Consider the following 71,745-nt stretch of genomic DNA (forward strand, 5'->3'; position numbering starts at 1 on the left):
CCAGTTGTCCAATTAGTGCTGTGTTTTTCTGTCTTTCTTGTGTTGTATTTCAAGTTATGTGTGAACACGTCCATAAGTCGGTTTAGCTGATAAAACATAAAACATGCTTACCTTAGCATATATTTAAAGCGATAGTTAGGATTTAACACAGCCACCAGGTTTGGTGCATTAACTCCTTCCCTGTTGTAAGAACATCAGTGAAGGAGTGGAATACAGGGTGTCCACAAAGTCTCTTTACAATTTAAAAAATCTATTACATAATCAATTGATGAGATATGTTAATCAGAATTGTTCTATGTTCTCAGTGGTTGTCAAAGTTTTTAATCACACTGGACATCAACAACCTGAAGCAGATCACTGATGCCATTGCCACCATTGATGAGGCTATGCTACAGTGAACATGGCAAGAAATCGAGTACCGTCTTGATGTGTTTTGTGCAACTAATGGTGCCCATATAGAGGCATATTAAATGAGGAAAAAAAAAAACTTCAATATCTACTCCTCACTTTGTAATAATTTCTACAGATTTGTCTATTCATTTACTTTTGTAATACATTTGGTAAATTGTAAAGAAACTTTATGGACACCCTGTATAACTGAAAGTAGTAATTAACACAATTTATTGACAATTTATTGACTTTGTTGTCCTTCATGCACGCTAAATTAAATACCTGTTCCTGTTGTTGACACAACAACTTGACTGATGTTATAGATTTAAACTCAATCTGTGATATTTTCAGCTGGCCAGCCTTTTTTAACTAAAGACTACACAACATATAGTGTATGTTGAATAGTCTCATGGGACTGATCTGAGCAGTGGAGGGTAATTGTCATATTGCAGCAACATAACTAAAAAGATTAAACATCATGTTGATGGGAAGCTAAACATGATAGTGTTGACAATCAACTGTTAGATGTTTCCAATTAATGTTTAAAATTCAGGTTTGTTTCCTTGATATTTGGGTATATAAGTGTTGTTTCTCCAGCTTTCTCCAACCTACAGACACTCAGCTGCAAATCAATATTGCACATACATAACCCAAAAGTCTCACCTACTTATGTGGAGAGTTTCATTACAGCTCGTGTGTGTGTGTGTGTGTGTGTGTGTGTGTGTGTGTGTGTGTGTGTGTGTAACGTCATATCCAGTCTGCTTCTTCCACAAGGAGCTGAAGTCATTTCTCTGATGGTTGTTGTTGTCTGACTGGAGTCCAGCTCACCACCAGAAACCATGTTGGCTGTTTTTCTTCTCTGTGCTGCCTTTGCTCTGAGCGCTGCAGCAGGTGAGACTGCAAACACTGAAGCTCTCTGCTGCTGTTACACTCTCAGCAGCAACATTTCTCAAACACTTATGAAAATCAAGCAGCATGTCTTTAAGCAGTTGTACACAAGAGCACCATATTGCGCAACCTCAACTGTATTATTGCAATGACAGTGACAGAAGATGACAACTTTGGTTGGCAATTTTGGTGACCCCGTGACCTTTCCTCAAGTGCCAACAACTCGGCCAATCAAAATCCAAATTTTGAACCTACTGTGGTTTAATGAAAGGTCAAAACACTGAAGGACCAGACATCAGTGGTCTAATGGTTCTTGGTTGTTGTTAATGTTGTTGCTGCTGCTACCTTTTCTGTATTTCTGCTAACAGATGTCTTTTCTTACCTTAGAGTCCAAAGTGGAGACCAGTGCAGAGCAGCGCCTCCCGTCAGATGAAGTCGCCTCTCAAGCCCTGGGTACGGCCTCAGCAAAGATAGTCCATATAGGGAAACACTTCACTTGCAAGAATATCTGAGTCTACCTCCAGGGGGCAACACAGGGCGCTAAAACTTGACTAAGCACAGTAAAATAAACAGTGGTCAGTGGGACTTTTCCATAAAATCAGCTCTATAAATTATATATATATTTTTTACTGTGCAGTAGTGAAATGAGCAGATGATGGATAAGAAGATACAAGTTTCTGTGTACTTAGATGAATAAATTCTTAAACTATTTAAGAAAAAAAGTGTTTTTTTTCCCACTGGTTATGTAACCAGTCAACACAACACAGCCTGATTATTAGTGGAAATCTTCTGAAACTGCAATTATTTTACACCAATTTATTTCACATAATTGTTTCTTCATGATAATTGTCCATATAAGAATGACAGTAATAGTTTGGTTCTCCTAAATATTTGGGATCAAATGTAGAGAGCATTTTGTAGCACTTAGCACCACTGACCACCATGTATTGTACTCTGTGTGGGAAGTGCTCGGCCAAACACAAAAAGTGACTTCCTGCTGCCAGCACACTGAAACACAAAAATGTGAGAATGTAGAAAGGATGGAGGACTCGTTCTGGTAGCTGGTCTGTTTTTCTCCTGCTGCAGGTCCAGTGAAGGAGATGGTGGCTGCTGAGCAGAACAAGTCTCAAGGTAAGAGAGAATAGTTTGGACTGGGACTTGAATTCATCAGACCCAAAATTCTTCAATTAAAGGTCTCATCATGTGTTGTTTGGACTCAGCTATGTGGTTTGAGATCTGAAAATATCATGAACTGTAATACAATCTGAATATTGCTGAACTGCACCGGAGTTACCTGAGGTGGAGTCACCTGACTCATCAACACCAAAAACAGTTATCAAAGCAGGGAGCACTAACAAGCCAGTGGTACCAGTGACCTGGACAATGATCCCATACAAAATAAATACCTGGGACTCTCCACCAGTCGGTCAGAACTGAGGAAGCTTCTTCAATGAGAGTTGAAACGTCTTAAAGAATCTACAAATAATTTGAGTTTGCCCTCGATTTGGCTCTCCTAGGATAACCACGACCTGGAAAACTAAGAATCTTCACAGACATCTATGTACCAATCTAATCAATATTGTAAACTAGCTTTGGTTGCATCTCTCCTTATAAAATAAATACAGTAAATTTGGCACAAAGACCCATTTTCATAAATGCATTGTAGCACTGAGATCATATTTTCCCCAAAATCTAATTTTATTATGAAGATACTGTATGTTTATGTCAGCTGGGCAGTGATCATTAGTTACTGATGCCATGTTTTTTCATAGAGGGGAAGGCAGAGGTGCTTCCGGCTGAGAAGACAGAGAGGCTGGAGGCAGGAGGGAGCAGGTCAACTCACCGTGTGAAGAGAGATGTGGAGAGATGTTACTCAGGCTGGGAGTCACATGGATCTCGATGCTTCCGCTTCTTTAATTATCCACACACCTGGGCAGAGGCAGAGGTAAGGCCTGAAGGGTTTATTCCAAAATGTTTTATATCTCCTTGAAATATAACTGCTACTGCAATACATTAAATATCACTGATATCTCAAAACTTTAAGTATATTTTGCTACCTAACAGGGAAGAGTTCCTTCTCAAAAGTGCCATTTGGTGGTGAAGTTCCACTTCTCTAGGTCCAGTATTCTTAAAACAAAGCCAATCTTTTCTCTAGCATCACCTGCAGGCTTAGGTAGAGCCAGACTTCCATGTTTGCTTAGTATATTTTCTCTGTGTGCATTTGTACCAACTGCAAGAATTTCTGTTTTGTCTTGCATCTGTTTTTAAACAACATCTGTTGTTTAAAAATCTTTTTTCTACATGCAAAACAACAGAGAACCAACAATGGAACCCTGTGGAACTCCAAAAGACATGGCATGCTTGTCTGAAACATAATTACCTAGACTAACAAAATATTTTATACCAGTGAGGTTAAGTATTAAACCAACATGGGGCTGTGCCAGAGATACCAGCCCAATTATCTAGTCAACTTCTATCTATCTCTTGATCAACCCAATTGAAGGCAGTGCTTAAATCAAGAAGTGCATCTGCTCTGAGTGAGTCAGGGATGATTCTTGTCTCTACAGTCCCCTATCCTATGGACAGTCATTCATAGGTTAGGGGAAGCTGGCAGTGGCAGATGAGTTTAAGAAACACCTTCTAATGAGTCTCCCAATATTGTTATTTGGTAAACCATCAATGGTCATATTACTAAAACAATCAGCAGTGATGTGTGAAATTAATCTTGACAAAGTCATTAACAGCCTCCCCATCGCCTCCCCATTCATGTGTATTGGGTTCACAAAATGGCTCTGAAAAACATTGTTCTAACTAGACTAGCAAAGGGTGAGTTACAAACATAATTTAAAAAGTATCACACCACCCCTGACCACCCCTTCCTTATGTTTGCCACTTGTCCATATTTTTAAGTTTGTATTTAGAGGTTTTGAGGTATAAGCACTTGATGAAGCCTTGCTGTATTTGTCTGTATTAACTTCAGTTTCTTCCCTTTTTTTACAGAAATATTGCCTGCACTTTGGTGCCAACCTTGTCTCCATCCACAGTTCATATGAGAATCGTTTTGTCAAAGAGCTCATAAGGAGAGGAACAGGTCGACACACTCGAACATGGATCGGTGCCACTGACAGTCATCAGGTAGATTATTCAGTTTACAAAGACCAGTCTGGTGCTGGGCCTTTAGTTTCCTGTAAACAAATGTGTATGCAAAAAAAAAAAGCTTCTGACAACAGAAAACATGAAAATAAAGTGAATCTTGTGCTGTGTTCACATTCAGATGTGAACTCTCAGCTCTTGAGGCTTACTCTAAGAGCGCTGGTGCTCATTTAGGATTGTCTTTGAGATGTTTGACAGGCAGCAGAGCACACACACACACACACACACACACACACACACACACACACACACACACACACCAGTAATACTCATAAGTCACCCATAACGGATTACCTGAAGAAGCATTACCATCATGTTCCTATAATATTCCTATAATATTCATCAGTCGAGGAATATGGTTGTAGTCTTGCAGACAGTGACCCTGCAAGATCCCCAGTCTTTGCAAAATCCTCTGGTCTGAGACTAAAAACTCATTGTCTTTCGACATGAGAGCGTGTCAGACTTTAGTCTTTGGATTTCTCTGTTAACAGAACCGCTTATGGTTTTGGACCGACGGCTCCAGGTTTGACTATTCAGCCTGGAACCACGGAGAGCCCAACAACTTGTACGGCTGGGGCAGAGAGCAATGTGTTGAGATCAACTATGGAGGTAGAGCAACTTTTACAGATTTATTCCACTCGGTCACGTCCCTGTTCCAGCATGTCACATTACATTTTGGTTTCATCTGTCTAATAACTGTCCTCTGTGTCATTTACAGCTGAGAAAGGCTGGAATGACTTGAGATGTTGGTACGAGCATCCGTTTGTGTGCTCCAAAAGGATGAGCCGCTGAATTCACACAGCCAGAGGAGCCAGGAATGAGGATAAAGAGCAATACATGATCATATCAATAAAGTAAATCTATCTATATATATATTTTTCAAGTCCACTATAAAATTCCTACCTGTCTAGTACAAATCTGGAATTTGCTAATACTCCTATAAAGATTTTTAAGCAACAAAGAAATTCAAGTTTCTTGTGTGGTTTTTGATCTGTAGCTTTTCATTTTTGAAACTTTGGAATGTGTCAGCCAGTCTACAACCTGCTGCTGTATCCAGAGCTTCAGGTAAGCAGTGGCAGTTCTAGACCAATTTTACTGAAGGGGCCTGGCTGGGGCCAGAGGTTTTGTCAGAGGGGCACATTCAACCCAGGGCATAAGATTCAAAATTATATCTGACTTTTTTCCCCCATAAAACTCGTGATTACCCATTGTAACCAAACTGAATGGTTCAAAATATCACATTTGAGACACAAGTATAAGAGACAGAAACCATGGAAATATCTTATTTTTCAGTGTAACCTTAGTACTTAAACTCCTCACTTAGTACAAACTCCTGCCTCTACAATCTTTATCAGGCAGTTTCATCAACATCATCATCACATCTTCATTACACCACTGTCTTCTTATCATTTTCATCAATAAATCATCATCATATTTACACTCTAAAAGCTTATTGTTACCTTGTAACAATAAATTATTGTTCGTGGTAGTCACTTCTTGCTTCTGACTGCCTCTCGTCGGGTGGTTGGTAACTTTTCGAGCTAGCCGTTTTCACCGTAGATCAGCAAAGCTGACTGCCGTTTCCGGTGGTGCAACGCTCGAAAGCGGCTTTCACAGAGCACGCGCACGGCGCAACCCTCGGCCGGCGCAGCCATTCATTGTGTAGCCTATGTGATCGCGGAGCGCGAGGGCGCACCGGTCTGGGTTTATTTTTAGAAATCTAGATGATTGACATCATGAGATATGCACTACTTTTGCAAAGACAATGCAGTATAGTCATACATTTATTATAAAATCCCATGTGAAGTCACACACACAACAGGTAACAGGTGAAATCAGATGAAATGAGAAAAAAATACAGCCTTCATTTATGTGACATAATTTATTAAGAAGCATTAGTTCAGCTAATCCATAAATTAAAGAATGTATTTGCCTCTTTACATGGTTTATCTGAAGCTGCTGTTGTCCGCCAGAGAAAAAGAGCGCCAGAACGGAAAACTTCCTAACGTCTGTTTCGGTCACGTAGCAGCCAGCACCACATGCGTGCATGCCGTGCATGCGCGCGCCCTACTCTGCACGCGTGTGCACGCTGCTCTGTGCAAGTCTGCGCCGTACCCAGCGCAGAGCGCGGCCCAAACTGCGCGTTATGGGAAAGCCGCTTCACAATTTATAATCTTCGTTCGGAGGGGGGGCCACAGCGGGGTCCAGACTCAGTGTTACGGGGGCACTGGCCCCTGTTGGCCCTTTCCTCTGAACCGCCAGTGCAGGTAAGCTTTAAAGTGTTAAAATGTTAGGAAGGGGCATAGCATTATCTATATCAAGGAAATTAAACAAACAAACAAATAAGCGGATTTCTTCTTAAGTAACTCTGCTCTATGCAACAAACTCAATCTAAGAACAATGCAAACAGATTTTTTTTAATAATCAGAGTTCTGTTTACTATCAGTTTTCTATATCACATGTGCCAAAATATGGCACAGAAACCTTTTCATGAAATCAAATCACAGATGAAACTATAGGCTCAAATCCAGATTAGATTAGGGGATCCTTCAGCAATACTACATGCATTTTGTTGCAGTGAAATGACCTCTGGCAGTGTGGCTCAAAATATCAAAAATCAAAATCAAGAAACTAATGCCTTGTTTTTTCTCTTCTTCCTACAGACACAAATGCCTGACCCCAAGCCATTCAAGCAGCACTTCGAAAGCAAACATCCCAAGTTGTCCATGCCTCCTAAGCTGATAGAGATACAGATACAGATACAGAAGACTTTATTGATCCCTGAAGGGCAATTCAGTTTCTACAATCCCCGGATTCAGACCAACAATTCGCACAACATGATAGAGACATAAAAAGGCAAAAAGCGACAGCACATCATGGTGTGGCGTGGAAAATGCCAATCAGTGCAAATAAATAAATATGGGTAAAATAAAAGCAATGATAAAAAAATAAATAAATAAATAAAAGATTATAACTGCACAAGATAAAGGTAGTAAAAACCTTGTTAAAAAATGCTAAGATGATAAATAGTTAATAAATAAGTAAATAAATACCTCGATATGAATTGCTCAAACTGCCCAGTGTTAAAGTGCAGTGTGCCAAGTGGTTCAGCCAGTTATTTTTAGACCAATTCTGCATTCAGTAATGTTACAGCTGAAGGAATAAAAGACCTGGCATACCGATTGGTCTTCCTGGGAGGCAGCGAATATCGCCGACCTGATGGCATGAGTGCAAATTCATTTACATGAACATGATTGTGATTCAGGATGTTCTTGACTTTAAAAAGGACGCGCTCCTCCCAAAGTGATTTAAGATCTGACATTTTGGTTCCAATAATTTTGGAGCAGAAAACACCTGCAGCTGTCTGTGTATAAAATAAAAGCAACGGGGAAAGGACCATTAACTAAAACCTGCTGTGTCCTGTCAGTTAAGACATTTAGGAACAGGGCTAAAGGCTGGTCAGGCAGATTAAAATAAGAAGCTAGCCTCTCGATGAGAATGTGAGGTTGCATCTTGTTCAAAGCTGATGAGAAATCAGCAACATTCAAGCATAAAGGACCGACTGGACCAGCTACAGTGCCCTCTGCAGTCTGCTGTGTAAAGATGCTGCTTCCCTCAGACTTCTCAAATTCACTCAGTGTTTTCGCATAACCAGAAAATATTTTTATTGACTACAAACAAGAGGATGTTTTTCACTTTTAGTTTGACTGGAGAAACTGTTTTTGTTATAATTAAGACATAAAGGTATGACTGTGCTTTGGTTTGTAAAACTGTCCTTGGTTACAGGAGAATCAGCATTAGTGTTGCCAATATTTTAGTAATACTGTCAATAAGGACAAGTTCAGATGCAAAGGAAATGCTTGACATGAAAATACTTGGTAGCATGCGAGCGAAGAAAAACTGAAACTGCACTTTCCAAACAAACTGGTGAAGTGAATCAGTTTGTAAAGTGAAGCCAGGAGAAGAAAACTTACACAGTTTTCTTTTTTGAAAACAAAAAAAGACACTGGAAGACACAGAAATCATCAGAGGCCAATCTCACCCCGCACTCCTCCTGTTGCCCTCTGGGAGGCGCTACAGGTGTATCAAAAGCTGGACTAACAGGCTTAAGAGCAGTTTCTCTCACTGGGACATCAGAACTAAACTCCAACAACACAGACAGACAGACAGACAGACAGACAGACACACACACACACACACACACACACACACACACACACACACACACACACACACCATAGAGAAATGCCATCATCTGCTGAGCACTTTGACTTTTAAAGCTCAACATTTAAAATAATATACTATATTTTTAAAGTCATTATTTTAGTTTAATATTTATTGAATGTGTGCTTTTTTCTGACTTTAACTGTCTTATTAATTGCACTGATCAGGAGTAGCACAACTAATTTGGTTGTACAATGATCATAAAGGCTTTCTTTCATAGCACAGAAACTGCCCTTCTCAGAGTCTCAAATGACTCACTGATGGGCTGCAGACTCTGCTGCATGTTCTGTGCTGTTATCGCATGATCTCAGTGCATCTTTTGATAGGATCGACCACTCCATCCTTATAGACTGAAACAGTAGGTGGGTTTAACTGGATCTGCCCTGGACTGGTTTACTCTGAACATGTTACCCTTGGGACATGGGACACAGGACATGGGATACTCAGCTGTACCTGTCGTTTGATCCTCAGACACCAGTAAACTATCTTCATGACATAGCAGCTTATTTGACATTAACAGCTGGATGTCACAAAACTTCTTCAAATTTAACTCGGACAAGACAGAAGTTCTCATCATTGGTGCTGAAAATGTCTCACAACAAATTCAAACACTCCTTGGCTCATCACCCCCAACATAAAGTCAGCTACAAAAAAATGCAGGTGTTATCCTGGACTGGAACTTGAACCTGGAGCAGCACACACAAAATGTAGTCCAGTCATGCTTTTACCAAGGAATATTTCCAGATTTGGATCAGGTCTGTCCAACAGCAAAATCATACATGCTCTTACATCCTCCCGCCTGTGTGTGAACAGGACCCCCAGGTCTGCAAGTCTGGCTTTTCTATCTAGTCCAGAGTCCAGGTGGAAAACAAAGCGTGGTCGAGCCTTTGCAGCTCTGGCTCCTCGCCTCTGGAACAGCCTTCCACTGAGCATCAGCTCCTATCTTCCTCCTTGGTTTATGAGGCATTGTCATGTTTTTCTTATATGCATATGCTTACACTTAGCTCCTGCTACTGTTCTTTAATTGTTGCTATTGTTTTGCTGCTTTTGTCTTGAAATTTATCAAGCACTTTGTGGTTATCTCTTAAAAAGAGATCTATTATTATTAGCTCTATTAATAAAACGTATTGTTATTTTTATTATTCTATGAAAAACATGGTAAGTCTTGTCACAGTAATTTTCACCTCCCATCTCTACTCTCAACTTGACCTTCTTTTACCCAGACACTTTGGCCTGATCCATGATATTGGATAATAATTTTGGATAATAAAGTAATCACATCTCCTACATTAAAGGCTGATCAAAAGATTTCTGCTTTATTTCCTGGTTCATATAGAAGTCATTAGCAGTCTGATTTCTGGACCTTAAGATGCACTGAAGCATATCAGTGATGGGAACAGATATTTCAAAGTAAATAAAACCAGACAAACCACATCAGCTGATAAGGGTTTACCTTGTCCACACTGTGTTTAGGTGTCACTGAAACTTTAAGGCCTGACTGTAAATGCAGGCCCCTCAGAGTGAAATAATGAAAATCACACAATCTGTATGGACAGAAATCACTTGCCTGCCTGTTTTCATGCACTTTTCTAGATCAAGAAAGAAACACCAGTAAAGGCTGCTCCAGAGAGTGAGGCTGCATGTGTGAGACAAAGTTGTAATCCCTCTGTCCTTGTCCAGGATGCATCACTGCGAGGGATCAGAGGACGGATGTGAAGCAGAACAAGAGCCTGAACCTGGCTTAGTTTTCCTGTTGTTGCTCCTGTCTTTGCCTTTTTAAAGAAGTAGAAAAAGAGCAATCATGCACACACCACATACAGTAGCTGCAAGGCAATTCAAAAACTGTCGGTGAAGGGAAAAGTAACACATGCACACAGCTATATGTAGAGACATGCAAAACAAAGACAGAAAACCAGACTTAGGAGAAGAAATCCTCCAATATTATATGATTTATACATTATATGGAAACCATGTCACCTGTCCTTTGGGGGTCTGTCACCGTACATATGGGACAGAACTTTTGCTTTCATATTGCATGTCACATAGACATGAGATAAGATAGATGACTTTACGAGAAGCAAGTGAATTACATGATATCTAGAGATTAGAGTAGAGAAGTCGCCCTGTTTCTGTTTCACTTTAGAAGTGAAGCTGGCAGAGGTCACAGCTTGTTTTGTGCAGCACTGACCTTCACAACTGGCAGCACAGCCAGAGTCTTCCTCAGTCTGTTTGAAGGTCAAATGACTTCTCTTACCAACATGTTACAGAACACATCAGCATGAGATTATATTCCAGTAAATCTTGTAAACTAGAGGTCTAATAAAGGTGTAATGATCTAATAACAAGACATCAGAGCACAGAATCCATCCTGTCTCTGCATATTTCATTCAACATGACCAGAATCTTATCCTGGCTTTTTCTTGTTGCATTCAGCAGATTTTTTTTTTTCAAGAATATATTTTGCAGAACTGATATGAACAGGTGTCTCAGAAATGTTCATATGAAGCTGATATATACTGTTTTATATACAGTATATATATGTGTGTGCGTGTGTGTGTGTGTGTGTGTGTGTGTGTGTGTGTGTGTGTGTGTGTGTGTGTTTTCCTGCCCTGAGTTGAACAACGAATTACGGTTTCTTTTACCCTGATACTCTACTTGGGGACATTTCTGGTAAAAGTCGGGCAGTGTGCAGTCCACCCCTTTCTTATGTGGAGGTAAAAACATTGAGATATCATCTTGAGTGGAAAAAAAGCAAAGTGTAGAGAGAAAATGCTGTGTGATCACTGTGATTCTTTCAACTGTTCAAATAAATAAACAAATAAAAAGAAGAGATAAGAAAAATGGCGATAAAAAAAAAAAAAAGGTTATACTACAGAGGACCGTCCCCCACTATTGAACCTTCATATACCACCTTAGCAGCACCAAGACAACTGTGTGGGTGTGTGGGTGTATGTGTGCATGTGTGTGTGTGTACGACAATCTCCCACCATTGCTGTGTGTTCTAGTTTCAACCCTGGCAGCTAAAGAACTAATGGTTGCTTCAATGCATGTACAGTACAAAAACAGATGACTGGAACCTAAGAGGAGAGCAAGCAGCATGGAGGAAAGCAGTACTGTGTGTGTGTGTGTGTGTGTGTGTGTGTGTGTGTGTGTTGGAGGTTCTTAAAACAGCTTGTGAAATGTGAAATATGAAATGTTTTTCATTTACTCATGTTACTGTAACTGGGAAGCTTTTTTGTGTGCCTGTTCTTTTTTGGGATATTTTTTTAAGTCAGTATTTTCACTTTTACTTAGGTGCATTTTCTTGCTGAAACATTACATTTTAAATCACATCCACCATACAGAATAGAAATTTTACAGGCTCTCCTCAAACATCGCAGACTGGACCGGCATAAATTGACAAGTGCAGCCTTCAACAGTGAATGCTGTGTGAGCAACATTTTTTTTTTTTTTTTTCAATTTCCAAATTTCCACTTAAAAGAACATAGTTTGAATGTTTGAACTCATGTCCTTTTAGAATTGCATTGAAAAGATTACAGTTTATTTCAAATGAGCAACTCTTTACTTTTATGTCAGTAGATTTTTATCATGTACCTTATACTGTACTGAAGTAAAATGTCAGCACAGAAAAACAGATTTTGTTCACACAACATTTGAGAAGATTTACTAAAATGACTGTCACACTGTCACTCAGGATCGCTATGTCTATTACTACTGCCTTCTTCTGTTGTTTGTCCACCACCATGATGTGTAGTTGAGCTTATCTGTCTGGATCTGGAAGTCCCACAGGATCTTGGCTCTAATGGTAGGTAGGTAGGTAGGTAGATACTTTATTCATCCCGCAGGAAATTCACATTTTTTTCAGCAGTATCCACAGATTACAGATTAAGTAAATAAAAAAAAAATAGAAATAAAGAATAAGATCTAAGTATAACAGAATAAGATCTGAGTACAACAGAATAACCTAAGTACAACCCAGTGTGCAAAAAGCAATGTGCAACAAAAAAAAAAAAAAAAACAGAAAAAAACGTGTGCATGGGTGTATAAAATGTGCATAGAGGTAGGTCAATGTGCAAATTTAGAAGAAATATACAGTATACACATGATCACATGATAATGTTCTCAACCACCTTTGGAGGTGTCTTCCATTTTGACCCAGGGACTTCCAGTTATGGATTTCCAGTTATGGTCATGGCGTTCCATGTATGCTGTACCTGCCAGCATGGTGCACCCTGCTGTGATGCACTGTGCTGTCTCAGGGGCCTCTTTGCACAGCCTGCACCTGGGATCCTGCCTGGTATAGTAGACCACGGCCTCTATGCTTAGGGCCTGTTCTTGTGCCTCCATGATCAGTGCCTCTGTGTTGTCTTTCAGTGAAGCCTTTTCCAGCCACTGCTATGTTTTCTCGATATCAGCCACTTCTGCTATCTGTCGGTTTACATGCCATGCAGAGGTTTGTCCCTCCATGATGGTGCCTCTTCCTCCTCCTCCTCATTGGGTGTGTGCTGCTTGAGGTATTCACTTAGCAGGTAATTCACTGGGGGCCATCTTCTTGATGTATTCCTGGATCTTTGTTGTTGCCTCCCTCTTTCCACTTAGTGTACAGTCTCAAGGTGCTGGACTTGCAGTGAAACCCTCCATGCATTGTGAGGAGTTTCCTTGTCTTGATATCAGAGGCCTCTACCTCTTCCTGTGGCCAGGATATTATACCAGCAGGGTATCCGATCACTGGCAGGGTGTAGGTGGTGATGGCTCAGATCTCATTCTGTCTATTAAGCTGCTTCACTCTATGGAGGTATTTGGTTGTGGTTGACCTCCTTGCAGCCTCCTCATGATTTCCATTTGCCTGCAGGATTCCAAAGTATCTGTAGTTGTCTTGCACATCTGCTATGTTGCCTTCTGGTAGTTCAACCCCTTTAGTTGCTACCATCTTGCCCCTCTTCAATACCGTCCTACCGCACTTATCCAGTCCTAATGATATTATAATGTTGTTGCTGTGGAGCCTGATGATGTGGATCAGTGAGTCAATGCTCACTGCTCAGGAATGCTCACTGCTCAGGAATGCTCGCTCATTCCTGGCATACAGTTTGATGTCATCCATGTAGAGGAGGTGGCTGATGGTTGCTCCACTTGGGAACCGGTATCCAAAGAATCTTTGTGATGATCTGACTGAGGGGGTTTAGGTCTATACAGAACAGCAGGGCGGACAGGGCATCTCCTTGGTGTATGCCGCTTACTTGTGCAATTAGCTGAGTTAGCTTCCACATTCTCATTGAGCTCTTGATGAAGGCTCTTAAGGTCCTGTTGAGGTTGTACAGCTTCAAGCATTCCAGTATTCCAGGCTTTTTTGTAATCGATCCAGGCAGGTTGGTGTTCCTGGCCTTGCAGTCCCAAGTGACTGCTCTGTCAACCAGTAGGCAGGTTATATATATATTTGTAGATTTATTTATTTTTAAAAGAAATGGGACAGTACATGTTAATGCACATATACATGTAAACATGTGACATTATAGCCGCGTGGCTAATTTCCATCTCTAGTCCTATTGGCAGGTTGGTGTTGTACATAGTGTTCACATTATTAATAATACACAATAGAATCAAAACAAAAAAAAAAGAAAAGAAAAGAAAAGAAAAACAGCATAGCTGATCATGAAACATACAGGCCAAGGGTCAGGGGACTATGCGCATTTCACCACTGCTTAAACACTAAATTATATGTCGAGGGGCTGATTAAAGTGCAGAGTGCTAAAGTGTAAAGTGCATTATTATATTGCAAATTGCCCAATAAATATAAAGTGTTATTTTAATTGCCCAATACTCAATGCATATTACAATAATTTAATACCAATGATGGTAATTTGTGATACCGAAAGTACCTAGTTGTATAGAAATATAAAGTGCTTGTTGCATTGCACATTGCCCTACTGCCTAATAAAGTGATGATAGAATTGCACACTACTCGATTACATATTGCAGTAAATGAATAAATACCAACAATGGTAATTTTATGATACTGAGAGTACCCAATTGTGTGAGAATATGAAGTGCGTGTTGCATTGCACATTGCCCTAGTACCTAAAAAATAAATGAAGATATAATAAATAGTAAAAAAAAAAAAAAATGTTAATGAGGAAGAGGAAAGTAATAATAATGTATGTACTCAGTAGAAATTGCTGAGTGTATATATACACACACACACACACACATACATACACACACACATATATATATATATATATATATATATATATATATATATACATACACACACACACACACACACACACACACACACACACATATATATCTATATATATAGATAGATATATACACTACTCACAAAAAGTTAGGGATATTCGGCTTTTGGGTGAAATTTCAGGATGAACCTAAAATGCATTATAACCTTTACAGGTGAACTTAATGTGACCTTCTGTAAACTTTTGAATGTACATGTCCAACTGTTCAATGTTTCAGTACTTTTTGCACAAGTTGCTGTTCTCTAACAAGGAGTTTAACGGCAAAATTCACATCAGGTGTTTGATGCTCCAGCTCATCGAGGTTGTATCATTAGGGAACGGCTGCTGGAGACTGGGGTACCTCAAATGGAGTGGCCTGCACTTTCTCAGACCTGAATCCCATAGAAAACCTATGGGATCAGCTGAGTCGCCGTGTAGAGGCTCGGAGCTCTGTACCCCAGAACCTCAATGTCCTGAGGGCCGCCCTTCAAGAAGAGTGGGATGCCATGCCTCAGCAGACAATAAGTCGACTTGTGAACAGCATGAGACGTCGTTGTCAAGCTGTAATTGATGCTCAAGGGCACATGACAAGTTATTGACACTGACATTTTTTGTTGTGGTATATCCACCACTGTTGTTGGCTTTTGTTTCAATAAATTGTTTGAGATGAGGAAATCACCAGTGTATGCTTCTACTTAAATGCCCTACTTTCATGATATAATATCACTGTAGCGTGAACTTTTTATATATGGAATTCAGTGTGTTTTTGTTGCCATGCTTTCCTCCTCTTGTTCTGACCAAATAACTCTATCTTAGTCTTATCTGACCACAGTATTTTTTTCCAAAATGCGTCTGGCTTGTCCAGATGTGCTTTTGCATACCTCATGCGACTCTTCTTGTGACGAACACTCAGGAAAGGCTTTTTGCACATCACCCTTCCAGTGAGCTTTTCCAGATACAAAGTACGCTGGATTGTGGAACGATGAACAGCTAAACCATCAGAAGCCAGATGTTCTTGTAGTTCTCTGGAGGTGGTCTGTGGCTTGTCTGTGACCATTCTAACCATCCTTCGCCTGTGCCTTTCCTGTATTTTTTTCGGCCTACCACATCTTTCCTTCACAAGGACTGTTCCTGTGGCCTTCCATTTCTGCACTGCATTTCTCACTGTGGAGACAGACAGTCCAAACCGTCCAGATAATTTCTTGTACCCTTCTCCTAATTCATAATAATGAATTATCTTAGTTTATAGGTCAGTCGAGGGTTGTTTAGAGGCCCCCATGTTGCCACTCTCTAAGAAAGAACCTAGGACAAGCACAGCCAGAAATTACCTATGTTAAACAGCCTTTTTCTTGATTGGTTCCACCTGTCTTTGTCATAGAAGGTCTAACGAGCTAATCAAAGCAATTTTGTGCTGCTACCTGTCAGCTATAAATCCCTACAGGTATTGAAATGAATGCGATTAAAAGGGTGCCCAAACTTTTGTACATCACATTTTTTACATTTTATTATAATAAAACTATGTAATGCTACTCTAAGAATTTTGGTCTAGAAATCACTCAAATGTCTACATCTCTGTAGGAAAACAAATCGTGTTGCTGTGATCTTCTCTTATAAAGGTAGAGCAAATTATCATGAAATCTCAGAGGGGTGCCCAAACTTTTTCATACCACTGTATACACACACACACACACACACACACACACACACACACATATCTATATCTATCTATCTATCTATCTATCTATCTCTCTCTCTCTCTCTCTCTCTCTCTCTCTCTCTCTCTCCATATATATATATATAGAGAGAGAGATAGATATAGATATATAGATATCTCTCTCTGTGTGTCTCTTTATATATATATATAGAGAGAGAGAGAGAGAGAACGAGAGAGAGAGAGAGAGAGAGAGAGAGAGAGAGAGAGACAGTAATCTCACTAATATTTGAAGCTTAAAGAAGACACCATCTATCATGTCTCCAGCAGTATTTCTCGCTGTACAATACAGACGATACGCTGACTGGTATCAATCGATCAATCGATCGGTGTGTAACACAAGTTAGCAGAATGATTGCCACACTACAATAAAGCAGCAAAGAGATTAACCCTCCATGATAAAGACAGGCAATAAATTGATGTTATTTTATTTGATAGTAAAATATTAACAGTTAACAGTTTCCAGTCAATATGAAGAAATCGTGCTGATTTCCTTGTTTTTCTGGGTGTATATAAGAGCTCCTGTCTCCACAGCTCTCCAGGACCTGCAGACACTCGGCTGCAATATTCCCTCCAGCAGGTGAGACTTTTGGGTTTCAGCTTGTGTGTGTGTGTGTGTGTGTGTGTGTGTGTGTGTGTGTGTGTGTGTGTGTGTGTAACTGCATCCACAAGGAGCTGAAGTCACTTCTCTGACGGTTGTTGTTGTCTGATTGTCTGATTTGCTCTGCAGGAGTCCAGCTCACCACTAGAAACCATGTTGGCTGTTTTTCTTCTCTGTGCTGCCTTTGCTCTGAGCGCTGCAGCAGGTGAGACTCACCGAAACACTGCAGCTCACTGCTGCTGTTACACTCTCAGCCTCTTCAACACTGCAGCCAGCCTTGCACAGCTTTTAGGTTTGCTCACAATACTTGTTTGTTCTCAGTGACACTTGACACTCAGAAAGTACAGATTGGCTGAATGGGGTATTATGAGTAAAGTTATGAGTAAAGGGCCCAAACTCTACACATGAAGTTTAAATTACATGAAATTTGCTTCCTAAATGCAGCTCTCCTAAATTACACTGGTGCTGTCATTAAAGCTGAAGTCAAATGCATCATCTCAGATGCCACCTGTGCAAATTTGACCAAACTTTCAGGGATGATGCATTCTGCCTCTGTGCTCTGGTGCATAAAAATATCCACTGATCAGCCTGGTTCAAGTATTATGAAATAAGTAAAAATCAAAACACTGGAGGGACAGAACTGCTACACCAGTGGCTTTGATTTTGATAAAATTAGGACAGATCATGCATCTTGTTCCTGACTGGATGAAGGGGTACCCGATTTATTATTTATTTATTTGTTTTTTTTTTTATGGGTAACAGAATGGTTACTGGATGTTGGTGCTATTACTCCTGCTCACTGCTGTCTTTCTCCTCTCTCAGAGCCTGAAGTGGAGACCAGTGCAGAACAGCACCCCCCTCTGGATGAATTTGTTGCTACAGCACTGGGTACATTCTCCTCTTATGCTTTTAATCATATTGTACATTTCCAATCCGGCCATTAGAAGATTTCATCCAGTGAGGTCAATTTTTTACTTAGATAGACGGAAAGATGATACTTGCCTAAAATCCAGTCCTAATGTGAAGACGCATTTATCAGTAATCATTCACATTTTTCTGCCAGAGAGGAGTGTGGAGGAAGGGGAGGCTCAGGCTCAGCAGGAGGCAGGAGGCAGCATGTCAGATGACTTTGTGGAGGGCAGAAACTTATGTCCACCGGGCTGGTCCATGTACGGAAATCGATGCTTCAATTTCTTCAACAGCCCAAGACCGTGGATACAGGCGGAGGTAGGGCCTGGAGGGTCCCCTGCAAAATGTTCAACATCCAAATGTTACCTCAAAACTTTAAATCCTGATGCTACCTGAGAATGGAGGGTTTCCATCTCAAAAGTAATACTTGAAGTGTCTTTTCTCCTGTGTCTCTCTTGCTCTGTCTCCCTATCTGCTTTCTCGTTGTCTGAACAGTTATTGAAAAGTTATTCTATTTATTTATGAAGAAAAGGTGGTGATGTTTTCAAATCAAGCACTTGATTTTAAACTGTACTCATTAAGCTGGTTGATTTATTGTTGGTAATGAAATGCACTGCAACCACTGAATATGAGGCGATATTTTCCTGTTGTTCAAATTTGCATTCAGAGTTTCGAAGTGCAGACACTCTGTATCCTGCCCTCCCGTGTTTGCCTGCATTAAGTACAGTTCCTCTCCTCTTTTCCAGCACTTTTGTTTGCAGTCTGGTGCCAACCTTGCCTCTGTCCATAGCTTAGATGAGTACAAGTTCATGCAGGATCTTGTGCTGGCCAGAACCGGTGAATACACCCGAACCTGGATTGGTGGCTCTGATGCTATTCAGGTAGGATTGAAAATGAATTGACTTTTGTGCACAAAGTCATTCCCACTTACATAAAACACCCGACTGGTCAACTACATGTAGACGGCATCTCTCAGAGCAGATTTAGGTGACATATTTACAGAGCGCTATGCAAAACACACCACACAGTTTCAGCTGCTACAACTTTGTGCAAATTACAACTACTTCAATTTTTCTGTCAACAGAACAACGTGTGGATGTGGAGCGACGGTTCCAGGTTTGACTTTCAAGGCTGGGGCTGGGGAGAGCCCAACAATCATCAAGGCAGAGAATCGTGTGTTGAGATCAACTATGGAGGTACAGTCATTTTCCACATCCCTTCCACCTGCTGGTGTTCCTGTCACAAGCTTCTCCAACATCTGTGGTCTCATCTGATCTGAAAACTGTCTCCTCTGTCATTTACAGGTGACAAGCGCTGGAATGACTGGGCTTGTGAGGATCAGTTTCCCTTCGTGTGTGTCAAAAAACTGAACTGCTAAACTTGTCAGCCGCTAGAACCAGGACGGACAACACTGAATGTTGATGCTTTTGTTATGTGTTTGCATACATTTCTAATAAAGAGTTTAAAATAGCAAGCAAAATTCAGTATTGGTGTGGTTCTTGATTTTCAGTTCTTAAACAGTAACAGTGCATAAGGATGTTTTCACATGTAATTCTATGAAAAATGAACCAAACTCAGTCTTTTTTAAGTGAGCCAGCTGTAAATTAACTCAGTCAGTTGATGTAATCTGTGTCATTGGTGTCTCTTTCACACATCAATTTATCAGCGAAATTTTCAAATGAGGAAGGACATTTAAAATGAACATACTCCATCTGTAGAACAACAAAAACTTTGCAGATTATCTTTGCAGTACAACTTACACAATCACAATATAAGAACAGCAACAAAATGTTTTTGAAGAGTCATTTTTTATTGGTGAACAAAATGTTTTTCTTTTGTCACCATATATTGCATCCTCATAAAGTCCAAAAAAGGACTCAGACAAAATCAGATGTATTGGCCCGCTGTCCTTGTGCTTAACTTGTGCTTAACTCCATACTTTAGCTTAACAGCACCGTTTTTACTGCTGCAAAGCCTTTAGTCTACTTCTCAAGGTGCAGCCACATGCATGTATGGCAAGCCTTGAGGGCAAAGTAAAATGTGAAGTGGAGAAATCTGTGCTAAACCCCCAAATTCCAAGTGTTCAGCATTTCCTACTGCAGTTTAGTCTTTACAGAAGGACAAGCTTCATTTGATCACATGACACTAAAACTCTGCATTAAAACCAAAGCTAAAAACATTTTTCAGATTGTTCAGCAGCTCTTTAAGGCAGAGTGGGCCAGCTTTCATTTCAGGTTTCACAGACTGACACTCACATCTTCGCATCAGAGTGGCAGTGGGACACACCTACAACCCCATATCTGATTTTTATAGGCCAATATTGCCTGACATATCAGTAAGTCAATATACTAGTTCACTCTCACCCTTAGGTCTCACTGAAGTGCATTTGTTATGGGTTCAAATTTGGCTCATGAAACTCATCTTTCTCACATCACACTAGCCACTTTCCACTTTGTATTTCTTTTTTTTTCTGTGGAATTTGTTGTATCTGTGGAATTATTTTTTAACAATTCAGAAACGAACATTTGCAGTGTTACATTTTCAGTTGTTAAAATGGATTCTCATTACAAATAAAGGAGTTGGCTATAAAGAACATGCAGAAAATGAACTGGTTGAGAGGAAACTGCAGGCCCAACCTGGGATGGCCCCCCTTAGCCAGGCCCCTGAGGTGGACACACTCCAAGTGGACTGAGCCTGGACCCATCCCTGACTGCACTGGAGCCGAGGCGGTTTGAGACAGGCCTGCCTAAAGTGACACAAACAAGGAAGGGCCCCTGGTCCCCCGGTCCCTTGGCCCTGGTAAATACACTTTTTTCCTCCCGGACCTCCTCTGATCTCCCTTTAGGGGGATCATCCAACCCAGGAGGAACCTGAATCTGTCCTACTCCTAATGCAAATAATAAATAAACAATTAATTATAGTCACTTATAGTCAGAGCAGGATTCAGGAATAGGATTCTCTAAAGGTATCATTTTCAGTGTCAAAAGCCAGTCAAGATTTCACCATTTCCAGCTGGAGAGTCATTTGAGAAGATAAAAGCAAGAGACAAATTCCTTGATTGTACTCCTCCTCTCCGACACAGACGCCTGACCTCGAGACGTTCAAGGTGCACTACGAAAGCAAACGGTGGTCGAGTAATTCTTGTAATCTAAAAATCTAATCAAGGTCTAATGATCTAATATCTAGAGGTCAGAGAGAGACACTGTCCTCTTTCGGTTTCACTTAGTCAAAAAGGGCTTGTACTGCTTTTTCAAGATTATGCAATACAAATTCAGAATAACAGTAACACCAAAAGGGGAAAAAAATGAGGGTAAAGGTTTGTTGTAAAATGAACTAACGCTTTTTCTTGTTGATGGATTCATGGATTCATGGGCTGATTTGATCGGTGTGTGTAACAGTTTGGCAGAAAGGCAACGAACTTTATTCTCGTATTGCAATAAAGCAGCTGAGAGGTTAAACATCCCCGATAAGGACAGTCAATAAATTAATTTTAATTTCTTTGACAGTAAATTGTTAACCATTAACTATTAATAACAATTTCCAGTTAACATTTAAAATTAATTTTTTCCCATTGTTGTACACTGTATATATGAGCTTGTGGCTCCACAGCTCTCCAGAACCTGCAGACACTCGGCTGCAATATTCCCTCCAGCAGGTGAGACTTTTGGGTTTCATGCATCTTAATGAAGGGAGTTTCATTACAGCTTGTGTGTGTATAGCTGCATATCCAGTTTTCAAAAGTCACTTCTCTGATGGTTGTTGTTGTCTGATTTGCTCTGCAGGAGTCCAGCTCACCACCAGAAACCATGTTGGCTGTTTTTCTTCTCTGTGCTGCCTTTGCTCTGAGCGCTGCAGCAGGTGAGACTCAGCGAAACACTGCAGCTCACTGCTGCTGCTGCACTCTCAGCCTCTTCAACACCGCAGCCAGCCTCGCACAGCTTTATAGATCACATTACTCATTGTGTTGGCTAAATGGGGGCGCCACAATTAAAGGTCACAATTTCCAACTTTGAATGGGCCAGTATCCTACATTGTCACACCAAATGAGATGAAATGGCTCCAAAATGAACACTTGTGTTAGTAACTTTGTGGAATGGGTGAAGAATTTGTCAGCAATCTGAAGTCAAACAGCCCCCTCCCCCCTACCTGAGATTCAGCACCTCCACCAAGTCCCTCACACCCCCATGCACGCTCGATGCCAGTGCAGTGGAGGAGGAGCAGCTGACGGTCAGTGTTGTGCAAGCTCATGCTTCACAAGAAGCAGCTCAAAGTTCAGTTCACTCGGATTAAAGTGAACCATTTCTCGTTCATGGTTCACAATTTTGGAATTTGAATTAATGAATTAGTTCATGTTCATTTATTCCATTTTCATTTAATGATCTGCTCTGAACTTTTCTTTTTCAGTAGATCCTCCGCTTACCGTCCATCTCCAGCCCCAAAGCATTATCACAGACTTTGGTGGAGGAAATTTGTGGCTGTTGGTTCATGGTCATATTGTTAATGATTTCTTGTGATCATCATTCACTTGTGAACATTTTCCAAGACTGGTATGATGCTTCAACTCGATATGTCTTTTCAAATCTGATGCCCATGTGGCCGATGTTCTGACTTGTTTTTTCAGACCTAGCAGGCACAATTTGCCCAAAATTGAGATACTTTTTCTGTTGCAATCTGTACTGATTCAAAAGTTGTCTGAACTTGCACCAGGCATTTTGCACGCTAGTTTCTGTAAATCCTTGGCCTCGGCTGATGTAAAACAGCTCGCATTCATTAGTGGCAAATGGATATGTTCAGTTCACCATTCAGCTAAAGTGCTGTAGCTACCGCAGGTTTAGCTAAGTTTGTTTGGGGAAGGGAAGTGACCATGCACAGCAGCAGTACACAAGCATGAGCACAAAACATTATCGCCACTGAGGTCGCGACGCCTCCCGGAGGTGATTGGTTAATTGATTCGCACTGAATGGATTTTAACAAATGAGATTACAGCCACAGGAGCAGCCAAGAAAGTTTTTTCCTAAGTGCATTTAGTTTGGTTCCCAATACAATGTAGCCAGTTGTTGACTCGAATGTGTGGTTAAACAGAAAATATTTCTTTAGCCTTAGAGCAGGGGTGTCAAACTCGTGCCATGGAGGGCCGAGAGGCTGCAGGTTTTCATTCCAACCAAAAACTCCTCCAGGTGATTTCACTGATCACCCTACCTCCAAACAGAGAGGCGGGACTAATCAGTGAAATCACCTGGTGGAGTTGTTGGTTGGAATGAAAACCTGCAGCCTCTCGGCCCTCCATGGCACGAGTTTGACACCCCTGCCTTAGAGTCTCAAGTGGACACCAGTGCAGAGCAGCGCCCCCATCTGGAAGAAGTATTTTTTGCATGCATGCATACAATCATTGAACATTCTCTCTTACAAACCAGACCTCATAAAGGATCTGATGTGCCTCGAGGAATAGGTCACACTGAATTAGATTTTTTCTTTTACTTGATACCAGTATCAAAAGCCCTGTACAGCCCAGTCTGTGATTTTCTGTTGTGCAAATACAGCAGTGAAACAGTAAAATGTGAGAATGGTGAAAAGGACTGAGGACTTAGCTGTGGTAGATGGTTAACAATCAGTCTGTTGGTGTCCTGCTGCAGATCCAGTGAAGGAGGTGGAGGCTGCTGAGCAGATCAAGTCTCTAGGTGAGAGCAAATTTGAATTCATCAGATCCCAAAGTCCACAAGTTGTCCTTCTCATGTTTTGTTAGGACTCAGCTGAACAATTTCAGATCTCAAAATATCAAACTTTTTCACTGTCCTTGTTAAAAGTAAATACATGTTTAAGAATTTTATCACTAAGGTAATATTTTTCCTAAAATTCAATCTAAATATGAAGATGTATTCACTGTATCTTTACATTGCATCGGCTGACGGTGCAGGGAGCTGGAGCCACTGCCCGTCAGGCTGGTCCAGGTATGGATCTCGATGCTTCGCCTTCTTCAGCAGCCCGAAGAACTGGCTACAGGCAGAGGTAGGCCTTGAACGCAAAATGTTATATATTCATTGACAATAGAACTGTTACCTTAATAATTTAAATATAACAGCTAGCAGCGACCTAAATTAGGATAATTTCCCTCTCAGAAGGAATATTTTGTTGTGTATCTCTCTCTTCTTTTACAGGACTATTGTTTACATTTTGGTGCCAACCTGGCCTCCATCCACAGTTCAGCAGAGTACCACTACATCCAGGAGCTTGTGTTGAGTAGAACAGGTGAACTCACCCCAGCTTGGATCGGTGCCTCTGATGCTGTTCAGGTAGGACTGAAAGTTTTCCCAGCTCAAATATTTTTATCCATTTGGTGCCACAAAAATATACAGCCAGGCATGCTCTGTTTAAAGAACAGTTGCACTTTGTCTAAGAGAAGGTGCCGTCATTTAGGATTGTTTCAGTTTTTGAGATGTTTCAAATATACTTGAATTAAAAAAAAAAAAAGATGAAAAGAGGCAACAGAGCTCCTCAGCCTCTCTCATGCTCACCTACACTTTAAAATGTCAAATAAAAGTAGAGCTTGTGTACCAAGGATAAAGCTACTTCTGAATACAGACTAAATAGAATAATCTTTGTATGGGAAGAGGTATCTTTTTTTTTTTTTTTAGTTTTTTTTTTTTAGCAGAGCATTTATTCTGTAGATACACTGAAATAAAACACACTGACCTGTCAAATATACTTGAATTAAAAAAAAAAAAAAGATGAAAAGAGGCAACAGAGCTCCTCAGCCTCTCTCATGCTCACCTACACTTTAAAATGTCAAATAAAAGTAGAGCTTGTGTACCAAGGATAAAGCTACTTCTGAATACAGACTAAATAGAATAATCTTTGTATGGGAAGAGGTATCTTTTTTTTTTTTTTTAGTTTTTTTTTTTTAGCAGAGCATTTATTCTGTAGATACACTGAAATAAAACACACTGACCTGTCAAATGCATGTAAATGTAGATGGTATCTCTTAAAGCAGACTGAAGGGTGATTTTAAAAGCATCACTATACAAAACACATGAGGAAAATTCAACTGCCATACTTATACAAAATGGTAAATGGTGATAACAAGTGACTGAGTTTGTCTGTTAACAGGAGAACATGTGGTTGTGGAGCGACGGGTCCAGGTTTGACTTCCAGCACTGGGCATGGGGCGAGCCCAGCAACTTCGAAGGCGGAGAGGCGTGTATTGAGATGAACTATATAGGTAGAGTAACTTCCAGTGTCCTGTCATCCTGGTGATGCAGCTGGCACAAGCATGCTTCTCAAACATCTGACTGCAAACAGTGTCGTATTGCATTTTTTTGTTTCGTCTGATCTAATTCCTGTCTGCTTTGTCAATTGCAGTTGATAAGCTCTGGAATGACTTGACTTGCGGATATCAGCTTCCCTTCATTTGCGCCAAAAGGCTGAACTGTTAAGCTCGTCCAAAAAGCCACAGGACCCGGGAACGAGCAGGGAGAACAGTTAATATTGATTCTTTTGTCATTATGTGTCAAATAAAGATGCTACAGTAGTAGAAAAAAAATCCAAGTATTGTTGTGGTTCTTCATTTTCACTTCTTCATTTTCACACGTGCAATAGCAGAGCAGCGGGGTGGCCTACGCTGAACCCTGGCCACCCCATCGGCCACCCCAAGAATCAAGTCACTGATTTCCCTGTGCAGAGCCATGTCTGCACTGCTGCAACACCACTGCCGGGGTCTCAGGCCACAAGGCCCAGATGCAGTCTACTGCAAGGCAAAAGAAAATGCACAAAAGGTTGGTCAGTGTACAGAAATTCGATGTGCACCTAATTCAAAACGGCTTGGTAGTATATTCACTCAATAAAAAGTCTGTAGGACCCATTCCACCCTCTGACTATACACAAGTCAGATCCCTCCCTGCTACGAATGCTGTGCTATCAGATCATACTAATGAACTCCATTGTAATCCTGTGAATTCAGGCCAGAACATTGGATCCTACAGGACAGACAAGGAAACAATTCTACAAGAACCAAACAAAAATCAAAATCCCTCCCTTTAGCGGAGGGACTCACTGATTGTTATTGAAAGACAATATTGGCTATATCAGCAAGCCATTGCTTGCTGATATATCATTGATTCACTATATCATTGATTGACTGATATATCATTGATTGATTTTTGTTTGGTTAACAGAAAGAGAATGATAGAAGGGGAGAGAAAAAGAAAGGGTTGGGCCTTTCTGCAAGAGTTAGATCCATGTCGTTGAAGACTTCGGGCCCTATCTTGTGCCACCTGCTATCCGCTGCCACTACCCGCTACCCGCAAATTGCGGATTTAGGAACTTCCGCTATCCCTAAACGGTATCTTGCGCCACCCGCTACCCGCTATCCGTTATGCCGACTGCATCATTTGCGCCTGGAGGTGCGTCGTGGGCGTGTTTCATGCGCTATCCCTAAAGTTGCTATCTTGCGCACACACTTTAGGGAAAGCGGATAGCGGGTGGTCCTGACCACCCGCTAACCGCTACCCCTAAAGTTTGGGCTGTTACGAGAGCGCGCCCAGGCGGCTTCAATGCGCGCCCCGACGGAGCCTCGCCACACACACGGTCGGACTGATACCGGGACGCCGCCGGAATGGACTGAGTATATTGCTCATATAGACTGTTTAGAGGAAAGACTGTTTTAATTGGACACTTACGCCAGCACGTTTTATTTATCATAAGCCAGCAGCTGTGCTATATTTTTATTTTTAATATTTTATTTGCCCAATCTACCTTGTCAATAAATTCGTTTACACATAGTTCCACCTCTGCCTCTTGTGTGTGTGTGGTGTGACCGGGGATTTTACTCAATCAGTACAACCTTGTGACACGTCCACTTGGACACATGTGGCTCCACCTCCCGAATTAACTCGCCTATAATATAATATATAATATGTATATAAAGCCAACTTGTTTTAGCCTCAGTAGAAGCCCTGAGAAAATCTACCTCCCTCTCTCCATCGCGGGTTTAGGATTTAGGATTTAGGATAGCGCATCCTGCCCTTAAAGGCAATGGCACCTGGCACACTGATTGGTTTAACTGGCGTAACGCCCAAAACACACCTATGCATAATATAGCGGGTAGCGGAGGTGTTTTGCGGATAGCGGGAGGTGCACAAGATAGCAACTTTTACGGGGGAACGCCTCTTCCTAAATCCTAAATCCGCAAATAGCGGGTTTAGGGAGTCTGGCGCAAGATAGGGCCCTTCATGTCCAAACTTCTGGGGAAAGATTGTTAATTGAAATCAACAGCCAAATTTGCCATCCCTGCACACTTCTTCCTATCGCCTATCCTTTCGCCCATCTCCCCTCTCCTTCCCCCCCGTCCACGAACGCCGCCTGTTGCTGATTGGCTTGAATAGCCAACAAAAAAAAGTCAGATGACTAAAATTGGACTAAAACTAAATCACAATTTGATTGGTGTTCTGCATGCTCGCTGGTTCGCTCTCTTAAGTCCTCCAGTGAAAGTGGATTACAAGACAGCTCCAAATCAACAACACTTGACACTGATGCACCAGAACCACGGTACACCAGCTCTGTTATTTTGGAGAAGATGCCCATATTCTGACATCATGTCCAGAGAGGCATCTTTTTTGCGTGGCCTTGAAAGGCTGGTAGTGCTTGGTTGTGAAGAGCAAATGATATCAACTTGCTGTTCAGAGGAATGGTCTAATTTCTATAAAATTTCTCTATAATTCTCAATGAATAATAACATTATTCAGCCTTTAAGGGCAAGATTATACATTTATTTAGCATAAACACTAAATCAGATATGGCAGAAAAGTTCTGGTGCACTGTCCTCCAAAAGCTGAAACTTTAGGTGTGTTTTGCACCTCTGACCACACCCAGTCAGTGATGTCACACCGAGGGTCTCACCATCATCGGTTTAGACCCCACCACTTGTTGTGTTCGACCATGCCACCACTAATCAAGTCAGATCAGTTCCTTTCTGTTTTTCCTTTGCTTATTGAGAGAGTACCCAAATCACTGATTTTCAATGCCACATTTTCACTGCGACCTTGCTACGCACGCACACACACACACACACACACGCAGGGAAACATGAGCGCTGCACACTGAAATCTGTTCACAGAAATCTAGTTTAACTAATTACATCTGGTCATGAATGGGCTTAATTTTTTAAATTTTTGTTTCTATTGTTCGGCTGGCGATCTCTTTGGTTGCTCCCGGAGATACAATGTGATGTAACACGTTTTTAATTTGCTAATACTTAAAAAGTTCATGTAACATAAAATTCAATTGCATGCAAGCATAAAGAGAACCTCAAGTTTAAAGAAACAATGAGTGGTTATTGGTAAAGATGGTTCTGAATTAATCAAGTCATGGTATCAATTTCAGCATGTTAAGACTTCAGCATCGTCAAAAACCCTAAGAAATCTGACACCAGCCTCTTCCTGTGGATGAGAAGATAAAAGCATCAAAGCACCTGTTAAAAGTTACAAGAATACAGGAAATGATATCCAAAAATAATAACTCTGGGGCAGGACCACCATACCCTCATTAGGTTGTCCTACCCACATTTCCAAAGTTTCCAATGACCATTTTACAAATCAGATATCAAGAAGGAGAGAAAGATAAGATTCTTACCAAATGTTAACCAGACCAAAAGTCTCTGGGAGGACTGAAGCCAGGAGACGCTTCAAAGCCTGAGCAGCAGCCACCGAGTGTCCTTGCAGAGTCTGCACTGGAGATTCACTAGTCAGAGTTTCAGGGACAACTCCCAAAAAACTCACTTGTTCGGGGCCGGGCAGCTTAAGCTGCTAGGTCCCTCTTGTATTCCTGCGTCTTGTTCTTGTTCTTGTTCTTGTTCTTGTTCTTCCTTTCTTCCTTTCTTCCGAGGAAGTCCTACTTCCCATGCGCAAAAAATCACCAAATTTTGCACAAAGTTCCAGTCCCATGCCAGATTACCTCAGGTGTAAACACAAGTCAATAGTCCTGATGGTGGTGCTATAGCAAGCCTCTAAATTTCAAAATTTTTGAAAATTTATAACAAATCAACCATATGTGCTACAGCTTTGCAACTTTTATCAAAATGTAGCCCCAATACTGAAGAAACTTTTGTGCACTTAAACCTATTGCAAATTATGAAGTCCATCACTCTGTTTTTTAAAAAAACTGTAAAACTTCTTAAACCTATCTCCTCCCACAATTTTTGCTCTAATGTCACCAAACTTGCTACAGAGAATCTTCAGACTGTCCTAGACAAATGATCCACACAGATTTTTGATTTATCAAAAATTAAGCCTACAGTGCATCAAAATGTTTGACTGTAAACGGTACTGTAAACATACACTTGCAAATTCTTAGTAAATAAATCCTAAATGTTCATGAAAAAAAATTGACAAAATTTTGGAGTCATGGTAAATGTGGCAAATTTCACAATTGTATCTCAAAAACTCAATTTTTGACAGCATTTTGAATTTTGCTCTCATGTGAACAATTGGAGTCAATGCAAGAATGGCATTTTTAAACATCAGTTTTTCACTTATGGAGCAAATCAATCATTGTTAAAAACAAATGATCAACATCTCCATGCTGTCTAGCTGCAATAGGCTATGTGTATTTTCAGATTTTTGTCTTAATAACTGAATTTTTGACAGCTGTTTAAAATCTGAAGACAACTTGTAAATTTCAGCGGCATGAAAACAAGACGGCTGAACATTGCTGCGTTCCGTTATGTTCTGCCTCAGCTAAATTTAATTCGAGCCTTAGCTTTCACCAATTTCCCAAAGACGGCGAAATCCGACGGAGATGGATAGTAAACGTCAGGAGAGATAAGTTTACCATAGGCCATCACACTCGTGTGTGCAGTCGGCACTTTCAGTCTGTGGATGTCAACGAGCCTGCCGAGGGTGGTAGAAGGATACTGAAGCCCGGTGCTGTTCCTGTGCTGTTCCTCTGGAATAACTACTCTCTCGGAGAGAGAAGGCTTGGGGTGTGGGAACGAAGAGACAGACCGGAGACTATGGATGAAGATACTGGAGATGTTGATGTTGCGGGTGCCAACTCTGAACACGATTACTCCACGAGTCCAGAACCGACGTTGGTCGACACGGTTAAGAGAACCATCGTCTGCGGGAAGAGGTCCAGCTGGAGGATATTACTCTAACGCAGCGATTTGGTTTGCGAAGATTTGATGGCTCAGACAAGGACATACATTTTTTACCAGGTATGTATGCCTAAATAAAACTATTTAACCAATTTGATAGTCAACCATAACTTATAACATACCTAACCAGCCATACCTAACTTACTAACACCCATGCAAACCGAGTACATTTGTGAGAGCTTACACAAGTCTTGCTTGTCTTTAGGTTTTCATCCTATGATCACCTGATGCGATTTTGGCAGTTCACTGAACCATCTCTGCAATACATGATTCGAGTGACCAGAACATCAGATGAACCTGCACGGCGAAGCACTTCCATGGTATGTGAATACTTGATCTTTTATGCTACAGTATATATACTGTAGCATAAAAGATCAAGTACATAAGCTGTACCTTTCTACACTGCTCATATATATATATATATATATATATATATATATATACACACACACACACACACAGTACAGTACATATATATACAGTTGGGGACACATTTAAAGTTTTTGCAATTTTCCGGACTGACTGACCTTCATTTCTTAAAGTAATGATGGCCACTCGTTTTTCTTTAGTTAGCTGATTGGTTCTTGCCATAATATGAATTTTAACAGTTGTCCAATAGGGCTGTCGGCTGTGTAGTAACCTGACTTCTGTACAACACAACTGATGGTCCCAACCCCATTGATAAAGCAAGAAATTCCACCAATTAACCCTAATTATAATAATTAACTAATTAATTAAGCAGTTTCTACACTGTTTATATATATATATATATATATATATATATATATAAGCAGTTTCTACACTGTTTATTTATATACATACATATATATATATATATATATATATATATATATATATATATATATATATATATATATATATATATGCAGTGTAGAAAGGTACAGCTTATGTAATTCATCTCATATGTCTTACAGATACAGTCTCTACTCCCAGTGGATGAGCTGTTCCTCTTCCTGAACTACCTCACCTTGGCAGTGAAGCAGAGGGACCTGGCTGACCGCTATGGAATCCATCAGTCTACCATGAGCAGGATTGTACTCTCGTGAATTAAAAGGTTACTATACATTATAGTAACCTTTAAATCTACTGTTATATAGTAACCTTTTAATTCAACGTTACTATATATATAGTAACCTTTTAATTCACTGTTTAAATTTCTGTTCTGGCATTTATTCCTTATATTCCTTATTAGGGCATATCAAATCAGATCATGTGTGATATGCATGTGTAAACAGAATAATTCAAAGAACTTGTAATTGACTTTTTTCTTGTCTTTGTGTGTGTAATCAACTTGTGAATTTTTAGTGATATCTGAAAGTAAAATTTTGAACCCCTTTCACCTGTGTGTTAAAAAGGGTGTTTTTTGGTATAATATGGTCATATACAGGTGATTTTCAAAACTTTCCACCAATGGGATTCCTTGGGACTTTTTCCCCTCCCTCAGGACAAACTGAGGATACAAAATCAGTTGAGTTTGCTTCTCTTGCAATTTGTCCTAGGTTTTTTCATAAAATGACTGGACTATATTGTAACCCGGAAGCAACCGTGCATAAACTGAATTAGCTCAGCGAGATAGAGGCCAGTCCTTGGTGTTGAAGATTGTGAGTTCAAGCCTCAGTTTGTGCAACATTGCCATGTGTGAAAACTCACCAAGCTTTGCACAAAGCTCCAGTCCCATGCCAGATTTCCTCAGCTGCAAACACAAGTCAGTAGTCCTGATGGTGGTGCTACAGCCAGCCTCTAAATTTCAAAACTTTGAAAATTTATAATAAATCAACTATGTGCTACAGCTTTGCAGCTTTCATCAAAATGTAGCACTGATACCAAAGAAACTTTTGCACACTTTACACTTAAACACCGGTTTTTCCACTTATGGAGCAAATCAGTCATTGTTAAAAACAAATTGCCAACATCTCAATGCTGTCTAGATGCAATATGTGTATTTTCAGATTTTTGTCTTGATGATTGATTTTTTTTTTTTTTTTTAACAGTGGTTTGAAATCTGCCTTTCCGTGTATAGGCAGCTGCTGTCATGTGACTGGCTTAGTCAATTTGTGAAGCCTCACATGAATCGACACTTGCCAATTAGCTCAGTGAGATTGAGTATTGTCCTTCGTGCCAGAAACTGAGTTCAAGTCTCAACTGATGTAAAACGCACATTAGAATGCCACCTTTCTCTTCATCTTCCTATTCTTCACTTGTTGCTTAGAATTGCCTAAAATTGCCCGCCCCGACCATTGCTGCGCAGCAGCTATAATTTATGCCTTTTTTCCTCTCCTTCTTCACAACATTATAACTTCAACCAGTCACAGACAAGCTACTTCATTTTTCTTCAACCTGATAGGCTCACATTCTCTGATCATGAACCTTGCACATTGCTATCACATGATATTAATTAAAGCTGGGCTTTTCAGGGAGTTTTTTCTTGCCTATTATGAGGATCAGGTCAGAGGGTGTCCTCCTGTTTGTTGTGAACATGTGGCCATGTCATCAAGTCAGTTTATTCATATAGCTCATTTAAATACATGAGCCATTACTCAAAGTGCTGCACAATGACAGATAAAACATTTGACAATAAATTAAGACAAGTAAAGAATGTATATCCCTTTGAGACTGTAAACAGTTTTGTTGGGCTTTAAAAAAAACTTAATGTGCAATTACAGGCCTACTTTATGCATCGACCTGAGCTGCACTGCATCAGGGCCTTAGCCAAGTGAACCAGCATTTGTATTTATTTTTATATGCATTTATTCTATTTAAAGGACACACAAATAAATAAATCATAAATAAATCATCATTCAGTGGGCACATTTTACAATACGATACAACACGATATTCTTTATTGTCCCCATAGGGAAACTCGTCTTGGACTTAAATCCTGCACCTGTGACACATTTTCTTATCATACAGCTACCTCCACAGTAATAATCATAATAAAACAAACAAACAACACAGAAACAAAGCAACACATATTTTGGCACATACAGCTATTTTCCATCAATTTTCTGGCATTTATCCGGGACCGAGTAGTGGTGGCAGCAGGCTGAGGGGAGGCCAGCCCAGACGCTCCTCTCCCCGGCCACATTCACCAGCTCGTCTGGGAGGGATCCAAACTAAATGCCGAAGCGCTTCAGCTGGATCTTCTCACTGCACAGCAGCAGCGGCTCTTCTCTGAGCTCCTTACCTCCAACCATCCTGCAGAGAAAACTTATTTCCACCGTTTGTATCTGCGATTTCATTCTTTCGATCAGTACCCAGAGCTCACAACCACGGGTGAGGCTGGAGCAAAGATTGACTGGTAACGTTGGAGCTTCTTCACTACGACCTCCCGCTCCATCTCACTCTCACTCTTCAACGTTATGCAGTGACGCGCTCCCAACTGTATCAGATCACAACCACATTAGCCCATAGGCCTACATGTTGCTTATATCACACACCATATCGAAAAGACCAAGCAACATCTTGCCCAACATCTGGCATCACATCAGTCTGTTGCACAAGCCTTTGCAACATGTCATGTATCTATTACACAACCACAGGCATTATATTGTGAAATTATTACAAAACCTCTGGCATCACATTATGAATTGATTTCACAACCACTTGCATCTTACTGTGAAGCCACTGCACAACTCTGCAGTCTCAAGCAACATTGTTTAATGTTTAAAAAATGGATGAATGCAGCGTCCCCACCACCCCAGCCTCCTGTTGCTTTGTTGTCTTTATTTCATCTGCTGGTGTGTTTGATTCTGTCAAAATTCTGTAAACTTGTGGACTTTAAAGTCCTTTGAGACTGTAAACAGTGATTTTACACTCTAAATAAACATAAACTTTAAACTTGAACTTACTTGAAGTAATAAATGGAAAAGTGTGGGGATTAAAAACCTGCTCCATTACTGAACTCCTTTATTGAATGCATGGCTGGAGACCACCTGCAATCACCAGTGAGGCGCAGACCACTGATTGAAAACCGGTGGTATTGGTTTATATAATTCTATGCAGTTTTAAATGAAGATAAAATCAGCTATTTAGCAGCACCACATTTCTTTTTCTCAAAATCATTTCCATGCATTTCTTGTTTACTCGACAATTCATTGTGGAAAAGTGGCGAGCCACACATTAGACAGATAACTTTCATGAGCCAAATTTGAACCCATAACATAAAGCGCTTGAGTACGACTGGGATACTGGTTTGGTGATATATCCAGAGTCCAGTAGAAACAATTTCCAGGTGTGTGAAGACTCCTCTTGTAGACTTCTGCGCTCTTACTGTGAAAGAACTGAAGATCAAAAAAACACAACAACTTGAATTTTTTGCTGCTTTACAGTCTTTACTGGATACGTGTGTAGATGAATGAGCAAAATATCAACATTTACTGTTATTTCTCCTCATTTCTGTTTCAGAGACTACCTGGATGGGTCAACAGCTCAGCAGCTTCCAGGCGCACACAAAGGGAATCTGGGTTTCACAAAACAGGCCAGTCCAGCGTTTTTCAGCTGTAAATGATAAAGGACAGAAAGACGATGTCAGAGATGTGGTCTTGTGACAGTGACACCACCAAGGCTGAGGGGATTCAGAAAAATCACTCTGCCTCCATAGTTCATCTCAATACACGCTTCCCGGTCAAGATAGTCGCTGGGCTCCTTCCAAGACCAGAACTGAAAGTCAAATCTGGAGCCGTCACTCCAGAACCACATGTTGTTCTCTTAACGGAGAAATTCAATCACTTGTTATTGCTGGTAATTTGCATAAAGTTGTAGCGGTCCGGATTGCCTGTTGTATTTGTAAATACTGTCATATAAACTACACTGCGAGAAACCACCTTCTTGACTGGTGATTTATTTCAGTGCTGACCGGTGTGTTTTGTTTCTCATAATGTGAAAGTCTGTATGCACCAAAGTCTGTTAGTTTTTAATCAATTTCGTACAAGAAAAGGATTTCCTAAACAATTAATCTTTTCTTATTCAAAAATTACTCTATTCATACAACAACAAGAATGAATGCTACATCATTAGTACATGAGCAGCAATTCTGATTTGCATTTTGAATGTGTAATGGAAATTTTAAACACCTCTTTTATCCGGTCATCCAAACACTTGTTGGAGCATGCAACAAATGGTTCTCAGAGGAGGCAATGCAAACTGCAAAAAGTGTAGATGCTGTCTTAAAGTGTGATGCTGATGGTGCTTCAGGACTGATTAAGCATTGTTCTTCCACACTCTCCATCAATGCGGATCTTGCTCACGCTGAAATGGTCATGGTAAAAATGAGCATGATGCGTGATGTTACTCTAGAAAATCTCAGAGCCGCTGCCTTGACCAGGTTTTACCCAAACTTCACCAAAGTGCTTAAATTGGCACTCTCGCTTCCAGTGGGGACAGCGACATGTGAACGGTCCTTCTCAGCAATGCGCCGGGCCCGGAACTGGATAAGAACAGCAACGAGCCAGGAGAGACTTTCCTCTCTTTCACTACTCTACATCGAGAGAGACATAACCAAGAGGATTCAACCTGAGGAGATTGTTGATGCATACGACGCAAAAGCCCCGCGACGGATGCTACTCCATTAAGGTAGGAAATTACTTACTTAATTAATATTGGCTACTACAGTATAATGAGTATTAATCTGTGTAAAGAATGAATGAATTATTCTGCTGCGCCATCTCAGTTTGACGACATCAGCAATAATATTAGCCTAGCCTATATGAAACATTATTGTAATTTTGAGTGTAATGCTCAGTTAAATGGGGTTCATTGGGTCATGTTAGCAAGATTGAGGGCTCTAGTTTCGCAGACCAGGCGAGGCGGGGGTGTAGCGCAGATGCGCTTCGCCAACTGGGTGTGGCCAGGCGGATTTTCCAAGTTTGGCACGCCGTGCTCGGTGCGCAAGTACTCCGCCGTCCCTCCTACCGGTGCAAGGGAGGAGAGAAGGCGTGGAGTGGGTTTGACACAGCCGATTCACATTTAACCAATCAAATGAGCCCCTGTCCTCGCCTTTAAAATGCGCTGCGTGAAGGCGTAATGAAAGTTTACACAACAGACAAGGAGGTCTACTGCCGCAGGCGGAGCGGAGCCCAGGAGACCGGCGAGCAGTGCGGACACGTCACCAAAACCTCACAGGCAGGCTTCCGGAATGTCAGGCACATGAACGATGCAATAAATACTGACAAAAAACACTATTCAATGCTACGATCACAATCAGCACATACATATATCTCCATATCAACTGTCAGATGTCAGATCAAAGGAGATTGGCACCGTTTATGCTGATTGTGAGGTTTTGGTGATGTGCGCCAGCCAGCCAAACTTCCACTGCGCCAGCTCCGCTCCGCCTTGCGCGGAAAGTAGACGTGGTTTCAGATGGCGAGCTTTTGGCGCACCTCGGCGAAGCCTTTTGGCATGAAACTGTCACTGTGCCAAGCCGAATCTGTCGGCACCTCCCCCTGCTGCGCCGCCACTCCCATCTCGGCGCAAGTCCGCCTGCAAAACTTGGAAACTGTCTGCCTCTCCCGTTTCGCCGGTCGAAACTAGCTCTGCGCGGGGTTCGCCTCACTGCGCCACCCCGCGCTGCGCCGGGAAACTAGAGCCCCAAGACTTTATTATTATCAGTGTCAGTCTGCTGCTGCTGGGTAACGTTTTTTTGTTTGTTTGTTTGTTTGTTGTTGTTTTTTTAGCTTCCCCATTCCCGATGACCTAGCGCCAATTATGACCTTGATTACACATAGGCAACATCTACGTTCCTGCTTTAGGTTCCTGTTTTCTGTGTAATCTCTACGCCTCTTCTGCTTTACTTACGCTGGTATTTCCTTATCAGATGAACTTTTGCTAATGCCATCCTTGCAATCTGCAGGACTGCCCTGCAGACTGCCTTGCACTCTGTTTGGTTCTCCCCTTCAGCACTGAATAATAAAAATACACAAAGACAACTTATTGATCCCAGATCCTTTATTTGACTAACTAAAGAGAAAAATCCACAACAAATGCAGGGACATGAAGTTTATTATCCTTTTCGTGTCATTAGTCTCTTGCTTTTTTTCTCTTGTAGCCCATATGTCAAACATCTCAGTGAGCAGACGAACATCTAAACGGTCACATCTGAGTTTACACACAGCACCAGTCTACTGCCCCATTTTCATTTTTGATTTTTATTCATTTTTTGCCTACAGATGTGCTTAACAGGAAAAAGGGCAGCACCATACTGATGAATAAGTTACCTGAACAGCATCAGTGGCACCGATCCAGGTTTGAGTAAATGTGCCAGTTTTCCTCTTCACGAGCTCCTGGACAAAACGGTACTCGTCTAAGCTGTGGATGGAGGCGAGGTTGGCGCCAAAGTACAGACAATAGCACTAGAAAAGAAGAGAGAAACTGTGCTTAATGCAGAAAGACACAGCAGGGCTTCAACAAACAACTCTGAATCCAAATGTGAGTAACAGTAAGAAATTTCATGGCCATCGATAAACCAACCTACTAAAGTGTTAAAAACTGCTGCCTTAGAAGTAGCAACTCCTCATGGTGGATTTCTTCAACTAATTCTTCCCATTTTTCTCTTGTAGGTGAATCAGGTTTTAGCCAGTTTCTGATTATTTGTTTTGAGGCTGCAGTTCTATGAATTGGGTGAATCGGGTTCACTGGCATTTCAGCTTCTTCTGAAGATTATTTAAAAATCGGGCAGAATGAAAATAGATGTGAATGATGATGATCTTCTTCACCACAGTTTCTCCAGTGTTTAACGAGTTTGCCATATTTTGACTGAATGGGTGGTGTTATATCGTGTCTTGTCCGTATTTCTGTGCATATTCTTTCTAAAGGTCAGAATTTGTTGTATGTGTTGTAATTTCTATGTAAGCAATTAGAAAGCAGTGAGGAGGACAGAGCAGAGGAGATGCTAGAGAAACGATTGGCTTTGTTTTTAGGTGAGTGCGGCAGGTCTTACCTCAGCCTCTGCCCAGCTGTATGGCATGGCAAAGAAGACAAAGCATCGAGGTCCATATGGGGACCAATTTCAATTTCAGTTTCAATTTTATTTATTTATATAGCCCAGAATCACAAATTACAAATTTGTCTCAAAGGGCTTTACAGGAAATACAACATCCTCTGTCCTTGGACCCTCACATCAGATGAGGAACAACTCCTTAAAAAACCCCTTTAACAGGGAGAAAAATAGGAAGAAACCTCAGGGGAGCAACAGAGGAGGGATCCCTCCCCAGGACGGACAGGCATGCAATGGATGTTGTAAACACAGAAAACAAACAACAAAAGATATATATATATATATATATATTTATACAGTACAGGCCAAAAGTTTGGACACACCTTCTCACTCAATGCGTTTTCTTTATTTTCATGACTATTTACATTGTAGATTCTAACTGAAGGAATCAAAACTATGAATGAACACATGTGGAGTTATGTACTTAACAAAAAAAGGTGAAATAACTGAAAACATGTTTTATATTCTAGTTTCTTCAAAATAGCCACCCTTTGCTCTGATTACTGCTTTGCACACTCTTGGCATTCTCTCGATGAGCTTCAAGAGGTAGTCACCTGAAATGGTTTTCCAACAGTCTTGAAGGAGTTCCCAGAGGTGTTTAGCACTTGTTGGCCCCTTTGCCTTCACTCTGCGGTCCAGCTCACCCCAAACCATCTGGATTGGGTTCAGGTCCGGTGACTGTGGAGGCCAGGTCATCTGCCGCAGCACTCCATCACTCTCCTTCTTGGTCAAATAGCCCTTACACAGCCTGGAGGTGTGTTTGGGGTCATTGTCCTGTTGAAAAATAAATGATGGTCCAACTAAACGCAAACCGGATGGGATGGCATGTCGCTGCAGGATGCTGAGGTAGCCATGCTGGTTCAGTGTGCCTTCAATTTTGAATAAATCCCCAACAGTGTCACCAGCAAAACACCCCCACACCATCACACCTCCTCCTCCATGCTTCACAGTGGGAACCAGGCATGTGGAATCCATCCGTTCACCTTTTCTGCGTCTCACAAAGACACGGCGGTTGGAACCAAAGATCTCAAATTTGGACTCATCAGACAAAGCACAGATTTCCACTGGTCTAATGTCCATTCCTTGTGTTTCTTGGCCAAAACAAATCTCTTCTGCTTGTTGCCTCTCCTTAGCAGTGGTTTCCTAGCAGCTATTTGACCATGAAGGCCTGATTCACGCAGTCTTCTCTTAACAGTTGTTCTAGAGATGGGTCTGCTGCTAGAACTCTGTGTGGCATTTATCTGGTCTCTGATCTGAGCTGCTGTTAACTTGCGATTTCTGAGGCTGGTGACTCGGATGAACTTGTCCTCAGAAGCAGAGGTGACTCTTGGGGCTCTAGTTTCCCGGCGCAGCGCGGGGTGGCGCAGTGAGGCGAACCCAGCGCAGAGCTAGTTTCGACCGGCGAAACGGCCGAGGCGGACAGTTTCCAAGTTTCGCAGGCGGAGGTTCGCCGAGATGGGAGTGGCGGCGCAGCGGGGGGAGGTGCCGACAGATTCGGCTTGGCACAGTGACAGTTTCGTGCCAAAAGGCTTCGCCGAGGTGCGCCAAAAGCTCGCCATCTGAAACCACGTCTACTTTCAGCGCAAGGCGGAGCGGAGCTGGCGCAGTGGAAGTTTGGCTGGCTGGCGCACATCACCAAAACCTCACAATCAGCATAAACGGTGCCAATCTCCTTTGATCTGACATCTGACAGTTGATATGGAGATATATGTATGTGCTGATTGTGATCGTAGCATTGAATAGTGTTTTTTGTCAGTATTTATTGCATCGTTCATGTGCCTGACATTCCGGAAGCCTGCCTGTGAGGTTTTGGTGACGTGTGTGCACTGATCGCCGGTCTCTGCTCCGCGCTGGTCTCCTGGGCTCCGCTCCGCCTGCGGCAGTAGACCTCCTTGTCTGTTGTGTAAACTTTCATTACGCCTTCACGCAGCGCATTTTAAAGGCGAGGACAGGGGCTCATTTGATTGGTTAAATGTGAATCGGCTGTGTCAAACCCACTCCACGCCTTCTCTCCTCCCTTGCACCGGTAGGAGGGACGGCAGAGTACTTGCGCCACCGAGCACGGCGTGCCAAACTTGGAAAATCCGCCTGGCCACACCCAGTTGGCGAAGCGCATCTGCGCTACGCCCCCGCCTCGCCTGGTCTGCGAAACTAGAGCCCTTGGTCTTCCTTTCCTGGGTCGGTCCTCATGTGTGCCAGTTTCGTTGTAGCGCTTGATGGTTTTTGTGACTCCACTTGGGGACACATTTAAAGTTTTTGCAAATTTCCGGACTGACTGACCTTCATTTCTTAAAGTAATGATGGCCACTCGTTTTTCTTTAGTTAGCTGATTGGTTCTTGCCATAATATGAATTTTAACAGTCGTCCAATAGGGCTGTCGGCTGTGTAGTAACCTGACTTCTGCACAACACAACTGATGGTCCCAACCCCATTGATAAAGCAAGAAATTCCACTAATTAACCCTGATAAGGCACACCTGTGAAGTGAAAACCATTTCAGGTGACTACCTCTTGAAGCTCATCGAGAGAATGCCAAGAGTGTGCAAAGCAGTAATCAGAGCAAAGGGTGGCTATTTTGAAGAAACTAGAATATAAAACATGTTTTCAGTTATTTCACCTTTTTTTGTTAAGTACATAACTCCACATGTGTTCATTCATAGTTTTGATTCCTTCAGTTAGAATCTACAATGTAAATAGTCATGAAAATAAAGAAAACGCATTGAATGAGAAGGTGTGTCCAAACCTTTGGCCTGTACTGTACGTTAGGGAAAGCGGATAGCGGGTCCTCAGAACCACCCGCTATCCCATTTGGGCTTTTACAAGAGCGCGCCCAGGCGGCTTGGCTTCAATGCGCGTCCACTTGGACACGTGGACGTGCACATGCGGCTCCACCTCCCCAATTAACTCGCCTATAAAAGCTACCTTGCTTTAGCCTCAGTTGAACCCCTGAGAAAATGGCAGAGATAGTACTAAACCACGGCCTTCCTCTCTCCATCACAGGTTTCGGTTTGAGGATTTAGGATAGCGCATCCTGCTCTTAAAGGCAATGGCACCTGGCACACTGATTGGTTTAACTGGCGTAACGCCCAAACCACGGCTATGCATAATATAACGGGTAGCGCAAGTGTTTTAGGGATAAAGGCAGGTGCGCAAGATAGCAACTTTTACGGGGGAACGCCTCTTACTCAATGCTAAATCCCCAAATAACGGGTTTAGGGACTCTGGCGCAAGATAGGGCCCCTAGCCTTTATTTTATTATAATATCTATGGTGCCAAACCCTCTCCACGCCTTCTTTCCTCCCTTGCGCCGGTAGGAGGAATGGCGGAGTACTTGTGCCACGGCGTGCCAAAATTGCAAAATCCACTTGGCCACACGCAGTTGGCGAAGCGCAGCTGGGCTGCACCCTCGCCTCGCCCAGTCTGCGAAAATAGAGCCCATTGTATGAAGAATTTATTTATGTAAGTTTAAGTGTCTTTGCTCAGGTGCAGCTCAGCAATATTGAGCACAATACACACATTATTACAGTTTCTGAGCTTTTCAGGTGTCAAACCACAAAGCTGAATCCAAACCACAAATGACAGAGATGAGACCTTTTATTGAGGATTTTGTGGTGTGATGAATTCAAAATCCCACTATTCCGTCTTACCTAGAGACTTGTTCTGCTCAGCGGCCACCATCTCCTTCACTGGACCTGCTGCAGGAGACAAACAGACAAGCTGTTAAATGTCTATGAGAACAATTTTCTATCCTTTTCACATCACATTTCAGTAGTTCAGTGCTGTGTCAGCACAAGAACAGGAAATTTTGCACTGAGGTTTTGTTGTTGCTGTTTAATAGAAGAAAAACATTATTTTGTGCTTCTTTCTGTGTAGGCAGTCAGAAAAGTTAAATTAAAAAAAGTAAAATGGAAGCCTTATGAGATATTACAAGCCCTCTAATGGAGCTGAAACACACACTATTAGTGAAAGCATGAGGAGAAAATGTACTTTGGGCTTCACCTAGAGGTGGGTGTTCCTCTGCTTTGGTCTCCACCTGGGGCTCTGAGGTTAAAAACAAAAAGATAGTAACTATGAGCAGAAATAGCAGGAAAAAAAAGCAGCAGCAGCACCGTTAATAACAGCAACCAGTTGGCACTTGTGTGTCAGCACTGCAAGATATAACACTCCCTTTTGTGTATTATAGAATAATTTTACTATAATGGCTTCCACTGAGCATTTAAGTGAATATTTTCAGTGCCCAAAGCAATGCCAAAAATGAAGGGTCCCAACCTTTGACCTTTAACTTTAACACCCCCATTTATAGTCAGTCTGTTTTTATTTAAATGCTGAGTGTCAAAATGTGTCATAACTTAGAGCCTCATCACAATAAGTTGGGCAGTGACTGGTGTGTCTGCATGAGTGAACAGGCCTTCTGAGAGGCTGGCTGCAGTGTTGAAGAGGCTGAGAGTGCAGCAGCAGCAGTGAGCTGCAGTGTTTCAGTGAGTCTCACCTGCTGCAGCGCTCAGAGCAAAGGCAGCACAGAGAAGAAAAACAGCCAACATGGTTTCTAGTGGTGAGCTGGACTCCTGCAGAGCAAATCAGACAATCAGACAACAACAGCCAAAAGAGAAGTGACTTTTGAAAACTGGATATGCAGCTATACACACACAAGCTGCTGGAGGGAATATTGCAGCCGAGTGTCTGCAGGTTCTGGAGAGTTGTGGTCTTATAAACACACACAACAAGGAAAGAAACTTTTTTCATGTTCACTGGAAGTTCAGTATTACATGAATTGCATTATTTAATCATGTGCATCAATGTCATATTAGTTCTTGCTGATACTATAAGAGCTTTGGCAATGCAATTAATCTTGCTATGTAAACAGATCATTCTTACTGCGATTCTGGGAATTATTTTTAACAATTGCTAAGACTTGACAACATGCTTCCTCATTATTCTGCCAAACTGTGTCATGCACACTCATGAGGACAGTCCATGACACTTATTTGATACAACAAAAAAAAGTATCTACCTTGAATAAAACAAAATGTCATCTGCTTCTAGCCTGTTGAAGATACCATGGACTGAGTTGTCTTTAAATCTAAAACATCAACTGAATTGTTGTCAGCAAGATCTGGTGTTTACGTTTATGACTCTAACTGCATCTTTCATCTTGACATCTCCCATGTTTGGCTTTGTGTTGCATTTCTGCACAAGGAGAATTTCATTTGACTTGAATGACTGGGTGCATGCACAAACAGTTCACAGTTTCTGTAAAGGAACTAATATAAAGTATTAAAAGTTAGAAAGGGATGGAAGTCCTGATCTCTTTAAACCTACCATACCTATCCCATCTATCAGAGTCTGTTCATCCTTTATATCCAATGTAAAACTCTTTTTGCCTTAAGCTACAATTTGCTGCCTTTCATTTGAGTACTTCATGGCCTTGTATTGCAAAGCAAGTCGGTTTTCATCTTGATGAACTGACCAAACACTGTCTTTCCAGTTAAATCATAGAGTCTAGATTTATGATTATTGCAACTGTTCTCTTTTCTCTCACGTCTCTCTGGCTATATGATAATGTTTTTTCCTGTCTCATGCTGTGTGTGTTAAAGGTGTGATGTGAGTCTGCCCTCTTGCCAGGTCTTCATGATGACGTTCACTGACGTTCACTAACAGAGGACCATGCCAGGAGGATGCAAATTCAAAATAGTTGATGGAGAACTGGTTTCAGGGTCCAGAGCGAAGGAAAAGGGATAAGGGGATGGAGGGAAGGGGCTAAGGGTCGAGTAATAAGGTTTTTTTTTTTTTTTCAGGGATTTTTTCCTTATCCAGTGTGACGGTCTGAGGGCAGAGGATGTCGTATTGCTATAAAGCCCCTTGAGGCAAATTTGTAATGTTATGCTCTAGAACTCACAAGGCTCACTGCAAATCTATAAAATCACTAAATCAAAGTTATTATGAGTGATCACATTTACCTGCATCACTTAACTTTTGTTTTGCTTTAATGTTTTGCTTTTTTATCTTTTCTTCATCTGTTACTTTCTCGTTCTCTCTCCTGTGTGTGTGAATGGTTGATGTGAGTCTTTCGAGTGCTTGTTTAGTCTTTTCTCCATCTAGGTCTCAATGGTGTTGGTGGTTGTGTGGCTCAGGTCCCAGGCTGCTCCAGTACATCTGGCTCCGCTCGGCATCCTCATCTCATTCATGATACACCAACCGCTGACAATTACTGCTACTATATTATAATTTTGTAATACTGACTCTGCTAGCATTGTGTAATCTGTGTTCTGTTTCTGTGCTTACAACATCCATTGCACATCTGTTCGTCCTGGGGAGGGAACCTTCCTCTGTTGCTGCCCTGAGGTTTTCTTCACATTTTTTCTCCCTGTTAAAGGGATTTTTTGAGGGAGTTCTTCCTCATCCCATGTAAGGGTCTAAGGACAGAGGATGTTGTATTCCTCTAAATCCCCTTGAGACAAATTTGTAATTTGGAATTCTGGACTATATAAATAAATAGTCTGGATGACATTCCTGGTTTAGGAAGGTGAAAAATCCAATTAACAATTACAGATCCCACCTGGATTAAGATGTTTTTATCTGTTGTTTTGTGTCCGTTAGAAGCACAAGATGCACAAGAAGCACAAGAGGACGCTTGTGCATGTGGACGCATCCTGTCAACACAGAGCAATTCACAGCTCAACCCTCACAGGGCAGCGTCCTCTAACTAACTAATCAAGTATTTGATTAACTAGAACTGATTAGAACTGATTAACTTTTTTATTTTTAGTGAAAGATATTTTATCTTTTTATTGGTAGTGAAAAAATAGGTTGGTTTTTTCAGCAATATAATTTCATCATAGTTTTTTTTGATAAATTATACAAGAAATGAGCTTTTGGTAGGGAACTTCTGACAAAAGCCACAGTGGAGGCTTGCCATAAAACAAAACACCAGCTCCTTTGGATGAGACCGGAATTTAACTGATGTTTTATATTTAAAGACAAATCAATTCATGATATTTCGATCAGACTAGAATAATTAACTAGAATGAATGAATGAATGAATGAATGAACTATTTACGTGTCTGGCCACAACTGTGGCCCATCCCACAAAGGAATTATAAGACACCAAATAAAAATATATCAACACCCATAACAAAACAAAAAACACTGCTTGACACAACAAAACAAAGGAAGCAAACAAGCAATAATACAACAAACTCCAGGCACTCAATGGTACATTGCCATCTTCCTCTTATCCCAGGCCTTCTCAACAAAGTCAGCAACTACATGTGTTTTGTATTTAAATAGCCAGGTTAACATCTCTTTGTCCTGCATTAGGTGGATTGTCTGTACCTTAACTTGATTAAACAACTTAAATCTTAAATCATGGTAAAACGGGCAGTTAAAAAGAAAGTGCATTTCATTTTCTCCAAGGTCACACATATGACAGAGCCTATCCTCCACACTGGTTCCCACCCAACGGCCTGTTTCAATACGGAGGGGGAGGATACCTGATCGTAATTGGGCACACAAAGACCTCTTTTTCTTTGTGAGATAATACTTTACGTAATTTTCAGTTCCAAATTGTGTTTTTACTTCCCTAAATGTGCGTAGTTTAGGCTTGCTTACTAGTCCACAAAGCCAATTCTCGCTGTTATTGAGAGATAACCTTTCTTTAACTATGCTGAGATCAACCTTCATATTATCCAGTACATCCTCACAACCTAGTCTATTGCACAACTCACGGAGCTCTCTTGTCCATACACCATTGATATCTATGTCCCAATAAAACACCCTTTTTGTTAGTTTACTGTCTTCCATTCCTAACAGCCTGTTCCATAGCCTCATCATACAGATATTCCGGCGACCCTCACACGACTCCCACCCCATATCTCCAATAATGGCTAGTGTTGGGGCGAACTTGTGTACCCCCAGGAAATATCGCATAGCTCTATTGCGGATGGTTTCTAAGGCTGGGAAATTCTTGAAACCCCAGACCCCTGCCACATAATCCAGTACCGGGCACACACATGCATGGTAGAGTTTGGTGTATGTGGAGAACCCCATATTTCTCAGCATCGGTTTTACCAATGACCCCACCAAGAGCCCTACTGGCTGACTCAGAGAGAACTGTTGTACCTTTTATAAAGTTCATATGTTCATCAAGGAATAGACCTAGATATTTATAGTATTTTGTGTAATTCAGCTTTTTCCCACCAAAATGAAACTGAAACTCACTGATAGTTGTACGTGGATTTCTAAAATGCATTATCTCAGTTTTCTTTTCATTAATAGTCATTCTCCACTGGTTGCACCACCTCTCTGCACATGTGAGCATCTTCTGCAGATCTTTTTCTGACTCAGCCAGCAGGAGTAAATCGTCCGCGTATAGGAGGACACTGATGTTCTCCCCTCCACACTGTACTCCACATTGCAGAGATTTAATTTTAACGGCCAAATCATTTATATACACAGCAAACAGGTTTGGAGACAGGGCGTCACCCTGCTTGACTCCTGAGGGAGTAGGAAAGCAGTTGGTTAGAGTTTCGTTCACCCTCACACAGGCTTTTGGTGCACTGTACAGAGCACGTATTGCATGATAGAATTTACCACTTACACGTATTTTAATGAGCATGTAGGCAAGGAGGTCTCTATTAACCAAATCAAAAGTTTTCTTGAAATCAATGTAGCAGGCGAAAGTAGACTTATTTTCTAGTTGTCTGTTTCTGACTATTGAACAAATAGTAAAAATATGGTCAATACATGCCCTTTGCTTACGAAAACCATTCTGTTCATCCACCAGGACGTGTTCTTTTTCAAGGAATGTGGTTAGCCTTTCATTAATGAGTGTGGAATACAGCTTATACACTGTGTTCATTAGACTTATCCCTCTGTAATTGATGGGCACCCTTGAGTCTTCCTTTTGAGATTTTGGAATGGGGTTTATAATGGATTTGAGCCAGAGAGATGGTAGCCTACTGGAGTCAAAGCAGTTCTTGCATAGGTCATAGAGAATTGGGGCCAACTGGGGTGATTTCAGAACCTCATTTGGGATATCTTCAATACCAGTGGCTTTCCCTGATTTAGCTCTACTAATCACTCTCATAACCTCTGACATGGAAATCTCTGTATTGAGATCCTCATTGCCCTGAAACCCCTCCTCGAGCATTTCTGCTTCTAACTTGATTTTCACTTGACATGCCTCCTCAAGGAACCCCTCATCAAATCCCTTAGTTTCTTCCAAAAATAAACCTGAGAAATCTTTCTCCCATTTATTAAGCACTTGTGCACAGTCAGCCACCAAACCTCCGTCTTCCCCCCATACCTCCATTGGAATTTTCTTAGACCGCCTGGGCCCCAATTTGTTAATCTCATTCCAAAAACCCTGTGGATTTGATGTATGAATCTGGTCCAAATGCAGCACTTGGCCTCTCTCATACCTTCGTTTAAACATACGATATCTTTTATCAAAAGCATGTTGACTCTTCCTGAAATTATTCAAAAGATGTTGTCTATCCCCCCCTTTGCATTTTATAAATAATCATTCGGACCTATGCATATCATAACAGAGATCTTGTAACTCCTTATTCCAATAGGGTTTATTTATTTTATGAATCTTCTTTGATTTAAAGGAGTGGCACTTATAGAATAGAATAGAATAGAATAGCCTTTATTGTCATTGCACTACAAGTAGTTCCAACGAAATTGTATTTGCTATATGCACCATATAAAACCATTGATAGCCAAAAGATCACAAAGAGGTATAAAATAAAATAAAAACAATATGTATATATATATATATATATATATACACACACACACACACACACATATACATGCATATACATATGTACATACATACACATACACACACATACATATATAAATATACACATACATACATACACACATACAAGTACACACATACACATAAGAGGCAGTGCTAATTTATAAAAAGTTCATATTATAAAGTGCTATAAGTGCTGAGAGGTCAGAGGAGGTCTGAGGTGTGTGTGTGTGTGTGTGTGTGTGTGTGGAGGGGGGGTTACGGCAGGCTGTCTGCCTGTGAGTGTGTGTGTATGAGTCCGTGGGTGTTGGCAGTGTGTATGGTCCAGGGGAAGCAGCTGTTTGTCAGCTGAGTAAGTTTGCTCATTTCGTCATTTATCAGTTGCAATCTGTCAATCAGATCTAATAAAGCTGAGCGTCTTAACTCTGAGCATAAGAAATCGTCTGGGGTCTTTCTACATAATCTTTTCTTTTTTATTTCATTACACTCTACAGAAACCGCATTTGGTGGACTGTCACCTCCCACATAGAAGGTCATATGTAATAGAGAGTGGTCTGGCAATTTACTATAATCCCCTTGTTAGGATGGCCGTGTAGCGGTTGGACAATGGACACATGAGGCTTGAGACAGAGGTCAGGTGCAGACCAACCAGGTGTTTATTTCACCCAAAAAAAAAGACACAAAATAAGAAAAGGAAGACATTCTCCCACAGAACTGTGGACCACGGGCAGCATGTGGTCCTGGCAGCAACAGTGTTAGATTGAAACAGGCAGCCTTATATACCCTGCCACTGACAATGAGCTGAGCCCTGATCACAGCACAGGGAGATCTCACCCTCACCCAACATTTCAATATACACAAACAAACAACTTACACATTAAAATACAGCTACATCAACAAAATCAATTAATCTAAATGATCTGTGCTGTGCTACAACTTACACTAGATCAACTCCAAAAGTAAAGAATTAATACAAACTCCATACACCCCTACACTAATCATGGTGTGGTCTCTCCTGGAACCTTTAAACTGGTGCTCAGACCTTGGGGACTCTTTTGGCCTGAACACCCTGCAGAGGAGAACAAAGGTACGTGAATACACAATGAAACAATCACACACACACAAAGAGCACATGGCATTACTCCACACTAAATGCATGTTTTTATTTTACAGGTTGGCCTTCAATCAATGACCAAAAATCTACACCACAACAAACAGAAATTCAATAAAATAATTCAATGCTTGGTGTTTGTGTCGTATTTCATTTACCACTCCAGAAAATGTACTATAGAACAGACAAACTAAGTAATGAAGAGGGCCTTCATTACATTTCCTCCCCCCTCTCCTTCAAGAGCACAGTACCTCAGACTTCATGAACCCGAGACAGACAGTCAGCCACAATGTTGGTTTTCCCGGATCTATACTGGACTGTAAAGCTGTATGGTTGTAGGGCCAGATACCACCCAGCAATGCGCATGTTGGCATCTTTCATCCGATGCAACCACTGGAGGGCACGGTGATCAGTCTCCAGATAGAAGTGTCGCCCTAAAAGGTAGTACCTGAGTGTATCAATGGCCCACTTCATTGCCAGACACTCCTTCTCCACAGTAGAATATCTGGTCTCCCTATCCAGGAGCTTACGGCTTAGGAAAACCACCGGCTTCTTCTCTCCCTCCACGTCCTGCAACAGCACCCCACCAAGGCCCACCCCAGAGGCATCGGTTTGTAGGGTGAACGGCTTGTCAAAATCAGGACAGTGCAGGACTGAATGGGTGCAGATGGATTCTTTGAGCTCGCTGAAAGCTCTGCCACACTCCTCAGACCAGTGAACTTTGTTGGGGGCTGAGGCTCTTGTGAGGTTGTTCAACACTGCTGAACGCTCTGCAAAGTGGGGAATGAATTTCCTGTACCATCCGACCAGGCCCATGAAACTCTTCACCTTCCTTTTGGTGGTAGGAACAGGGAAGGCCTGGATGGCCTCCACCTTCCCCACTTGAGGCTTGATCTTGCCAAAGCCAATGACATAACCCAGATACTCAACCTCTCTCTGGGCTACAGCACATTTCTGCGGGTTGATGGTTAGTCCTGCAGCTCTGATGCATTGCAGGACCTGTTGTAGATGGCACATGTGTTCTTCCCAGGACTGGCTGAAAATGACCACATCATCCAAATAGGCAGCAGAAAACTCTGAAACATCCCTCAGAACATGGTTCATCAGTCTCTGAAAAGTAGCAGGTGCCCCCTGGAGGCCAAATGGCATCACTTTGAATTGGTACATACCAAATGGGGTCTTAAAGGCTGTCAGCTCTCGAGCTTCTGGCGCCATTGCCACCTGCCAGTAGCCTTTACTCAGGTCCAGGGTTGTGATGTACTTGGCTCTCCCAACTCTCTCCACCAGGTCATCAATCCTGGGCATGGGATATGAATCAAATAGAGACACAGCATTTAGGTACCTGAAGTCAATACAAAATCTCAGTGAGCCATCCTTCTTGGGTACCAAAACAACAGGGCTGCACCATTCACTGCTGGACACCTCAATTATGCCCAGCTCCAACATCAATTCGATTTCTTTCTGTAATACCGGCACCAACCGCTCAGGAATCCGGTAGCTCTTCTGTCGCGCTGGAGCATCCCTCTTAAGCCGAATCTTGTGCTGGACAAGGGTGGTGAAACCTGGCGTCTCCTTGAAGAGCTCTGGGTCCAGAAGAGGAACAACATCCTCCTGCTGGGAGGCTGACAGATGAGTCAGAGCTACTGGGCTGGGCTCCCCAGTGCTGGATGGAAAAAACTTCTCAGCCACTTCCTCATCCCGAACTGCACGAACCAACAGCTGATGGTGCACTGGCTCCTGTCGAACCTGAAACTCTTTCAACAAGTTTATATGAAATGTCTGATGTTTCTTGACTCTCTCTGGCATATAAAGTTCATATGTGACCTTACCGATCCTTCTGGTGACTTCATAAGGTCCATGCCACTTTGTCAGCAACTTGCTGTCAGAAGTTGGAAGCAGCAACAGCACCTGTTGGCCCCGTTCAAAAACCCTCTCTCTGGCCCTTTGATCATACCACTTCTTTTGGTTCTGCTGAGCCGTCCTCATGGACTCCTGGGCCAGTGCTGACATTTCCTCCAACTTCTCTCTCATCTTAACCACATATGCCACCACATTCTCTCCTGTTGATGGAGGACTTTCCCAATAGTCTCTCAGGAGGTCCAGTGGCCCCCTCACCTGGCGTCCATACAGCAGTTCAAATGGTGAGAAGCCTGTCGAAGTCTGTGGCACCTCCCGGTAGGCAAAGAGCAAATAAGGCAGCCATTGGTCCCAATCAGCTCCTGTGTGGCAAACAAACTTGCGTAGCATGTTCTTTAACGTCTGGTTGTATCTTTCAACTAGCCCGTCCGTTTGGGGGTGATAAGGGGTGGTCTTAATTCCCTTCACTCCTAACAGCTGATAGACCTGCTGTAGCAACTTGGACATAAAATTTGTCCCACAGTCTGTCAGGACCTCTTTTGGTATGCCTACCCTGGAGAACATTTGTAAAAGGCAATTAGCCACATTCCTGGCTTTCACTGACTTCAGGGGGAAGGCTTCAGGATAGCGGGTTGCATAATCACATATCACCAAGATGTATCTGTTGCCGGAGGAACTCCTCTCTAATGGCCCCACTACATCCATGCCAATTCTCTCAAAAGGTGTCTCAATAATTGGCAATGGTTGTAGCTGGGCCCGTGCAACTTTCCTTCCTGAAGTCAGCTGACACTTCTCACAAGAACTACAAAACTGAGAAACCTGACTATACATACCTGGCCACACAAAACGACTGGCAATCCTACACAAAGTTTTTTGAAATGCCATATGACCTGCCCATGGTATTGAATGCCCCAGATCTATGACTTTGTGTCTGAACTGCTGTGGTAATGCCAAAGCCTCAACGTTACCCTTGCACTGATAGAGAATCCCCCCTTTTATTACAAAAGTAGCTTCGTCTAGGCAACCTGGGCTACCATACTTGACTCCCTCAACCTCTGTCACTTTCTCAAACCAAGGCTTTAAAGTAGGGTCTCCCTTCTGCAATGTGCCTAGATCAGGTGGAAGATCTAAATCTAGTGGATGGCTTGGTTTAGTGAGCTCACCTGTCCCTTCCCTAGGTGTGCCCCTCCATTTTTCTCTCCTTCTCTCTGCTTTAGATTTAGAAAGCCTAACTTGACCTGGCTCTAACTCCTCCCCAAAGAATGGTAACTCCCTGAGAAGTTCCCCTGAACTCTGAGCCCTGGTGGTCACCATGATACAAGGTTTAGATGTCCCTGTGACTGGCCCTAAGGCAGCTTCTGCTAATGGGGCCTCCCTACATTCTTGTCCTGTACTCTGAACTGTTTTAGTTACTGAGTTGAGTGTGATGGGTTTGATGTCTGTCTGCTGCACCAGATCAAGGAGGGTGGGGACATCATTGCCAAGAATGACAGCATAGGGCAACTTTGGAGCTAAAGCTACAGGCAAAAGGAAAGTCTGCCCCCCTACTGTTAAATATACCTCAGCCATTGGATATTCATGCTCATCCCCATGAACACAGCTTATGCGGGTCTTATCCTCGCTCCACTTGTCCCTTGGCACCAAGCTGGACAGTACCACTGACTGAAACCCCCCTGTATCTAGAAGGGCTATTTCTTTGTGGCCGTTCACTAGAACTGGTGCAGTACGGGCTCCTGCTCTAACGACCTGTCTTGTAGTGGGCCTAGGAACTGAACAAAAGAGAGATGGTTTAGTCTGATTTGTAAGTGGACAAGAGTACTGAGTGTGGCCTACACCATTACACAGGTAACATCGTACATCCTGTTTGGAAGATCTAAATGTAGTGTTTTTAGCAGGGTTTGACTTGCTGGTGTTACTAGTTGTAAACTGTCTACCACTGGAAAAAACTCTACCCTGAGCCTGACCCGAGTGACCAGACTGACCAGAGCCCCGCTCACCCCCAATAGGCTTACTTCTCTGGGCAAAGTTGTTGTCTCGGCCAAAGGTGGTGTGTCTGGTCCCTCTTCTGGCTGCTATGAAGACTTCAGCCAGTTCAGCTGCTTTCTCTGCAGTCCGGGGGTCATGTTCACGGATCCAAACCTCAAGCTCAGGATTCACCATCCTCAGAAATTGTTCAAGAATCATCATCTCAGATATCTCCTTCACTGTGGACTTTTCCGGTTTGACCCACTTGGAAAACAAGTCTTTAAGGCGGACATACAGCTCACGCGGGGTCTCTCCTTGAAGAATGTCCATGGCCCGAAATCTCTGACGGTAAGTATCTGCTGTGATCTCATATTTTGCCAATATTGCTGCTTTCACCTTTTCATAATCTTCTGAATCTGCCATGTCCATAAGTACATAGGCACTACGTGCCTTGCCTGTTAGTAAAGGGACCAGGCGAACAGCCCACTCATCTCTTGGCCACCGACAGACTTGGGCCATTCTCTCAAATGTCATCAAAAAATGTTCAATTTCATCATCTGGAGACAGTGGGAGCAGCTTTGGTTCTCGGAGGACTGATGATCCTCTGAGGACTGGTGTTTCCCTCTGAAATCTGAGGATATTTGTCCGACCTGTCTCCTCATCATCAACTTCATCATTTCCTCCTTGAGACTCCTCCTCCTCCAGCTGCTCACGCTCACGTCTGTAATCTTCTTTCATTTCATTCACTTGTACCTGTATCTGCAGGAATTGATGCTGCATACTCTTCCATCTTTGTTCTTGCCGGGAGAAGTCTTTGTCCATCTGCTGGTTTCTGGCTGCTTGGGACTGAATGAGATTTTTGACCAGGCCTGCCAGCTCATCCAGCTTTTCCCCTTGGTTGCTGGCTGCCGTGGCCCCCTGGCCCACTGATGCACTTGCGCCCTCATCTGGCTCTTCCTGCTGGTCATTCTTCCTGCCACCTCTAGTCATTCTCAACTCCTCACTGTGAAGCAGGCCCCAGCTTCTTGACACCACTTGTTAGGATGGCCGTGTAGCGGTTGGACAATGGACACATGAGGCTTGAGACAGAGGTCAGGTGCAGACCAACCAGGTGTTTATTTCACCCAAAAAAAAGACACAAAATAAGAAAAGGAAGACATTCTCCCACAGAACTGTGGACCACGGGCAGCATGTGGTCCTGGCAGCAACAGTGTTAGATTGAAACAGGCAGCCTTATATACCCTGCCACTGACAATGAGCTGAGCCCTGATCACAGCACAGGGAGATCTCACCCTCACCCAACATTTCAATATACACAAACAAACAACTTACACATTAAAATACAGCTACATCAACAAAATCAATTAATCTAAATGATCTGTGCTGTGCTACAACTTACACTAGATCAACTCCAAAAGTAAAGAATTAATACAAACTCCATACACCCCTACACTAATCATGGTGTGGTCTCTCCTGGAACCTTTAAACTGGTGCTCAGACCTTGGGGACTCTTTTGGCCTGAACACCCTGCAGAGGAGAACAAAGGTACGTGAATACACAATGAAACAATCACACACACACAAAGAGCACATGGCATTACTCCACACTAAATGCATGTTTTTATTTTACAGGTTGGCCTTCAATCAATGACCAAAAATCTACACCACAACAAACAGAAATTCAATAAAATAATTCAATGCTTGGTGTTTGTGTCGTATTTCATTTACCACTCCAGAAAATGTACTATAGAACAGACAAACTAAGTAATGAAGAGGGCCTTCATTACACCCCTATTAAATCAAAACAACCCACAGATTCCATCACCTGATTGACTGTTATTACTTTAAATGAAATACAGTTTTCTAGACCATTATGCGCGGCCATAATATAGTCTACCACTGCTTTTCCCTTTGTAGACACAGATGTATAGTTGTCATCCAAAGGGCAAATCCTCCCATTTAGAAGACACATTTTTGCATCTCTAAGAAACTCAATTAAAGATTCACCATGTTTATTAACATGCTCGTATAGTGCCTCTCTCAATGGGACCTCCTCAACCTCCTTAAGATGATCATCCAGGTTACCCACCCTACCATTGAAGTCTCCACATATATAAACAGCATCAGCTTGTGAACAGAGATACATTTGACTCAGAAGGTAAGCAAAAAAAATTGGATGCGTCTCTACCCCAAGGAGACGTCTCTGGTGGCAGATAGCATGTATAAATAACAAAATGGTAACCTGACAATAAATGAATAAATTGTAAGCCTAGAATACCACAGACATACACTATATTGCCAAAAGTATTCACTCGGCTGCCTTCACACACATATGAACATGAGTGACATCCCATTCTTAAACCATAGGATTTAATATGATGTGGGCCCATCCTTTGCAGCTAGAACAGCTTCAACTCTTCTAGGAAGGCTTTCCACAAGGTTTAGGAGTATGTTTATGGGAATTTTTGACCATTCTTCCAGAAGTGCATTTGTGAGGTCAAACACTGATGTTGGACAAGAAGGCCTGGCTCGCAGTCTCCGCTCTAATTCATCCCAAAGGTGTTCTCTCGGGTTGAGGTCAGGACTCTGTGCAGGCCAGTCAAGTTCTTCCACACCAAACTCGCTTATCCATGTCTTTATGGACCTTGCTTTGTGCACTGGTGCGCAGTCGTGTTGGAACAGGAAGGGCCATCTCCAAACTGTTCCCACAAAGTTGGGAGCATGAAATTGTCCAAAATGTCTTTGTATGCTGAAGCATTAAGAGTTCCTTTCACTGGAACTAAGGGGCCAAGCCCAACGTCCAAAAAACAACCCCACACCATAATCCCCCCTCCACCAAACTTTACACTTGGCACAATGCAGTCAGACAAGTACCATTCTCTTGGCAACCACCAAACCCAGACTCGTCCATCAGATTGCCAGATGGAGAAGCGTGACTCGTCACTGCAGAGAACACGTGTCCACTGCTCTAGAGTCCAGTGGCGGTGTGCTTTACACCGCTGCATCTGATGCTTTGCATTGTGCTTGGTGATGTAAGGCTTGGATGCAGCTGCTCGGCCATGGAAACCCATTCCATGAAGCTCTCTACGCACTGCTCTTGAGCTAATCTGAAGATCACATGAAGTGTAAAGGTCTCAAGCTATTGACTCTGCAGAAAGTTGGCGTCCTCTGCGCACTATGCGTCTCAGCATCCGCTGACCCCGCTCTGTGATTTTATGTGGCCTACCACTCTGTGGCTGAGTTGCTGTCGTTCCCAATCGCTTCTACTTTGTTATAGTACCACTAACAGTTGATTGTGGAATATTTAGTAGCGAGGAAGTTTCACAACTGGACTTACTGCACAGGTGGTATCCTATTACATTACTATTACAGCACCATGCTGGAATTCACTGAGCTCCTGAGAGCGACCCATTCTTTCACAAATGTTTGTAGAAGTAGTCTGCATGCCTAGGTGCTTGATTTTATACACCTGTGGTCATGGAAGTGATTGGAACACCTGAATTCAATGATTTGGATAGATGAGCGAATACTTTTGGCAATATAGTGTATCTATCCAGGACGTCAATTTTATACAATTTAAATAAATTCGATCTCACACAAAACCAAACCAACCCCCTCTGAACCTTTGGGTGCTTTTACATTCTTTATCCTATTATTGCCAAACCACACATAGTCCTCAAGTTCAACACAGTCCTGTCCCTTCAGGTGAGTTTCGTTAAGGGAGATAATGTCCGGTCGCAAATGGTTCAGAATAACAGATCTCAACTTACAGTTCCTTGTAGTCCATCCATTAACATTCCAGTGCACAAGGGAGAGCGATTCCCTGGTACCTGTGTGCTGGGCCAGAGAGCCTCAGTCCGTAAGGCCAGTAGTGTGCACCTTTCTGCGAACATCTGGCCCGTTGTCAGCTGTTGGTCTCTCCATTACTCGCCCGCTCCCCGAGATGTAGTAGTTCTTCCCGTTCGGAATCTCCCGGAGAAGAGTCCTAAAGTTCAGATCGATGAGACGCTCCGCATGGGACTTGGCTGATTGGAGACAGACCCTGCTGAGCTTTTCGTCACTCTTCAGCCGATGTTTCTGCCGTAAGACCGACACTTTATCTTGAACCGATTTTAGCTCCAGCTTGATCACTCCCGGGCCCCGGCCTCTTGGTGTCATCTGTTCCGCGGCTATCAACTCCGGCATTGGGTCTCACGGGATCCAGTCTTTCAGCAGAGCCCTTGATCTGTCCATCGGAACCTCCCCCTCCTCAAACGGAAGGCCAACTATGATTAGGGTAACGTCTGACTCGAATCTTTTAGATGGGTTAGGGTTGGCTTTGGATACCTTAGTTTCCACCTGTTCGATTCTTGCAACCATGATGCCAATCTCCCGGTCTAAGTCCTCTCTCAAATCTTTTGCTGTAGTTTCAATCTCAGCCTTAAGCTCATTTTTGTTCATGGCGATGGTAATTTCCAGGGATTTCTGCAGAGCGTCAACTTTCTTGTTCAGCTGTTTCTCAAAGTTAGAACTCAAGCCATCTATTTTCGTATTGATCAATTTCAGCTCATTCATAATGCCAGCCAAGTCAAGATCAGAGCCAGGCTTATCCTTAAATTTGGCCGACCGTAGATCCCTTTCCTTTGCTTCTTGCCTATCCTTGCTTATATTGGCGGCATATAGGGGAGAGTGGGGTAATTTGTGCCAAGGGGCAAGTAGTGCCACCCCTGTTATCTAGAAAACTATAGAAGAAGTTGGTCATGTGACCACATATTGTAGAAGAGGCATCCATTTCACTGATCCTGCAAAGAAGGGAGACACATGGCTTGAGAGGTAAGCACATTTAAGTTCAAAAAACATTTTTTTGCCCTCCAAAGTAAAATTTCCATGATCAAGGTTTTTTGATTGCTGTGTTTGAACAATTATAGAAAACTTTGAAAACAGTTCACACAGGTTTTAGTACTTTAGTAAGCTACACCATGAGTCTATACAGTTGTCATAATGTTAGCTCAAAACAGCTGGGGGATGCATTTTTTTTTTTCAAAATGGTGGGCTTGGGGTAATTTGTGCCAAAGGGCCTGGGATAAATTGTGCCAGTGACACAACTTGTGATTATATACTATATATTACTTTATTGTATTTTATTGTTATTGTACACTGTCTTCTTACCTTTGATCACTAAAACTATTCAGATTCAGATGAAGATGATTTGCAGGTGCTCATTTTGGAATTTTTATTTCGTTCTGGGTATGTGTTCATGTGGCGCTAGGCCTTGTTATAGAAAAGTGGCCTGTGATCTTGTTAAAATAATAAACAAATGTTAAATAAATAATTTTGTATTGAATTTGTTTTGCTTTTATATAGCATTATCATTTGTGAGATTAAAATGATCTGTTTTACTTCAATTATCAATAGCACAATTTACCCCAGTGTATTCTCTCTAATGGCACAATTTACCCCGCACCGGGGGCAAGTTGTGCCACAAAACCACTTTTTTTTCGAAAGCTATATTTCTCAAACAGTTTATATAAGATCCAAAGTGATTGTTCCCAGGGATGCACAACATCTTAAACTATATGTGCATATTTTAGTTGGAGGCATTCCTGTAATCCCCTCACTTTAAAGGCACTTTAAGTAAAATTGGCACTATTTACCCCACTCTCCCCTATGCCCCAATGTTGTTAAGCGGCTGGATAGGTTAAATTGTAACAATTTAAGTGCGTATTTACAAATTGTTTGTCAAACAAAAGCGAACGCACCACAGTATATTTTGTACTGGTCAGATATTTATGTTGAATAAAATACGTGTCATGCCCTTACCTGTTCAGAGTCTGTGAGAAAATGAGCATATAGGATCAGGAGGAACAATCAGGAAGCTTATTGTCATACTGATTAAACTTCAATGACAGTGATAGTTAAAGAAAGTACTAAAATGGGAGAGTACACCACTTTGTTAACTGATGTTTGGGAAACAGCTCAGGGACAAAACCCCTCAGCATCATAACACCCCCATGCCGTCCCATTTTAAACTGTCTACCTACATTTTCTTTGGACGTCAGTGTGTCAACAATTGTCACAGTGATGATGCAGTTTCTGGGGAACTGAATTTCCAGTGAACATGAAAAAAGTTTGTTTCCTTGTTTTTCTGGGTGTATATAAGAGCTCCTGACTCCACAGCTCTCCAGAACCTGCAGACACTCGGCTGCAATATATCCTCCAGCAGGTGAGACTTTTGGGTTTCATGCATCTTAATGAAGGGAGTTTCATTACAGCTTGTGTGTGTATAGCTGCATATCCAGTTTTCAAAAGTCACTTCTCTTTTGGCTGTTGTTGTCTGACTGTCTGATTTGCTCTGCAGGAGTCCAGCTCACCACCAGAAACCATGTTGGCTGTTTTTCTTCTCTGTGCTGCCTTTGCTCTGAGCGCTGCAGCAGGTGAGACTCAGCGAAACACTGCAGCTCACTGCTGCTGCTGCACTCTCAGCCTCTTCAACACTGCAGCCAGGCAACAACATTTCTCAAACACTTCAAGCAGCATATCATTAAGCAGTTGCACATAAGAGCACCACATAGCACAACCTCAACTGTTTTACTGCAATGACAGTGACAGAAGATGACAGCTTTGGTTGGCAATTTTGGTGACCCCATGACCTTTCCTCTAGTGCCAACAACTGTTAATTTGTTTCAGCTTACTTACAGGTATGGGGGATGAAGAAGACATTGTGAAACATATACAGAAACGCCTTCGGAGTGCCATAAGTAGGTGATACTGAAACTCATTCGATGCCCCCTCAGCCAATCAAAATCCAAATTTTGAACCTACTGTGGTTTAATGAATGGTCAAAACACTGAGGGACCAGCCTGCTACATCAGTGGTCCAGTTTGTGGTTCAGCTTTGATTTAGAGGATTGTAATCTGTCATAAAGCCTCAGTTTTACATTATTCCAATATATTTCCAACACTGAAACACTGAGCACTCCACCTACTGAGCATAGCTGATTCATTCCATTGAGACGGGGAGAATTTTTTTACTCCATCATTAAGAAATATGAAATAAGATCTTTTTTCTTTTAAACTGAATTGTCAAAGCCAAACACAAAAAGTGACTTCCTGCTGCCAGCACACTGAAACACAAAAATGTGAGAATGTGGAAAGGATGGAGGACTCGTTCTGGTAGCTGGTCTGTTTTTCTCCTGCTGCAGGTCCAGTGAAGGAGATTGTGGCTGCTGAGCAGAACAAGTCTCAAGGTAAGAGAGAATAGTTTGGACTGGGACTTGAATTCATCAGACCCAAAAATCTTCAATTAAAGGTTTCATCATGTGTTGTTTGGAGCTATGTTGTTTGAGATCTGAAAATATCATGAACTGTAATACAATCTGGATTGTGCTCAATATTGCTGAACTGCACCAGAGTTAACTGAGGTGGAGTCACCTGACTCATCAACACCAAAAACAGATATCAAAGCAGGGAGCACTAACAAGCCAGTGGTATCAATGACCTGGACAATGATCCCATACAAAATAAATACCTGGGACTCTCCACCAGTCGGTCAGAACTGAGGAAGCTTCTTCAATGAGAGTTGAAACGTCTTAAAGAATCTACAAATAATTTGAGTTTGCCCTCGATTTGGCTCTCCTAGGATAAACATGACCTGGAAAACTAAGAATCTTCACAGACATTTATGTACCAATCTAATCAATATTGTAAACTAGCTTTGGTTGCATCTCTCCTTATAAAATAAATACAGTAGATTTGACACAAAGATTGCAGTGCTACAAGGCATTTTCATAAATGCCTTGTAGCACTGAGGTCATATTTTCCCCAAAAACTAATTTTATTATGAAGATAATGTATGTTTATGTCAGCTCGGCTGTGATCATTAGTTACTGATGCCATGTTTTTTCAGAGGGGAAGGCAGAGGTGCTTCCAGCTGAGAAGACAGAGAGGCTGGAGGCAGGAGGGAGCAGGTCAACTCACCATGTGAAGAGAGGTGTGGAGAAATGTTACTCAGGCTGGGAGTCACATGGATCTCGATGCTTCCGCTTCTTTAATTATCCACACACCTGGGTAGAGGCAGAGGTAAGGCCTGAAGGGTTTATTTCAAAATGTTTTTTATCCCCTTGAAATATAACCGCTATCATATTACATTAAATATCACTGATATCTCAAAACTTTAAACATATTTTGCTACCTAACAGAGAAGAGTTCCTTCTCAAAAGCGCCATTTTGTGTGTCCAAAAATCATTGGTGGTGAAGTTCCACTTCTCTGGGTCCAGTAGTCTAAAAACAAAGCCAATCTTTTCTCTAGCATCACCTACAGGCTTAGGTAGGGCCAGACTTCCATGTTTGCTCAGTATATTTTCTCTGTGTGCATTTGTACCAACTGCAAGACCTTCTGTTTTGTCTTCATTTAGCTTAAGGAAACTGCAACTCTGTACAATACCAGCTAGAGAATTTATCAAAGCATTTAGGGAATCAGTATCATCTGGTGCTTCAAATAAATATAACTGTGCCATCAGCATAACAATGAAAATCTACTCCATGGTCATGAGAGATATTTCCAAATAGATGGAAGCACATACATGCAAAACAACAGAGAACCAACAGTGGAGCCCTGTGCACCCTTAAACACATGGCATGCTTGTCTGAAACATAATTACTTAGACTCACAAAATATTTTATATCAGTGAGGTTAAGTATTAAACAAATTTGGGGCTGTGCCAGAGAGACCAGTCCAATTATCAAGTCAACTTCGATTGGGTTGATCAAGTATCCCTTGATCAACCCAATCGAAGGCAGTGCTTAAATCCAGATGTGCAAGCATAGACATGCCGTTATTATCGGTCATTTATTAGTTTTACTAGTCTGTTTCTGTGACCCCTTCTAAAACTAGGTTGACATCTTTTACTTCTCTCAGTAACCTGCAGAAGCTCATTCAAATCCTTCACTCAGATTCCTTAAAAGCCAGATTTGAAATGCGGCTAAAATTGCTCAGGACAGAAGGATCAAGATTAGGCTTGACTACATCTGTTCTGGGTGAGTCAGGGATGATTCTTGTCTCTCGAGTCCTCTATCCTGTGGATGGTCAATCATAGGTTAGGGGAAGCTGGCAGTGGCAGATGGGTTTAAGAAACACTTTCTAATGAGTCTCCCTATATTATTTGGTAAACCATCAATGGTCATATTAAAAAAAAAAAAAACAATCAGCAGTGATCTGTGAAATTTATCTTGACAAAGTCATCGACAACCTCCCTATCACCTCCCCATTCATGTGTATTGGGTTCACAAAATGACTCTGAAAAACATTGTTCTAACTAGAATAGAAACAAGTAAGTTACACATAAAATTTAAAAACTATCACACCAGGAAGAGGTGATCATACTGTTTTCTTTACACTGATCGCTCAGTTTTCATAAAATAACTGTTTGAATGTGGAAGTGGATCCACTTTTCTGGATTTAAATTCCAGGTTTTCCAAACCACCATATCTACTTTCTCATCCAAACACTTTGCAGTCAGCATAAAAAACAAACAAAAAAAACAAACAAACAAAAACTTGTGTGACTACCCCTTCCTTATGTTTGTCACTTGTCCATATTGTCCAACACTTACAAAATAGGTCCATGTTACTGATGTTTGTAGGTTTTGAGGTATAAGCACTTGATGTATTAACTGCAGTTTCTCCCTCTTTCTTTTACAGCAATATTGTCTGCACTTTCATGCCAACCTTGTCTCCATCCACGATTCATATGAGAACTATTTTGTCAAGGAACTCATAAGGAGAGAAACAGGTCAACATCCTCGAACATGGATCGGTGCCACTGACAGTAATCAGGTAGCTTATTCAGTTTACAAAGACCAGCCTGGTGCTGGGCCTTTAGTTTCCTGTAAACAGATGTGTATGCATGCATGCAAATAAATAAATAAATAAATAAATAAAAAGATTCTGATAACGGAAAACATGAAAACAAAGTGAATCTTGTGCTGCGTTCACATTCAGATGTGAACTCTCAGCTCTTGAGGCTTACTCTAAGAGCGCTGGTGCTCATTTAGGATTGTCTGAGATGTTTGACAGGCAGCAGAGCACACACACACACACACACACACACGCACGCACGCACACACGCACGCACGCACGCACGCACGCACGCACCAGTAGTACTAATAAATACTAATAAAATAATTCACCCATAACGGATTACTTGAAGAAGCTTCACCATTGTATAATATCATATAATCCTATAATATTCTTATAATAGTCCTATAATATTTGTCTCAAAAGGAATCTGGTTGTAGTCTTGCAGAAAGTGACCCTGCAAGATCCTCAGTCTTTGCAAAATCCTCTGGTCTGAGACTAAAAACTCATTGTCTTTTGACGTGACAGTGTGTCAAACTTTAGTCTTTGGATTTCTCTGTTAACAGAACAGCTTGTGGTTTTGGACCGACGGCTCAAGGTTTGACTATTCAGCCTGGGACACCGCACAGCCCGATAACTGGAAGGGCACAGAGCACTGCGTCGAGATGAACCATGGAGGTAGAGCAACTTTTCTAAATTTCTTCCACTCGGTCACATCCTTGTTCCAGCATGTCACATTACATTTTGGTTTTGTTTGTCTAGTAAGTGTCCTTTGTGTCTTTTACAGTGAAGAAAGGCTGGAATGACGCGGAATGTCAGCACAAATTTCCGTTTGTGTGCTCCAAAAGGATGAGCTGCTGAACTCACACAGCCAGTGGAGCCAGGAATGAGGATAAAGAGCAATACAAGATGATATGTTTTTCAAATCCACTTTAAAATTCCTACACCAGTCAGTACAGATCTGTAATTTGCTCATTCTCCTATAAAGATTTTTAAGCAACAAATAAATTCAAGTGTCTTGTGTTTTTTGATCTGTAGCTCCTCACGCAGGACCTGTGGCTGAGCTGTTGTTTACAGTGCGCTCTGAAGAAAAATTGTTTTATCATTTGTCATCCTATTAATTCTGTTGAAACACTTTAACACATAATCTTGCCACTGCAAATCTCTGATGTAAATTTACAGTGAAGTCGGAAAAGATATTGATATAATACATGATTAGAGCGCTTTATTTACAGGAGTTTACTGTAAACAGCTGAATATCTTGTTGGTGATAGAAACGTGTGGGGTCTTAAATTTGAGGGGGGGGGGGGGGGGGGGGGGTGACCTAACAATATCTATTTTCTGACAAAAGTGTATTTTTGCAGCTTGTATTTCATTTAAGTTGGAGTGTGTGTCAGACAGTCTAACCAGAGCTTCAGGTAAAGCATCCACTTTATTCTGCTTTAAAGTGTTAAAATGTTAGGAAGGGGCATACCATTATCCTTATCAAGGAAATTAAACAAACAAATGAGAGGATTTCTTCTTAAGTAACTCTGCTCTATGCAACAAACTCGATCTAAGAACAATGCAAACAGATTTTTTTTTAAATAATCAGAGTTCAGTTCATTTTCTATATCATGTGCCAAAATATGACGAAGAAACCTTCTTTTGAAACCAAATCACAGATGAAGCTATGGGCTCAAATCCAGATTAGATTAGGGGATCCTTGAGCAATGCATGCACATGCATTTTGTTGCAGTGGAATGACCTCTGGCTCATCACTGCTGATGTACAGTTTATATGTGTTATTTCCTGGTTGGAGCTTTCTATTCTATTTATTTCTATTTTTCTGTTTTTTGTTGCTTCTAATTCTTTTCCCTTTTTACCCTCATGCAAACCTCATTGTATTGCATTTTAATGAATGAAATATACCATATTAATAAACTGCCATATAAATAAACTGATTGATTGACTAACGAATCTGTTGCTGGTTTTAATTTCGCGACCAGTGCCAGCACCACGCTCACACCGTGGCAGATTGTTGTTGTGGTGTGTTTAAACTGCCAGTCCAGCTGTCACTTTGACACATCGATAACAAAGTGTGTGACTGTCCTGACTCATTCCTGTCCTGAGTCATTTGTGGTGATGCAAAGACAAAATCAAGAAACTAATGCCTTGTTTTTTCTCTTCCTCCTACAGACACAAATGCCTGACGGTGACCCCAAGACATTCAAGCAGCACTTCGAAAGCAAACATCCCAAGTTGCCCATGCCTCCTGAACTGATACAGATACAGATACAGAAGACTTTATTGATCCCCGAAGGCCAATTCAGTTCCTACAATCCCCGGATGCATACCAACAATTCACACAACATGATAGAGACATAAAAAGGCATAAAGCGACAGCACATCATGGTGTGGTGTGGAAAATGCCAATCAGTGCAAATAAATAAATATGGGGCAGAAAGTAGAATAAAAGCAATGATAAATAATAATAATAATAATAATAATAATAATAATAAATACACTAAAACTGCCCAGGATAAAGGTAGTAAAAACCTTGTTAAAAAGATGACAAATTAATTAATAAATAAGTAAATAAATACCTCCATATGAAATGCACAAACTGCCCAGTGTTAAAGTGCAGTGTGCCAAGTGGTTCAGCCAGTTATTTTTAGACCAATTCTGCATTCAGTAATGTTACAGCCGAAGGAATAAAAGACCTGGCGCATCGATTGGTCTTCCTGGGAGGCTGCGAATATCGCCGACCTAATAGCATGAGTGCAAATTCATTTAAAAGAACATGATAGTGATTCAGGATGTTCTTGGCTTTAAAAAGGACGCGCTCCTCCCAAAGTGATTTAAGATCTGACATTTTGGTTCCAATAATTTTGGAGCAGACCTTCACTACATGATTTAAACTGTTCCTGTCCTTCACAGGCAAATTGTTGAACCAGCAAATGAAGGAAAAAGTGAGTAGATTCTCAATGTATACAAATACACAGAACACAGAATAGATTTGGAGACACAAAGGAGTTGATTTTACGCAGTAAGTGAATTCTCTGATGGGCACGTTTGACAACTAATTCAGCGTTGATGTCAAACTTAAGCTGAGAATCAAACACAGTACCCAGAAATTTGTATGAGTTCACAATCTCGACATCCTCACTGTGAATTCTACTTGCTGTAGTATTTCTCTTGTTTTTCCTAAAATCAATGACGAGTTCCTTGGTTTTACAGACATTAAAGTCTAGGAAACTATTGTTGCACCACTCAACAAAATCAGGAAGTGCACGTCCATGGTCTGACTCAGCACACTGGCGGAGTGACAGCAGAACAGTGTCATCTGAGAATTTTACAAGAAAACTATCATTTATACACAGACACCTGCAGCTGTCTGTGTATAAAATAAAAAGCAACAGGGAAAGGACACAACCTTGTGGGGAACCTATATTAGAAACCTGGGTTTTTGACATAACACCATTAACTAAAACCTGCTGTGTCCTGTCAGTTAAGACGTTTAGGAACAGGGCTAAAAGCTGGTCAGGCAGATTAAAATAAGAAGCTAGCCTCTCGATGAGAATGTGAGGTTGCATCTTGTTCAAAGCTGATGAGAAATTAGCAACATTCAAGCATAAAGGACCGACTGGACCAGCTACAGTGCCCTCTGCAGTCTGCTGTGTAAAGATGCTGCTTCCCTCAAACTTCTCAAATTCACTCAGTGTTTTCGCATACCCAGAAAATATTTTTATTGACTACAAACAAGAGGAGGTTTTTCACTTTTAGTTTGACTGGAGAAACTGTTTTTGTTATAATTAAGACATAAAGGTATGACTGTGCTGTGGTTTGTAAAACTGTCCTTGGTTACAGGAGAATCAGCATTAGTGTTGCCAATATTTTAGTAATACTGTCAATAAGGACAAGTTCAGATGCAAAGGAAATGCTTGACATGAAAATACTTGGTAGCATGCGAGCGAAGAAAAACTGAAACTGCACTTTCCAAACAAACTGGTGAAGTGAATCAGTTTGTAAAGTGAAGCCTGGAAAAGAAAACTTACACAGTTTTCTTTTTTGAAAACAAAAAAAGACACTGGAAGACACAGAAATCATCAGAGGCCAATCTCACCCTGCACTCCTCCTGTTGCCCTCTGGGAGGCGCTACAGGTGCATCAAAAGCTGGACTAACAGGCTTAAGAGCAGTTTCTCTCCCTGGGACATCAGAACTAAACTCCAACAACACACACAGACAGACACACACAGAGACACACACACTCACACACACCATAGAGAAATGCCATCATCTGCTGAGCACTTTGACTTTTAAAGCTCAACATTTAAAAGTAATATACGAGCAATACACAATTTTTAGTGCAATATCCATTTTTTATAGTTATTATTTTAGTTTAATATTTATTGAATGTGTGCTTTTGTCTGACTTTAACTGTCTTATTAATTGCACCGACTAGGAGTAGCACAACTAATTTGGTTGTACAATGATTGTAAAGGCTTTCTATTCATAGCACAGAAACTGCCCTCAGAGTCACAAATGACTCACTGATGAGCTGCAGACTCTGCTGCATGTTCTGTGCTGTTATCGCATGATCTCAGTGCATCTTTTGATACGATCGACCATCCTTATAGACAGACTGAAACAGTAGGTTGGTTTAACTGGATCTGCCCTGGACTGGTTCACTCTGAACATGTTACCCTTGGGACACAGGACATGGGATACTCAGCTGTACCTGTCGTTTGATCCTCAGACACCAGTAAACTATTTTCATTACATAGCCGCTTACTTGACATAAACAGCTGGATGTCCCAAAACGTCTTCAAATTTAACTTGGACAAGACAGAAGTCCTTATCATTGGTGCTGAAAATGTCTCACAACAAATTCAAACACTCCTTGGCTCATCACCCCCAACATAAAGTCAGCTACAAAAAAATGTGGGTGTTATCCTGGACTGGAACTTGAACCCGGGGCAGCACACACAAAATGTAGTCCAGTCATGCTTTTACCAAGGAATATTTCCAAAATTGGATCAGTTCTGTGCCACAGCAGCACAGAGAAAATCATACATGCTCTTACATCCTCCCGCCTGTGTGTGAACAGGACCCCCAGGTCTGCCAGTCTGGCTTTTCTATCTAGTCCAGAGTCCAGGTGGAAAACAAAGCGTGGTCAAGCCTTTGCAGCTCTGGCTCCTTGCCTCTGGAACAGCCTTCCACTGAGCCTCAGCTCCTGTCTTCCTCCTTGGTTTATGAGGCATTGTCTTGTTTTGTTTTGTTGCTTGTGTTTTTCTTATATGCATATGCTGACACTTAGCTCCTGCTACTGCTCAATTGTTGCTATTGTTTTGCCACTTTTGTCTTGAAATTTATAAAGCACTTTGTGGTTATTGCTTAAAAAAAGCTCTTTTAATTATGATTAGCTCTAGTCATAAAATTTATTGTTATTCTTATTCTTATTATTCTATGAAAAACATGGTAAGTCTCGTCACAGTAATTTTCACCTCCCATCTCTACTCTCAACACTTTGGCCTGATCCATGATCTTGGATAATAATTTTGGATAATAAAATAATCACATCTCCTACATTAAAGCTGGTCAAAAGATTTCTGTTTTATTTCCTGGTTCATATAGAAGTCATTAACAGTCTGATTTCTGGACCTTAAGATGCACTGAAGCATATCAGTGATGGGAACAGATATTTCAAAGTAAACAAAACCAGACAAACCACATCAGCTGATAAGGGTTTACCTTGTCCACACTGTGTTTAGGTGTCACTGAAACTTTAAGGCCTGACTGTAAATGCAGGCCCCTCAGAGTGAAAAAATGAAAATCACACAATCTGTATGGACAGAAATCACTTGCCTGCCTGTTTCATGCACTTTTCTAGATCAAGAAAGAAACACCAGTAAAGGCTGCTCCAGAGAGTGAGGCAGCTCAACGTGCATGTGTAAGACAAAGTTGTAATCCCTCTATCCTTGTCCAGGATGCATCACTGTGAGGGATCAGAGGACGGATGTGAAGCAGAACAAGAACCTTTTAAAGAAGTAGAAAAAGAGCAATCATGCACACATCACATACAGTAGCTGCAAGGCATCCAAAAACTGTCAGTGAAGGGAAAAGTAACACATGCACACAGCTATATGCAGCGTTAGGCTACTTGGAAAATGTAGTGAGCTAAGCTACCAGTTAGTGTACATTGAATGAAGCTTCACTACACTGAAGCTCCCCACCAGAGGAAATGTAGCAAGCTAAGCTACAATACAATGACAAAATGTATCTTAACTACATCAAAGCTACTTTTTTTTTTTTTTTTTAACACTGAACCAACTTCATTCCAAATCATTGCTTTACTGTCAGTAAAACAGAGAGTCAGGCAAAAAAAAAAAAAAAAATGTCCAGTTCAATAGTTGATGAAACTGTGCTCTCTCTGCTTTTACTGCTTTAAACCATGGCAACAAAAACACACAACATGCTTCACATAATAACATAAAGCAGGTGGCGTGTACAAGCTAATGTGGGGCAAGTGTGTATATATATGTTATGTGTGTGTGTGTGTGTATGTGTGTGTGTGTGTGTGTGTGTGTGTGTGTGTGTGTGTGTGTGTGTGTGTGTGCATGTAGTTTCTGCCTCTGTGTTCCAAAGTGTTTTCCTTATCAGTGGATCCGGAGGCCAGGCATCCTGATCTTTTTACAGCAGGTGCTTGTTCACGCGACACACGTGCTCGTGTCCCGCTGCAGTAGACAGGTAGGACAGGTACGCGACATCAAACAGAAGAGTAGCTGTCGGTTACACGTGCAGGTCCGTGAGCGGCGATGACGTCACCCGCTGCTCCCGATTAGATGTCAAACCGCAGCAAAAGTTCCGCTGCGTTTAAGGCTTAGAAATGCCTGGGAAAATGTAGCTTCTGTGGACGCTACCGCGCTATTTGATCAGTAAAATAGTTTCACTGCTTGAAAGCTATTTGATTTAGAAAACAGCAACGTTACGACCACGCTACTGAGAAATGTAGTTAAACTAGTAACGTCGCTACTGCCCAGCACTGGCTGTATGAAGAGAGACATGCAAAACAAAGACAGAAAACCAGAGTTAGGAGAAGAAATCCTCCAATGTTATATTATTTATATATTATATGGAAACCATGTCACCTGTCCCTGTGGGGATCTGTCACCATACATATGGGACATGCACGGTGGACAGAACTTTTGCTTTCATATTGCATGTCACATGGACATGAGATTAGATAGACGACTCTACGAGAAGCACGTGAATTATATGATATCTAGAGATCAAAAGTAGATAAGTGAATTGAAGCTGGCAGAGATCACAGCTTGTTTTGTGCAGCACTGACCTTCACAACTGGCAGCACGGAGTCTTCCTGGGTCTGTTTGAAGGTCAAATGACTTCTCTTACCAACATCACATCAGCATGAGATTATATTCCAGTAAATCTTGTAAACTAGAACCGAAATATATCAGAACATTTTTCCACACACCAGTGGATAAGGCTCACTCAAATTGTTGTATAATTGTTGTATGTGTGTGTGTGTGTGTGTGTGTGTGTGTGTGTGTGTGTGTGTGTGTGTGTGTGTGTGTGCATATGTGCGTGCGTGTGTCTGTGTGTGTGCGTGTCCACAGACAGACAGACAGACAGACAGACAGACAGACAGACAGACAGACAGATAGATAGATAGATAGATAGATAGATAGATAATATAGCATTCAAATGTTAACTGTTGTCAGTTCCTAAAACAGCCTGTGAAATGTTTTGGCCTTTAAACAAGGAATATTGAAAATGATATATGATCCTTGATGTGCTGTTGCTGCCACTGCTGGTGCTTTAACTGTGAAAAGGGGCTTTTATTGAAAGCTTATAAGTAGTGGAAACTGTTTGATAGATTAAATAGCGCGGTAGTGTCCACAGAAGCTACATTTTCCCAGGCATTTGTGAACCTTAAATGCAGCGGAGCTTTTGCTACGGTTTGACATCTAACGTCACCGCCGCTCACGGACCTGCACGTGTAGCCGACAGACGGTCTTCTTTGTAACGTCACGTCCCTGTCCTGATTGTCTGCTGCGGCTGGAAACCCGCAGGTGATGAAGATGACAGAGGAGGAGGAAGATGACGATGTTGTAAGAAAGATCAGGATGCCTGGCCTCCGGATCCACTGATGAGGACAAAACTTTGGAGAAACTCTCTCTCTCTCTCTCTCTCTCCCTCTCCCTCTCTCTCTCTCTCTCTCTCTCTCTCTCTCTCTCTCTCTCTCTCTCTCTCACGCACGCACGCACGCACGCACGCACACATCACATCGCATGCAGTGGTGTAGTCTACATGATACGCAGGTATACGCCGTATACCCACTAGAAAAGGTCCCGAATTTCCGTATAACTACTTAAAAATGCGCAAAATACGTATCAGTATGTTGTTGTTTTGTTTTTGTTTTGTTTTTGTTTTTGTTTTTTTTGTTTTTTTTTTTGACATAACGTTCACTTTCCCGTTCATAAAGTCGCCTTCTCTGTGTTACGAAGCGGGCTCTTTTTTTTTTTTTTTTTTTACCATATTTCGGGGGGACACTACAGCTGGAGCTAACGTTAACGTTTCAGAAAGGGAGCATGTGAGCGTGTGTGTGTGTGTGTGTGTGTGTGTGTGTGTGTGTGTGTGTGTGTGTGTGTGTGTCTGTGTGTGTGTGTGTGTGTGTGTGTGTGTGTGTGTGTGTGTGTGTGTGTGTGTGTGCGTGTGCGTGCGCGCGTATACCCACTAGAATAAACTAGACTACACTGATCACATGCCATTTTTTGCCAAGCTGTTACAACTGGGAGCAGGTTTGTTCTTTTGCTTCTGTAGTTTGAACCAAGTTATTGAGTTTTAAGGTCATTTACACTTCAAATGTCCTCTAAATGGGACCTAATTTTAGCACACATGCAAACACAGGTGTGCACACACATTTTATATACTTTATTT

General features: G+C 41.7%; 4 protein-coding genes across 4 annotated transcripts; 3 read left to right on the forward strand and 1 right to left on the reverse strand.

Annotated features, from left to right (window-relative positions):
- The first annotated feature begins 17,106 nt into the window (after positions 1 to 17,106).
- Positions 17,107 to 19,520, forward strand: LOC115367984 (ladderlectin-like). Its single transcript, XM_030063926.1, has 7 exons — positions 17,107 to 17,182; positions 17,333 to 17,408; positions 18,026 to 18,091; positions 18,267 to 18,430; positions 18,859 to 18,993; positions 19,197 to 19,308; positions 19,417 to 19,520. Exons 2-7 carry the CDS (start codon positions 17,357 to 17,359, stop codon positions 19,488 to 19,490), a joined length of 603 nt encoding a protein of 200 aa, XP_029919786.1. The 5' UTR covers positions 17,107 to 17,182; positions 17,333 to 17,356; the 3' UTR covers positions 19,491 to 19,520.
- Positions 19,521 to 22,293: 2,773 nt separating this feature from the next.
- On the forward strand, positions 22,294 to 25,640 carry LOC115367697 (ladderlectin-like). The gene is made up of 6 exons (XM_030063580.1): positions 22,294 to 22,339; positions 23,746 to 23,790; positions 24,027 to 24,118; positions 24,268 to 24,402; positions 25,217 to 25,328; positions 25,469 to 25,640. Exons 1-6 carry the CDS (start codon positions 22,297 to 22,299, stop codon positions 25,540 to 25,542), a joined length of 501 nt encoding a protein of 166 aa, XP_029919440.1. The 5' UTR covers positions 22,294 to 22,296; the 3' UTR covers positions 25,543 to 25,640.
- A 7,885-nt stretch (positions 25,641 to 33,525) lies between these two features.
- Positions 33,526 to 38,241, reverse strand: LOC115367985 (ladderlectin-like). The gene is made up of 4 exons (XM_030063927.1): positions 38,215 to 38,241; positions 37,493 to 37,627; positions 34,866 to 34,982; positions 33,526 to 33,657 (listed from the first exon to the last, which is right to left on the reverse strand). The coding sequence occupies exons 1-4, from the start codon at positions 38,239 to 38,241 to the stop codon at positions 33,526 to 33,528; spliced, it is 411 nt and encodes a 136-aa protein (XP_029919787.1).
- A 21,406-nt stretch (positions 38,242 to 59,647) lies between these two features.
- LOC115367265 (galactose-specific lectin nattectin-like) lies at positions 59,648 to 64,099 on the forward strand. Its single transcript, XM_030062935.1, has 6 exons — positions 59,648 to 59,705; positions 60,149 to 60,193; positions 60,853 to 61,025; positions 62,646 to 62,780; positions 63,368 to 63,479; positions 63,589 to 64,099. Exons 1-6 carry the CDS (start codon positions 59,648 to 59,650, stop codon positions 63,660 to 63,662), a joined length of 597 nt encoding a protein of 198 aa, XP_029918795.1. The 3' UTR covers positions 63,663 to 64,099.
- Positions 64,100 to 71,745: the final 7,646 nt, after the last annotated feature.

The sequence above is a fragment of the Myripristis murdjan genome, chromosome 11 (assembly GCF_902150065.1).
Source record: "Myripristis murdjan chromosome 11, fMyrMur1.1, whole genome shotgun sequence".
NCBI lineage: Eukaryota > Metazoa > Chordata > Actinopteri > Holocentriformes > Holocentridae > Myripristis > Myripristis murdjan.

What these genes read in the sequence shown, in the direction of transcription:
- LOC115367984 (XM_030063926.1), top strand. Translation starts at nt 17,357, where the DNA reads ATGTTGGCTGTTTTTCTTCTCTGTGCTGCCTTTGCTCTGAGCGCTGCA. An exon ending in ATTTGTTGCTACAGCACTGG is followed by an intron (nt 18,092 to 18,266) that starts GTACATTCTCCT and finishes TTTTTCTGCCAG; the next exon opens with AGAGGAGTGTGGAGGAAGGG. An exon ending in GACCGTGGATACAGGCGGAG is followed by an intron (nt 18,431 to 18,858) that starts GTAGGGCCTGGA and finishes CCTCTTTTCCAG; the next exon opens with CACTTTTGTTTGCAGTCTGG.
- LOC115367697 (XM_030063580.1), top strand. Translation starts at nt 22,297, where the DNA reads ATGCACGCTCGATGCCAGTGCAGTGGAGGAGGAGCAGCTGACG. An exon ending in TGAGCAGATCAAGTCTCTAG is followed by an intron (nt 23,791 to 24,026) that starts GTGAGAGCAAAT and finishes CTGACGGTGCAG; the next exon opens with GGAGCTGGAGCCACTGCCCG. An exon ending in AGAACTGGCTACAGGCAGAG is followed by an intron (nt 24,119 to 24,267) that starts GTAGGCCTTGAA and finishes CTTCTTTTACAG; the next exon opens with GACTATTGTTTACATTTTGG.
- LOC115367985 (XM_030063927.1), bottom strand. Translation starts at nt 38,241, where the DNA reads ATGCCATACAGCTGGGCAGAGGCTGAG. An exon ending in GTGCCACTGATGCTGTTCAG is followed by an intron (nt 34,983 to 37,492) that starts GTAACTTATTCA and finishes CTCCGTTAAGAG; the next exon opens with AACAACATGTGGTTCTGGAG. An exon ending in AGATGAACTATGGAGGCAGA is followed by an intron (nt 33,658 to 34,865) that starts GTGATTTTTCTG and finishes GATCTGATACAG; the next exon opens with TTGGGAGCGCGTCACTGCAT.
- LOC115367265 (XM_030062935.1), top strand. Translation starts at nt 59,648, where the DNA reads ATGGGGGATGAAGAAGACATTGTGAAACATATACAGAAACGCCTTCGG. An exon ending in ACGCCTTCGGAGTGCCATAA is followed by an intron (nt 59,706 to 60,148) that starts GTAGGTGATACT and finishes CTCCTGCTGCAG; the next exon opens with GTCCAGTGAAGGAGATTGTG. An exon ending in GTGCCACTGACAGTAATCAG is followed by an intron (nt 62,781 to 63,367) that starts GTAGCTTATTCA and finishes CTCTGTTAACAG; the next exon opens with AACAGCTTGTGGTTTTGGAC.